The sequence below is a fragment of the Lactuca saligna genome, chromosome 1, assembly GCF_052625555.1.
Source record: "Lactuca saligna cultivar CGN05327 chromosome 1, ASM5262555v1, whole genome shotgun sequence".
In the NCBI taxonomy this organism is placed as follows: Eukaryota; Viridiplantae; Streptophyta; class Magnoliopsida; order Asterales; family Asteraceae; genus Lactuca; species Lactuca saligna.
In genome coordinates, this window is record NC_136417.1 from 60197390 (window position 1) to 60269478 (window position 72089).

The following is a 72089-nucleotide window of genomic DNA, read 5'->3' on the forward strand; positions in this document are numbered from 1 at the left end:
GAAGAACAGACTCGGAGAGTAGCATGAATGTTGCCCGACCACACTTTGAGTGGCCTCGTCGAGTTGGGAAAGGTGGACTCAGTGAGTCAAGGGGGAGTCAGAATGGACAGGTGGACTGAGTCTAACTGGACTCGCCGAGTTGTTCTTGAGACTCGGCGAGTTGAGTCGTGGTGGCCCCACAACTCGTGCCAGGTGGAACTCGTCGAGTTGAGGGAATGCTCGACGTGTCAAGGGAGGATTCCAGGGAAATTGGTGTATACGCCCAGACTCGCCGAGTCGCCTGGGTACTCGCCGAGTCCGGTCAAAGTTGACCGTTGACCGTTGACCAGCGTTGACCTAGATTGACTTGTTATAGTGTGGTCAACCCTAGTGGGGAAAGTGTTAATTAGAGGTGTATTGTGCTATAGGGGGACGACAGCTCGACAGGTCGAGTGATTAGCGATTTCAGGTTTACGATTTACCGAGACACGCGAGGTGAGTCTTCTCACTATACTTTACCTTGAGTAGGTAACCAGAGTTATGTGATAGAGTATTTGTATGCTATGTATGTTATGTGTTGTACTGCATTACTTCTATGTGTTTGATGTTGTGCATGTTTACAGAGTTAGAACCGGAAGGTTCACAGAGTTAGAACCTGAGGGTTCACAGAGTTTGGGTGCACGGACCCACAGAGTTATAGCCTCGAGTGGCTAATATGTGTTATATGTAGTATTTTGGGGAACTCACTAAGCCTTGTGCTTACAGTGTTGATGTTATTGTTTCAGGTACTAGTGACGACCGCGGGAAGGCGCCGGCTTGATCTGTACACACACACATTCGGAGCTTGATATCATGATCTTGGGATTTTGTATTGTCTTGTTTGGATAATTAAAATGGTTGTTTAATGAATATCAATGGAATTATGTTTTATAAAAATTGAAAAATTTGTTTTGAAAATTTACGGTGTTACAAATTGGTATCAGAGCCTTGGTTTGAGGGATTCGGGTACACCTTCGGGGGTATTTGAACTCAAACTGAGGAATTGAAGAGATATTTCAAAATAAAACCAAAGTTTTCTAAGAGTAAAAGATTTTCCAGGAAGAAACGTGTGTACGATCAGCCAGCGCCCGAATGGTGAATTCCCAAAATACCTTTATATTATGTGATAATTATTATTAATGTGATGTATTTGCATGCTAGAGTAGGCTAGGTATTGCTAATAGGACTAGAGTGGCCTGTTTTGTGATGCCTTAGCCTAGGGAAGGGTGAGCTGCTATGAGATGCTGAGAGTAATTAGGTAGCAGGTAGGACTTTGTGTGAGACCTGTTACAGAGTGATTTAAGTATAATAGAGTACTTGGGGATTGGGATCCGAAGAGGAAGATTCGGGGTGTGTACTGAGACGGTGCGGACAGTAGTATTGGGCCCGTACTACTGAAAGCACCGGTGCGGTACAAAGTCCAAATAAGAATCTTGGGATACCAAGAATCAAGGAGGGGTGGATTGTCGAATGTAAGAGTGTTCGAGTAAATTCTAATTATCGCATGTTGTATTTCAGAGGTTGATCATGGTGAGGACACGTCGCATGCCGGAGGATGCCGGAACTAGCGATGAGGAGATTCGACAGATCATTCATGAGGAGGTGGCTGCGGTCATCAGAGCTGAGTTACCAGAGATGTTCGGGTCCATTAAGACCGCGTTGATTGAGACATTTGACGAGCGCTATGCCGCTCTTTCTGAGGCTGCGGTTGCAGCGGCTACCGCAGCGATTGCTGCGGCAAGACCCCAGGGAGGTGATGCGACATTGTTTAGGGAGTTCAGCAACACCAAGCCACCAGAGTTTGATGGTATGCAGGATCCGGTGGCAGCTATGAGGTGGATATCTGATATGGAGGGATGCTTCTTCACTTGCTCGTCCCCTGAGAATTTGAAGGTTCGGTTCGCGCTGAACCAGCTTCGCTTGGGAGCGAAGGACTGGTGGAAGTTTGTGACGGCACACTTCACGCCGACTGAGCTTTCGGCAGTGACCTGGGAGAGGTTCACTACCATGTTCCGAGATGAGTACGTTCCTCAGGTGGAGAGGGAACGTCTGACACAGGAGTTTCTGACCCTCAAGCAGGGTACCGAGTTAGTCACAGCTATTACGAGGATGTTTCATGAGAGGGCGATGTTCTGCCCTGAGCACGTGTCCACCGAGCAGGCACGTATGAGCCGTTACCTGAGCATTCTGAGACGGGATATTCGGGAGTTCGCTGCGAACTCCTCGTATCGGACATTTGCCGAGCTTCAGGCAAATGCTCGGAAGAGGGAGATTGAGCTTGAGACTCAGGCCAGGGAGGAGGCGGAGTCTCTGGGGAGGGATCGGCGGCCGGCACAGTCCCAGCCGGCAGCCAAGCGGGCCAAGCCCGCTGATCCCCGACCCGGGAGCCAGAAGGGCCGCACTTGTGGAAAGTGCGGCAAGGGTCACGATGGAGTCTGTCGAGCGGGGTCTTGCTACAAATGTGGCAGGGTGGGGCATATGGCCAAGGACTGCCCCAAGGGGTTTACAGTGTGCTTCCACTGTAACCAGACCGGACACCGGAAGGCAGAGTGTCCGCTGCTGCGCGGAGCATCTCAGGGGTCTGCTCCCGCCGCCATCAGAGCTACTGCTACAGAGAGTCGGCCTGTGAAGGCTGAGGCACCGAGGGCTCGGGGAAGAGCCTTTCAGCTGACTGCGGAAGAGGTCCGCGCTGCACCCGACGTTATGGCTGGTACGCTTTCTTTTATTATTTATTTATGGTGTCAAGATATTATGCTTATATTATGCTATGCATAGGTACCTTCCTTGTGAATTCTGTACCTGCTTTAGTGTTATTTGACTCGGGTGCGAGTCGATCTTTTGTATCTTTGGCATTTAGTCAGCATATCAGTGTTAGTCGTGGGGCACTGAGTCGGCCCCTGCGGGTTTCCATAGCTGCCGACAGAGTGATTTGTGCCACGGAGGTCCTCCGGGGATGTGTATTGGAGATTTTTGGGGTTGAGTTCCCGATCGACCTGATTCTTATTGCGATGGGTGATGTCTGTGTTATAGTGGGCATGGACTGGTTGAGCCGATTCGACGCGGTTATCGATTGCGAGCGTCAGCTGGTGACTATACGAGATCCTAGTGGGGGAGTTCTTTCGGTTTACGGCGAGGGTACACGTTCTGGATCAGCCTTTTGTTCGGCTGCTAGGGCGAGGCAGTGTTTACAGCAGGGCTGTAAGGGTTTTGTGGCGTATGTGATGGATACGCGAGTGATCTCCGAGAGACCGAGTTCGGTGGATGAAGTTCCGGTGGTGCGTGAGTTTCCAGATGTCTTTCCCAAAGAATTACCAGGTGTGCCTCCCGTGAGGCAAGTGGAGTTTGGTATCGATTTGGTCCCGGGAGCCGCGCCTATCGCTAAGGTGCCGTATCGCCTTGCGCCTCCAGAAATGCAAGAGTTATCCTCGCAACTTCAGGAGTTGCTGGGGAAGGGGTTTATTCGGCCGAGTAGCTCGCCGTGGGGAGCACCCATCCTGTTTGTGAAGAAGAAAGATGGCTCGCATCGCATGTGTATTGATTATCGGGAACTGAATAAGTTGACGGTCAAGAACTGTTACCCGTTGCCGAGGATCGACGATTTATTCGATCAGTTACAGGGAGCATCTTGGTTCTCCAAGATTGATTTGAGGTCGGGCTATCATCAGGTGAGAGTACGGGACGAGGACGTCCAGAAGACAGCATTCAGGACGCGTTATGGGCATTATGAGTTTGTGGTGATGCCTTTTGGGCTCACCAATGCCCCGGCTGTATTCATGGACCTCATGAACAGGGTATGTCGGCCGATGTTGGATCGGTCGGTGATTGTGTTCATTGATGATATTCTGGTATATTCGAGATCTAGAGAGCAGAACGAGGAGCATTTGAGGGAGGTTCTTGGAGTTTTGAGATCGGAGAAACTTTATGCAAAGTTTTCCAAGTGAGATTTTTGGTTGCGGGAGGTCCAGTTTCTGGGACATCTCGTTAACCAGAAGGGAATATTGGTCGATCCGGCCAAGGTTGACGCAGTGATGAGGTGGGAGGTGCCAAGGTCACCTTCTGAGATCCGGAGTTTCCTTGGGTTGGTAGGGTATTATCGGAGGTTTATTAAGGATTTCTCCAAGATTGCGGTTCCACTCACCAGATTGACCCGGAAGGGTGTTACATTTCTATGGGGTCCCGAGCAGCAGACCTCCTTTGAGACGCTTCGCCAGAGGTTGTGTGAAGCTCCGGTATTAGCTCTTCCGGAAGGGATGGAGGGTTTTGTGGTATTCTGTGATGCATCGATTTTAGGACTGGGAGCGGTACTGATGCAGAAGGGACATGTGATAGCATATGCATCGAGGCAGTTGAAGCCTCACGAGACAAGGTACCCCACACATGATCTGGAGTTGGGGGCAGTGGTGTTCGCCCTCAAGATTTGGCGGCACTACTTATATGGGGTTCGTTGTACGATTTACACGGACCATAAAAGCTTGAAGTACCTGATGGATCAGCCTAACCTAAACATGCGGCAAAGAAGGTGGTTAGATGTGGTCAAGGATTATGATTGCGAGATTTTGTACCACCCGGGCAAGGCTAATGTGGTAGCCGACGCATTGAGTCGCAGGGTGGAGAGTGCTCCACTGCGAGATGTATGTTTGCGACTGACTGTGATAGCTCCAGTTCTGGATGCCATTCGTGGGGCACAGGCCGAGGCTGTGCGTCCGGAGATGCAGAAGAGAGAGCGGGTCGTTGGGTTGGTTTCGGAGTTCGTATCGGATAGTCGAGGCCTTATGATTTATCAAGGCCGGATCTGGGTACCGTTTGTAGGCGGTACACGTACTACATTGATGGAGGAGGCTCATAGATCGAAATTTTCGATCCATCCCGGGGCTACAAAGATGTATTTGGACCTAAGGAAGGAGTATTGGTGGCCTTGTATGAAGAGGGATGTCGCATGGTTTGTCGAGAGGTGTTTGACCTGTCGAAGGGTAAAGGCCGAACACCAGAGACCGCATGGCAAGTTGCAGCCATTGGAGGTTCCTGAATGAAAGTGGGAACATATCACTATGGATTTCATCACCAAATTGCCGAGGACTGCCAGAGGAGTCGATGCAATTTGGGTGATTGTGGATAGGTTGACGAAGAGCGCTCACTTCCTTGCCATCAGTGAGAGTTCTTCGGCGGAGAAATTGGCGGAGATTTATGTGAGGGAGGTTGTATCTCGGCATGGGGTGCCGATCTCGATCGTTTCAGACCGCGATGTGCGTTTCACCTCCCGCTTCTGGAAGAAATTTCATGAGGAGTTGGGTACTAAGCTGCATTTTAGTACCGCATACCACCCCCAGACCGACGGCCAGAGTGAGCGGACGATTCAGACACTTGAGGACATGCTTCGGGCATGTGTATTGGACTTTGGGGGTAGTTGGGATACGTATTTGCCTTTGGCGGAGTTTTCCTACAATAACAGCCATCATTCGAGCATCGTTATGCCGCCCTTTGAGCTGTTGTATGGTAGGAGGTGTCGGACTCCCATATGTTGGGGAGAGGGTAATGGGCAGTACGGAGATCGTGAATCAGACGACAGAGCCGATACAGCTGGTCAGACAGAGGTTATTGACCGCTCAGAGCCGACAAAAGAGTTACGCGGATAGACGCCGGTCCGAGCTGGAATTTCAGGTCGGCGACTTTGTTCTCCTGAAGGTCTCTCCTTGGAAAGGAGTGATCCGGTTCAGGAAGAGGGGTAAATTGGGGCCCCGGTTTATAGGTCCGTTTCGTGTGATCGAAAGGGTAGGACGGGTAGCCTATCGGCTGGAGTTGCTAGCAGAGTTGGGGCAGATTCACAACACTTTTCATGCATCGCAGTTGAGGAAATGTATAGCCGACGAGTCGGCAGTGGTTCCATTAGAGGATATTCAGGTAGATGCAAGCCTGAATTATGCTGAGAGACCAGTGGCTATTAGGGATCGGAAGATCAAGATTTTGAGGAACAAGGAGGTACCTCTGGTATTGGTACAGTGGCAACATCGGAAGGGATCAGAAATGACCTGGGAGCCGGAGGGTATGATGCGGGAGCAGCATCCGGGGCTATTTTAGAGCGAGACTTCGAGGGTGAAGTCTAGTTCTCGTGGGTGAGAGTTGTAACATCTGGATTTTACCAGGTATCTTGTAAATCTAATTTTGTCATATTGTGAGAGGGACTCGACGAGTTGGAGCTCAGACTCGCCGAGTAGAGACGCGGAATTGAACATTGGTGCGCGCCTGGACTCGGCGAGTCCAGGATATGGACTCGGCGAGTCTGCGCTGTGTAATGAAACCCTAAATCTCCGGGTTTGAGGCCTATTTAAAGGGCCTTATGGCCGTCATTTGTGCTCACCCAACCCTCAGTGAGTGACCCTTTTGTTCTTGAGCTATTTGTGAAGAGAAAGGAGCCATTCTTGATCTTCTGTGTGTTATTTAGCAAGAAGAAGGAGACCCTAGGCAAGAGGAAGCAAAGGAGGTTGCTATTTCGTGGATTTGGAGCTTAGATCATCACTCTAGAGGTATTATCTCGGACCATTTTCTGTTTAGTGAAGCATGATGCAATTTAGGGCTTGTGGTGGTCATTTATGGGATGATTTGATGCCCATTGGTTCCCTCTTTGAGTTGAGGCCATGGATCTGGATCCATAGAGGTCCAGAGAGCCTCACTCATCAAGCTTTATGAGTGACAATAGAGTCTTTGGCCTTGTGTTGTAGTATTTGAGTCATAAACATCATATATGGTCATATAAAGGTTGTATGTGCATCAAGATTGTAACTTTACGTGCTAAATGAGCTTGGAGGGACTGGATCTATGGATTAATGAACTGGATCTGACCTTTAGAGCAAGATTGAGTCAGTGCATGGCATGGACTCGCCGAGTCCGAAGAACAGACTCGGCGAGTAGCATGAATGTTGCCCGACCACACTTTGAGTGGCCTCGTCGAGTTGGGAAAGGTGGACTCAGTGAGTCAAGGGGGAGTCAGAATGGACAGGTGGACTGAGTCTAACTGGACTCGCCGAGTTGTTCTTGAGACTCGGCGAGTTGAGTCGTGGTGGCCCCACAACTCGTGCCAGGTGGAACTCGTCGAGTTGAGGGAATGCTCGACGTGTCAAGGGAGGATTCCAGGGAAATTGGTGTATACGCCCAGACTCGCCGAGTCGCCTGGGTACTCGCCGAGTCCAGTCAAAGTTGACCGTTGACCGTTGACCAGCGTTGACCTAGATTGACTTGTTATAGTGTGGTCAACCCTAGTGGGGAAAGTGTTAATTAGAGGTGTATTGTGCTATAGGGGGACGACAGCTCGACAGGTCGAGTGATTAGCGATTTCAGGTTTACGATTTACCGAGACACGCGAGGTGAGTCTTCTCACTATACTTTACCTTGAGTAGGTAACCAGAGTTATGTGATAGAGTATTTGTATGCTATGTATGTTATGTGTTGTACTGCATTACTTCTATGTGTTTGATGCTGTGCATGTTTACAGAGTTAGAACCGGAAGGTTCACAGAGTTAGAACCTGAGGGTTCACAGAGTTTGGGTGCACGGACCCACAGAGTTATAGCCTCGAGTGGCTAATATGTGTTATATGTAGTATTTTGGGGAACTCACTAAGCCTTGTGCTTACAGTGTTGATGTTATTGTTCCAGGTACTAGTGACGACCGCGGGAAGGCGCCGGCTTGATCCGTACACACACACATTCGGAGCTTGATATCATGATCTTGGGATTTTGTATTGTCTTGTTTGGATAATTAAAATGGTTGTTTAATGAATATCAATGGAATTATGTTTTATAAAAATTGAAAAATTTGTTTCGAAAATTTACGGTGTTACATATCTATTCTACAGGCCGAGCGACAATGCCGTATTCGTTGTGAGGAGAGTAGTTTTTGTGAAAGGGAGCTCATAAGCTAAGGAGACAGTAGGAGGCAGATTGACCTTGAAGAACTTCAAGAGTAAAGCGGTGAGGGAACCTCAAACACTAGCGATCAACCTAAGGAGGAAACTCCTATAGAGCTGATTGACAAGTTCGTACCACTGAGGTGTTCCAGTAGAGTTAGTTTTCCACCTGTGTTATATGGTTTTTATATAACATCTGAGGGTGACACATACATCAGTGATAGCACACTGATAAATTTTGATGAACCTAATAACTACAACGAAGCCATGGCAGGACCCGAGTCTGCTAAATGGAAAGAGGCTATGGAAATCGAGATTTAATCTATGTATGACAATCAAGTTTTGAACTTGGTTGACAATGTACCGGGTCGTAAGACAGTTGGGTGCAAATGGATCTTCAAGAAGAAGACCGAAATGGATGGGAATGTACACGCTTATAAGGCGTGACTGGTTATGAAGGGTTTTACTCAAACTCCGGGAGTTGATTATGATGAGGCCTTCTCACCAGTACCAAAGATTAAGTCTATTAGGGTTATGCTAGCCATTGTTGCATTTCATGATTATGAGATATGGCAAATGGATGTCAAAACCGCTTTCCTTGATGAAAAGTTGGTTGAGGATGTTTACATGAGTCAGCCATAAGGTTTTGTCGATGAAAATTACCCAAATATAGTGTGTAAGTTTGATAAATCCATCTATGGATTGAAACAAACATCTCGCAGATGGAATCTTTGTATTGATGAGAAAGTCAAGGAATTTGGTTTTTCGAGAAGCGAGGATGAGTCATGTGTATATGTCAAATCTAGTGGGAGTCAAAGCTAGCTTTCAGGTATTGTATGTGGATGACATACTACACATAGGAAATGGCATCCCGACCTTGCTGGAGGTTAAGTCTTGGCTTGGGAACTGGAAGTGTTTCGCTCTGAAGGACCTCGGAGAAGATACCTATATTCTTGGGATAAGGATACTGAGAGACAGGAGTAAAAGACTAATTTGACTTAGTCAAAGTACCTACTTGGTTACCTCTTCTACAGACCCAATGATAATGTGGTCTTTGTAGCAAGGAAGGAGTCTTTCGTGAGAGAGAGTTCATAAGCCAAGGAAACAGTGGGAGTCAAATCGACCTTGAAGAAATTCAAGAGTCAAGTGGTGAAGGAACCTTAAACCCTAGCAATCAACCCGAGGAGGAAACTCCTGTTGATCCGACTGATGAGTTTGTACCTCTGAGGCGTTCCATGAGAGTTAGGAATGTACCTGAGCATTACTATGGTTTTCATATTACTGCGGAAGGTGATACACTTATCAGTGATACACACTGATACGTCTGGATGAACCTAATAGCTACACGGAAGACATGGCAAGCCCTGAGTCTGCTAAATGGAAATAGGCTATGGACAACGAGATACAATCCATATATTTCAATCAACTTTGGAACTTGGTTAACAATGTACCAGGTCGTAAGACAGTCGGGTGCAAATGGATCTTTAAGAAGAAGATCGATATGGATGGTAATGTACACACTTATAAAGCGTGACTGGTTGCAAATGGCTTTTCTAAAAATTTGGGAGTTCATTATGATGAGATCTTTTCACCAGTAGCAAAGATTAAGTTTATTAGGGTTATGTTAGCCATTGCTGCATTTCATGACTATGAAATATGGAAAATGGATGTCAAAACCGCTTTCCTTAATGGAAAGTTGGCTAAGGATGTTTACATGAGTCACCCAAAGGGTTTTGTTAGCACAGAGTACCCTAATAGAGTGTGTAAGCTTGAGAAATCCATCTATGGATTGAAACAAGCACCTCGCAGATGGAATCTTTGTTTCGCTGAGAAAGTCAAAGAGTTTGGCTTTTCGAGGAGCGAAGATGAATCTTGTGTATATGTCAAGGCTAGTGGGAGTATAGTTAGCCTTTTGGTACTGTATGTGGATGACATACTACTCATGGGAAATGATATCCCAACTTTATAGGAGGTTAATTCCTAGCTTGGGAAGTGTTTCGCTACGAAGGACCTTGGAGAAGCTGCCTATATCCTAGGGATAAGAATTTTGAGAGACAGGAGTAAAAGACTAATTGGACTTAGTTAGAGTACCTACTTGGATAAGGTGCTGAATAGGTTCAGCATGCAGAATTCCAAGAAAGGAGAGTTACCGATCTAGAGTAACGTTGGATTGAATAAGACTCAGAGCCCGAGTACAGAGGCTGAGATAGTTGAGATGAGTCAAGTACCGTATGATGCTGCTGTAGGCTCAATCATTTATGTTATGACTTGTACTCATCCTGATGTGGCTTTTGCGTTGAGCATGGTCAATTGATATTAGGGGAACCCTGGCAAGGATCACTAGACTGCGGTAAAGAACATTCTTAAGTACCTGCGGAGGAGTAAGGAATGGGTCCTTACCCTCGGTGGGAGTGATGACTTGAGAGTAGTAGGGTATAGTGATGGTAGCTTCCAAACTGATAGGGATAATTTCCGCTCTCAGTCAGGTTGGGTCTTTACCTTAAACGGAGGAGAAATTACTTGGAAAGCCTCCAAGCAGGAGACAGCGGCTGATTCAACTTGTGAATCAGAGTATATAGCAGCAAGCGAGGAAACAAAGGAGGCTATATGGCTAAAGAATTTCATTGGAGACATTGGAGTTGTACCGGATATAAAGGAGACTATGGATATTTTCTGTGATAGTGAAAGTGCAGTTGCGTTAGCCAAGGAACCAAGGGATCATGGAAGATCCAGATACATCAACATAAAATACCATTTCAACAAACACCGAATAGAAGAAGGACTCCTTGTGGAAAAGCGGGTATCATCGGATGAGAACCCAGCAAATCCCCTCACGAAGGGACTGGGTAAGGTTAAGCATCTTCTGCATGCGAGACGCATAGGGATAAAGGAAGATATTAGTTTTAGTAGTTAGATGGCTTTGAAATTTGTAAAGTGTAATTGACATTTGATGATAAATAAAAGTTGTTGTTTATTTATAAGTATAGGTGTTGCTATCTTTTGATAATCGTTTACTATCATTTCAATTTTGCATGTTTTGACTTCCAGAATATTTATGCTATTGTATATCATATTTTTCAAATTCTCAACAGTCGGTCATATGTTGGAAGTAGATATAAATCAAGATTGTTATGAGTTGGCTTGTAGATGTCTAATTTGTTGGACATAGCAAGAGTTGCTACAACACTCATGAGTGCTCATAAGTTCTGAGAGTTGGATTCAACTCACGCTCGCTTCCATCACTTCATGGAATTTATCTCGAGTGATCGTGAGACGGTAATATCATATAAGTCTTGAAACCTAGAGATATAAGTTGTTAACTATGATTTGCTTGTACATTGATTGTACGAAAATGCATTGGTAACTCGATGTTATAAAATGCGCCTTTGTGCATAGTTCAACGAATAGTAGAACACGCATATGAGTCGAAGCTTATCTTTTCATTCTTGGATTAGAAGTGATATATGGGCCCCTCGATTATTTTTGTTTTGACCTATGTACCGAGCGTGGTCAAAACTAAATTGATGTGTTCAATTAAGTTCTATGTCAAACAAATCGGAAATTGGGAAACAAACTATTGGACAATAAGTAAGACATTGTTCCATGTATTTGTCCATCTGATATCTAGAATAGAGGATTATATGATCACTTATCTTAAATGGCGTATCATCATCATCTTAGTTCCGCGAGACCTTGAAAGAGCTAAGATTGTTGATCGGTTCCTGAAGTCATTCTTGCAGTTATAGTTATTAGACTTATTCATGTGGGAGACTGTTGGATTAGGTGTCTAAGTTCATAACTATTTCTGGAATGTACTTGACCCGGTTGGCATGGTCCATTTGGGCTGCATGGCATTGCAACACTTGGATAGACTAAACGAGAGAAAGGACGCATAAGGATTATTAATATATTATAAGTTCTAATATATTAATAATATTATTTAATTAGTATTGATCAAAGAATTAATTTGGAATTAAGTGAATAAAAATAGACTAATTAAATATATGGGGTTGATTGTGTAAATCATCCATTCATGTATAGTGGGATAATGATCCATGGTTTATATGAATTAGGCTAAAACCATAAGGTGTACCATGGATAGTCCATGGAGGTTATAAACCCATGAATCATGGAATATGGAAATACATGACAATTAGGGCTTACATGGTGTAACCCTACTTGTGACACTGTAACAGCCCGGAATTTTAGGTATTGCTTTAAACTATTTTTGGGGCATAATTAGGAGGGGACTCGGCAAGTTGGTGCCTGACTCGCCGAGTAGGACCACGGTCTTGGACACAGATTCGCGACTGGACTCGACGAGTCCATTAGGGACTCGGCGAGTCGACGCTGTTCAGCTGAAACCCTAGCCGTTTTAATTCTGGATCGTATATAATGTCTTGAGGGCCGTCATGTCTCGTCTTTTGGCCGATTGAAGATAACTTAGGAGTCTGTGGGCATCTGGAGCAAGGGTGAGGGCTAGTGGAAGCTTGAAGAGGTTGTTAGACAAGGAGAGGCAAGGTGGTGATCAAAGGAGGTTCAAGGGGTCGAGCTCTGAAGGTTGGGGACACAGGGAACACGTTTTCCAGGTAATCCTCGGATCATTTCTGTAGTTTTGGCGTTGTATACGAATCTAGGGTTTAGGAAACCCATTTAAGGATTTGATAGATTATAGTGTTGTTACAAGTGTTTAAACCCCTGTAATAGTATATGTGAAGGTCCAGGAAGCCCCATATCTATATATTACGGAATCATGCGAATTACAGGAGGCAGTTGATTGACTGCATGGCGAGGACTCGCCGAGTCCAATGATCAGACTCGGCGAGTAGCTTGAAGATTCACTAGGACTCGCCGAGTTGTTCTTCAGACTCGGCGAGTAGCTTGAAGACCTACTGGAACTCGTCGAGTCGTTCTTTAGACTCGGCGAGTGGAGTCGGGGTGTCTAGACTCGCCGAGTTGCCTTTGCACTCGACGAGTCCGGTCAAGTTGACCGTTGACCTGTATGTAATTTAGTAGGGTCAGTTGTCTTGTTTGATAAGATCATTAATAAAGGTATGTGGTATTATAGGGAGCTTGCAGATTAGCGGATCGAGTGCGAGTAGCTCGAAGGGTTTATAGCTTGCATACTACGAGGTGAGTCTTCTCACTATACTTCACCCAGAAGGGTTTGACTGCGTGACCGGAAGGTCGTATGTGTTATATTTATGCTATGTCTAGAGAGGTAGATGCTTTATATGTGAAGTATGCTTATACGGGCCGAAAGGCGAGACTTTATGTGATAGAAAGAACGGTATGATGTATGACTTATGTGTTATGTGTGATATGTTATATGTGTTATGTTTTATACTATTATGGGCCGGAAGGCAAAATACTATGGGCCGGAAGGCAATATAATACGGGCCGGAAGGCGATATGTTATGGGCCGGAAGGCGATTATGTTACGGGCCGGAAGGCAATGTTATGTGGACCGAAAGGTCCGGGCCGGAAGGCGTATGTGGGTAAGTCGTATACTGGGGAACTCACTAAGCATTTATGCTTACCAGTTGTGTTTATGTTTTTCAGGTACTAGTGATGACCGTGGGAAGGCGCCGGCGTGACACGTACACACTCCCATTGTTGGAGATCTTGGGGATTCGTTATTTATATTTTTGCAATAAACTTGGAATAAATTCTTTTGTCGAACAATGATGTTTTATTTTAAATGAAAATTTTATTTGAAAATTTGAGCTGTTACAGACACAAGTATATAAATACCCCATGACTAGCAAAATCGGCCTCTACAAGCAAGTACAAGAGGGCTAGCCGAATTTTGAGTGTTAGTGAACTTCTCTCGAGGTTATTCCAAGTGTTGTGGTGTTGTGTGAGACATTTGAGGAATCAAGCTTGAGGTGTTAGGCTCACAAGGTTCTCAAGGAATCCAAACGACAAAATATATGTACTTCAACTAGATATTATGGTTAAAAGCTCCCCATGCCATGCTAGTTAGGTTAAGAACCTTGGAAAATCAAATTTGCATGTATCTCAGTAAAACATAGATTTAAGGTTTCTAGGGTTGCATGTACACCTTAGGAGTGTTAGAATGCACGAAACCCTTTAGTGGTATCAGAGCCTAGGCTTGTTTACTTGATACTTGATGCTAACTTCTTAAGAAAATCGACAAAACTGCTTTCTGCCTGAGTGAACTCGCCGAGTCCATGGGGGGACTCGACGAGTCCATGACTATATTCAACCAACTCGCCGAGTCAGTTCATGCACTCAACGAGTTGGCTTTTCAAAGTGCAGTTTTTTGACTTTTGCTACTGCAAATGGACTAGAAACATTACCATATACTGTTTTGGTGTTATAAAACCTGTTTTACATGGTGTAATGGTTATGCTAATCCATTTTCAATGGCTAATATCAAAATTTCAAGTTTTGTATGGTTAATTATGATTCTTAAAATTGTTGATATGAATATTCATGAACTTATGAGTTTAAAAGATCATAGGAATTATTTGTAACTTGCTTGTTAGTTTAATTCTTGATCTTGATGTGTTTTAATGGAATCCATAATTTGTCCTCAAGTTATGGATTACCAAAAGTCACTCTTTTAAAGTACATTATTAAACACATATGTTACCTAAAATGAAAAGTTTCTCATTTTAATAAACCATTAACTCATACGTTATGAAAGATGAAAAGTTTTGAAAGTTACAAAACTTGCCCTCGAGTTTTGGAACATGTAAAGTCTCTTTAAAAACTTTAGTTCCAACCCCTAGAATTTTAAAAGTTAAAATTCAACCCTTAGACTTTATAAGATTATAAGTTTATATATATATAATATTTATTTATTTATTTATATTAGAACAAAAGCCGTTTTACTGTTAGTAGGCCTCCTTCACGAAGCCAGTCTATTAGGGGTGGGGGTATAAGGTTGTTGCCTACAAAATGACAGCTTAATGAGTGTCCACTCTCACCCGCTGCTTCCTTGACTGGTGGAGGGTTATTAGCTGAACGGGTAGGACAATGACTTTAAATCCTCATTAAAAGTATGATGACTGTAAAGTAACTAAATGTTTTAGAAAAAAAAATCCCAATCTTAGTTTCTTTAGGAAAATGTGAATAAGGTGCTAACCCATGAAATTACACTTTGCACTTTGCTTAAGTTGTTAGTGGAGCATGTGTGGTTAACCGACACACTAACCTGGACTTAACAAGGTAGGCAAAGGGTGGCTTAAGGTTTATCATAGGTCGATGGAGTGCGTGTGGTTAACTGGCACATCGATTGAGTGATAAACATTAAGAGTGCCAAGTAATTTGCATGCTTACTTCACACCTTGTTTTGTGATCCTCGGCATCCTAATCACACACTTGAAGGGCACACTCGAGATTGACACATGTCATTGAAAAGTTCAATGAATCTCAAAGAATCTAAGAGTTTCAAAACCAATTAAAACCTAATAATTTATTTCGTTTTTCATGGTGGAAATTGGTGAATCGTCATTCACCTACCTTCAAATATTTTATAGCTTGGATTACGGTATCCCTCTTCTAAGTTATAAAATATTGTGTTAGGTCCTAGCCTTAATATTACATTTGGGTGTCTTATTAAGGATTATCTTTATATCTAATCTAAACTTGTCTTTCTTTTTCAAATGTCTTCTAACAATGTTGCTTCTGGCTCAAACCCTACCAAATCCTTCTTTCACATGAACCTTTATGGGAGAGTCATCTTCAATGATTCCAACTTTATGGATTGGATCCGGAACATCAGGATGGTCACTCGTTACGAGGATAAGGAATATCTCCTCGACAGGGAGCTTAAGGAACTTGATGAGTCGTTTGCTACTTCTGAGGAGATCGCTGAATTCCGGACTAATGAAATAGATGCCACTAAAGTGGCATGTATCATGTTGGCCACGATGACAGCCAAGCTCCAAAAGTCCTATGAGGACTATTACTCTTTTGAGATGCACTAGGACTTAATGGACCGCTACCATCAAAGTGCTCGCCAAGAGAGGTATGACATCATCTACTCCATGATAACAACCCAAATGAAGGATGGTGAACCCATCACAGGCCACTAAGAGAAAATGCAAAGGTATGTGGACCGTTTGCTAAAGCTAAATGTGAACTTCCCCGAGGAGTTGGCAATTGACATCATTTTGCACTACTTACCTTCTTGTTGTGATCAATTTCGAATGACATACCACATAAACAAGGAGGAAGTTACACTCAGCAAACTTCAAGGACTCTTGAAGACCGCCGAAAGTGGTCTTAAGGGTAAATCGGTTGTTACCACTCCTACTCCTAACGCAACCCTATCTTGGCAATCGGGAAAGGCAAAGGGAAGAAGAGGAAGAGCCCTTCGAAGGGTACCAAGGGAAAGTCCCTTGATGGATCCTCTTCAAGTGGAACCAAGAAAGGTTTTGTCACTCCTTTTGCCAACCCTAAAGAGGCTGAATGCTTCTGTTTCCATGAAAAGTAGCACTGTAAGCGAAACTATCCAAAGTATCTTCAAGATGTTAAGGATGGGAAAGTAAAACCCAAGCATGCGTGTATTTACACTATATTGTCTAATAACTCACCCCATTCTAATTCTTGGATCCTTGATACCGGTTGTAGTATTCATATTTGTTCTGATTTGCAGGGACTAAAAAGAAGTGAGGATGTGGAGCATAGGAAGATAAGCTTAATCATGGGGAATAAGAAAGCATCACCTGTCACCAAGATTGGAGTTTATACTTTGTTGCTAAGTAGTGGGATAACATTAGATTTTAATAAATGTTCTTACTCGTCTGAAATGGCGAGAAATATTAATTCCTTTCATGCTTTGTACAAACAAGGGTTTACCTTATCTTTTGATAATGAATGTGGTGGCATTAATGCTTTCTTTAATAAAGTTCTTTATTTTAAAGCATTACCTTGTGATGGTGTGTATGAAGTTGCGTCGGTTGTAAATAACCTAGGAAATAATGTGTTGTGAATTGATTCTTCCACTAAGTTGGATAAAGAATCATTGTGGCATTGTCGTCTTGGATATGCAAGCAAGAAACGCAGGCCAACTCCAAAAGGATGGAGTCTTGGAGTCATTTGACCTAAAGTCGGATGATAGTTTTATAATGATGTAACTTTTCAAACAAATCTGTTTTTTTTAAAACGCATACTTTTCATAACATATTGTATAAAATCTCGTTTGTTCAATTTACAAAACACTACTCCATGTTTGATTAATTAATAATCCAGGATCCTCAAAACATAACTCTTTCTCTGGTGTGTACAATCAAGTTGGTGTCATTCCGCGATCCTGAAAAACATGCAACACATAACACATAACACTGTAAGCACGAAGCTTAGTGAGTTCCCCAAAATACCACATACATATATCTAGCCACTCGAGGCTATGGCTCGACAAGATCTTCCGGTGGATGTGTCTCAGTGGACCTTCTGGCTCCACAACTCTGGTAGACCTTCCGGTCCTACCCATGATGACCTTCCGGTCCTGCAACTCGTTGGACCCTTAGGTCCGGTCTAGCTCGTTGGACCCTCTGGTTCGGTCTGGTTGAGCCTTCTGGCCTCATATATCGTTGGACCTTCCGACCCGGTCTAAATAACTCATAGCATAATACTGTTGGGTTTTGATCAGTCTAACACTCCTAAGTGTACATGAAACCCTAAATACCTTGGATCTATGTTTTCTCTATTATACATGCAAATATGAACTTTCCAAGGTATTCATCCTAACCGGCATAATAACATGTTTCATATGAATATATCAAGTTAGAATTACATACCTCTTTAAAGTAGAAAGTCTTCATGAAGCTTGAGTGCCTAGTGCCCCAAGTGTGACACCATAAATGGTTCACACAACACCAAATACACTTGGAATAACTTGAGAGAACATACACACTTCATGTAATCGGCTAGCCTTTTCATTCATCTCATAGTGGCCGATTTCTTGAGCCATGGGATTCTTTTATATGGTGGCTATTAGGGTTACACCATGTAACTCATAACTTTACCCATTACTTATTCTCCATGGATTTTAACCTCCATGGAGTATCCATGGGTCACCCCATGGACTTAGTCCAACACAAGGAATCTTGGATCACAAGCCCACATATATAAGAATGAATGATTTACACAATCAACCCATATATTTAATTAGTCTCCTTTTGATCACTTAATTAACTATTGATCAATACTAATTAAATAACCTTATTAATATATTAGAACTTATAAGATATTAACAAACCTTAAGTGTTATTTCTCTCATTATAGTCTATCCAAATGCATGATGCCATGCAACCCAAATAGACCATGTCGGGTCGGGTCAAGTCTTACCAATTATAGTTATGGACTTAGACATTAATCCAATAGTCTCCCAGTTAGATAAGTTTCAAAAAATTATCGCGTATGACTTCAAGAACCAACTGGCAATCATAGCTCTCAAAAGCTTCTGTCGAACTCTGACCTTGTCGATGAACTCCGACTTTTTTTCAATGACTTGTCCATTAGATAAGGGATCATATATTCCTCCATTCTAGATATCATATGGACTGAGACATGGATTATAATCATTCTCTCTGTCCATTCGTTGTTTCCCAATTTCCGATTTATGACGACTGACTAATTAAACAAATAAAATCAGTCCTGGCCCGGCCGAGCACTTACATTTGTCATCACCAAATCATCGAGGGGCCCATAGATATCGCTTTTATCCCGAAGGTAAAAGGAATGGATAAACTTCGACTCATATGGCTTGTTCTACTATTTGTTGAATCATACACAAAGGCACGTTTTATAACATCGAGTTACTGAATGCGTTTTCGTGCAATCAATGTATAACCAACTTATAGTAACAACTCATATCTCTAGGTTTGAAGAATATAAGATATTATCGTCTTATGATCACTCGTGATAAAATCCACGAAGTAATTCCAATGAGCACGGGTTGAATCAAATACTCAGAACCTATGAACACTTATGAGTGTTGTAGCCCTTTGTCCAACATCTTAGACCTCTACAAGCCAACCCATGACATTATTAATTCATATCTACTTCCAACATATGACCTATTGTGGAAGGTTTGAATAACTTAGTCATCCAGAACAATGACCCAGTTATTCTGGAAGTTAAAACATGCAAAGTGAAACACAATAATAATTGACTCCAATATGGTATCAAAACCTATGAGCATAAATAAAACACCTTTTATGTATCACCATATGATTACACATTATTCATTGTATACTGTTTTAGATATCAACTTTATTCTTGAATTTAAAACAATAGTTGTCCCATGCTTCGAGCATGTACTCTATGCTTTCTAAACACTAGTCATGCCATACACCAAGTATGCTTACTATGTTTGTCTATGATCTTTACTTTGTGAAATAGATCAATTGAACATAACTCCAATGATCCTCTTTTCACAGTCCCAAATCCTTACTGCAAATGCAAGAATTCCAAATTCATGCCATTTTCTGAAATCTGTTAGATTCTAAACTTATATGCATTGATCCTCTTGTAATGATTATGCACAAAGTCAGAAAGACTTGACAACAACCATTACAGAGCATTCCAAAGGAGATCAGCTCCTTGGAAACATCCTTCTTGCATTAAGTTTCCTAATCTTACATAGATTGAATAATTTCTAACTTTGAAACATTTTCAGATTCCATTTTGACTATCACTTTTGAACAAGAGTTGCCTCCTTACAGATTATGTCAATATGGTCCTTCCAGAATTATCACTATACTTCCAACTGTCCTTGAGCAACCAATATTTGGTAAACCTTAGATTGTCCTCGACAACTGTTTAATCCTTTTAGTCATATCCAGTTCTAGACCTTTTACCTTCTTAATACCCCAGGCATTTGGAAAATTTTAGAAAGGATTAATATAGCACATGTAATCGATCCTATATCTGAAGCATCTGGGACACGATTCATGATGTCTCACATAAAGACTAAACCAGTCTTTTGCTATAATGTTTCCATTTCAATTTGCCAAGTTCTCATAATTCAGATTATGAAAAAGGATGTCGTAATCATAATCGAATTTTAGAACGCAAATAATGGACCCATATATAGAATTTCCTTATGTTGAGCCATTCCAACATGAAATTCATATATATATATATCCTTGACTAAATATGATTAAAACCTCAATCTAAGTTTTTAGATTTGAGATGAAGTATAATTTCCTCTCCCTTAATTATAGCAAAACAACTTTTTCCTAATTAAGACCTTTTGTTTTCTATAATTAACATTGCTAAGATTAAGTCTATTAGGGTTATGCAAGCAACTGCTGCATTTCATGACTATGAAATATGGCAAATGGATGTCAAAATCGCTTTCCTTAATGGAAAGTTGGCTGAGGAAGTTTACGTGAGTCAGCTAGAGGGTTTTGTCAGCACAGAGTACCCTAATAGAGTGTGTAAGCTTGAGAAATCCATCTATGGATTGAAACAAGCACCTCGCAGATGGAATATTTGTTTCGATGAGAAAGTCAAAAAGTTTGGCTTTTCGAGGAGCGAAGATGAATCTTGTGTATATGTCAAGGCTAGTGGGAGTATAGTTAGCTTTTTGGTACTTTATGTGGATGACATACTACTCATGGGAAATGACATCTGAACTTTGCAGGAGGTTAAGTCCTGGATTAGGAAGTGTTTCGCTATGAAGGACCTAGGAGAAGCTGCATATATCCTAGGGATAAGAATTTTAAGAGACATGAGTTAAGACTAATTGGACTTAGTCATAGTACTTACTTGGATATGGTGCTGAATAGGTTCAGCATGCCGAATTCCAAGAATGTAGAGTTACAAAGGCTGAGATAGCTGAGATGAGTCGAGTACTATATGCCTCCGTTGTAGGCTTAATCATGCATGCTATAACTTGTACTCATCCTGATGTGGCTTTTGCGTTGAGCATGGTCAGCAGATATCAGGGGAACACTGGCAAGGCTCACTCGATTGCAGTAAAGAACATTCTTAAGTACCTACGGAGGACTAAGGACTGGGTCCTTACCCTCGGTAGGAGTGATGACTTGAGAGTAGTAGGGTATAGTGATGATAGCTTCCAGACTGATAAGGATAATTTCTGCTCTCAGTCAGGCTGGGTCTTTACCTCAAATAGAGGAGCAATTACTTGGAAGAGCTCCAAGTAGGAGACAGTGGCTGATTCAACTTGCGAATCAGAGTATATAGCAACAAACGAGGTAGCAAAGGCGGCTATATGGCTAAAGAACTTCATTGGAGACCTTGGAGTTGTACCGGCTATAAAGGAGCCTATGGAGAGTTTCTGTTATACTGACAGTGCAGTTGCCTTAGCCAAGGAACCAAGGGATCACGGAAGATCCAGACACATCGACAGAAAATACCATTTCATCAGACATCGAATAGAAAAAGGACTCCTCGTGGAAAAGAGGGTATCATCGAATGAGAACCTATCAGATCCCCTCACGAAGGGACTGGGTAAGGTTAAGCATCTTCAGTATGCGAGGCGCATAGGGCTAAAGGATGATACTAGTTTCAATATTTAGATAGCTTTGAAATTTGTAAAGTGTAATTGACATTTGATGATAAATAAAAGTTGTTGTTTCTTTATTAGTATAAGTGCTGCTATCTTTTGTCAATCGTTTACTATCATTTCAATTTTTCATGTTTTGACTTCCAAAATATTATGTTATGGTATATCATATTATTCAAATTCTCCACAGTCGGTCATATGTTGGAAGTAGATATGAATCAAGACTGTCTTGAGTTGGCTTGTAGATGTCTAAGTTGTTGGACATAGCAAGAGTTGCTACAATACTCATGAGTGCTCATAAGTTTTGAGTTTTGGATTCAACCCACGTTCACTTGTATCACTTCATGGAATTTATCTCGAGTGATCGTGAGACGATAATATCATATAAGTCTTCAAACCAATGAGTTGGTTGTACATTGATTGTACGAAAAACGCATTGGTAACTTGATGTTATAAAACGTGCCTTTGTGTATAATTCAACGAATGGTAGAACAAGCATATAAGTCGAATTTTATCTATTCCTTCTTGGATTAGAAGCAATATCTGGTCCCCTCGATGATTTTTTTACCTATGTATCGGGCCCGGTCAGAACTAAATTGATGTGTTCGATTAAGTTTTATGTCAAACAAATCAGAATTCGGGAAACAAACTGTTGGACAATAAGTAAGACATTGTTCCATGTATTTGTCCAGATGACATGTAGAACAGAGGATTATATGATCACTTATCTTAAATGGCATATCATAATCACCTCAGTTCCACGAGACCTTGAAAGAGCTACGATTGCTGATCGGTTCCTCAAGTCATTCTTGCAGTTGTAATTATTAGACTTATCCAAGTGGGATACTATTGGATTAGGTGTCTAAGTTCATAACTATTTCTGGAATGTACTTGACATGGTCCATTTGAGTTGCATGGCATTGCAACACTTGGATAGACTAAATGAGAGAAATGACACTTAAGGATTATTAATATATTATAAGTTCTAATATATTAAAAATATTATTTAATTAGTATTGATCAAAGAATTAATTTGGAATTAAGTGATCAAAAAGAGACTAATTAAATATATGGGGTTGATTGTGTAAATAATCCATTCTTGTATAGTGGGCTAATGATCCATGGTTTATATGAATTGTGCTAAACCCATAAGGTGCTCCATGGATAGTCCATGGAGGTTATAAACCCATGGATCATGGAATATGGAAAGCAATGACAATTAGGGTTTACATGGTGTAACCCTACTTGTGACACAACTATATAAAGACCCCATGACTAGCAAAATCGGCCACTACAAGAAAGTACAAGAGGGATAGCCGAATTTTAAGTGTTAGTAAACTTCTCTCAAGGTTATTCCAAGTGTTGTGGTGTTGTGTGAGACATTTAAGGCATCACACTTGAGGTGCTAGGCTCACAAGGTTCTCAAGGAATCCAAACAACAAAAGGTATGTACTTTAACTAGCTATTATGGTTAAAAGTTCCCCATGTCATGCTAGTTAGGTTAAGAACCTTGGAAAATCAAATTTGCATGTATCTTAGTAAAACATAGATCCAAGGTTTCTAGGGTTGCATATACACCTTAGGAGTGTTAGAATGCTCAAAACCCTTCAGTTTTGACTTCCACAATAATTATGTTATGGTATATCATATTATTCAAACTATCCACAGTCGATCATACTTTGGAAGTAGGTATTGAATCAAGACTATCATGAATTTGGTTTGAAGATTTGTCTCAATGGTATTAGACATAGCAAGTTTGTTGCAACATTCATGAGTCTCATAAGGTTTTAGTATTGGATTCAACCCGCGCTCACTTGTATCACTTCATGGAATTTATCTCGAGTGATCGTGAGACGATAATATCATATAAGTCTTCAAACCTAGATATATGAGTTGTTGACTATGAATTTGTTGTACATTGATAGTACGACAACGCATCGGTAACTCGATATTATAAAGCATGTTGTTGTGTACAATTTGATAAATAGTTATTACAAGCATATACTATCGAAGTTTATCTGTTCCTTTTAGTCCTTGGAGGATTAAATGCGATATCTTGGGCCCCTCGATGATTTTGTTTTGACCTATGTACCGGGCCCGGTCAAAACTAAATTGATATGTTCGATTAAGTTCTATGTCAAACAAATCGAAAACCAAGAAACAAACTGCTTAACAATAAGTATGACGTTGTTCCATGTATTTGTCCAGCTGATGTCTTGAACAAAGGATTATATGATCATTTATCTAAAATGGAGCGTCTGAGTTTGACAGAGGCTTTTAAGAGCTATGATTGCTAGTCGATGTTTTAATTCATACTTGCAGTTATAGTTATTAGACTTATCGAAGTGGAGACTGTTGGATTTAGTGTCTAAGCCCATAACTATAATTGGTATGTACTTGACCCAAGAGTAGCATGGTCCAATTGGGTTGCATGGCACTGGAACAATCTATATGATGGACTTTTGAGAAGAGGATATCTATGATTTGTTAATATATTATAAGTTCTAATATATTAATATGAAATAATATTATTTAATTAGTATTAAGCAATAATTAGTTTGGAATGAATTATGTGATCAAAAGAGACTAATTAAATATAAGAGGTTGATTTGGTAAATCATTCATTCTTATAAAGTGGGCGCTAATGATCCATAGTTCTTCATGTTGGGCTAAACCCATGTGGTGACCCATGGATACTCCATGGAGGTTTTAACCCATGGAGCATGAGGGATATGGAAGGTCATTAGGTTTTACATGTGTAACCATAGTTTACCACACTATATAAGAGACCCTAAGGCTACCAAAATTGGCACCTAAGCGATAAGAAAAGAGGGCTAGTCGATTTTGAGTGCAAGGATACTTCTCTCAAGTTCTTCCATTTGTTGGTGGTGTTGTGTGAAGCATTTGAGGCATCACACTTGGGGTGCAAGGATCTTAAAGGCTTAAGGAATCAAGCTACAAGAAAAGGTATGTCATTCTATTAGATTTTTGTATTACATACACTTCATGATATGCTAGTTAGGATGAAACCTTGGAAGAATGAAATTTTGCACGTATAATAGAGAAAACATAGATTTAAGGTTTCTAGGGTTGCATGCACACCTTAGGAGTGTTAAAATGCTCAAAACCCTTCAACCATAGCATCAACCGCTTCACCACTCAAGTCACTACCAACCTCTTCCTATCAATCGCATGCTCTGTACTTCAGGAGACAGGAAGTAAATCGGATCTTGTTCCCTTTCGAGACAATAGCTGGTATGAAAAGCATTGGCGACATCTGCCAACCATCTGCTACTAGCAATGGGGTCCCTAGCCCCATGATAATCTGGAGCTTCATAAGCTCAAAATTCCTGAATCATCAATGTATGTGTCCGTATCACGGCTGCTATCTCAGTGAAGAATGCACTCAGCCTCTCATCACAAATCTCTAAAATACCCTCCTTGATCATACTGAAGATCACAGGAGTCTGGTAATTGATATTGCGCGTACTCTCATATGAAATGAATGATATTGCACATACTCTTAGATGGAATGAACTCCCTCATCTGACCATCAAGCTGTCCAGCTCCAGAGTCCGAGCCTGATCCCTCGCTGGCAGTAGAATTGCCATCTGGTCTACCATATAGCGTCACTATGCTCGGTAATATACCATCACTAACATCATAATACTCATCATAACTTGAGGGATCTCGCACACTACAAGTTTCCTGGATTCATCTCAGCCTTCCTTGATTCGAGTATGGATCCTCTGCTTTCAGTAGTACATGCCCATACTACCTTCCACATCTATCCGTACTTTCCTCATGAACTTCCTTCACTCCACCAACTGATATTGCTCTCTGCTACTCTCATCCTAGGCTTGCCCTAGGGTAATCACCATCCCACTCTCCGCCATCAGGTGCATAAGAAGTCCATGTTTCTTCCCCTAACTAGCTTGCGAATACTGTTACATATTACTCAGACTAGATAACTCTTTGAATGAGAGATCCTACCCTACAATGGTTAGACTCAAACAAGAGCTGCGAAATAGAGCTAGACCTAACCTTCTGAAATTATTTACTCCTTGCAATATGTAACTTAACATATTCATTTACTAGTTAGTGAAAGACAACCAGAACTCCTAAAAGCACAAAGCAAACATCATTCGGACATTGAGTACACATAATCAAGCATATACTACTCAGGCTATGATCCTAACTAATCTGTACTAGCATGCAGTTCTCATAAAACTGAAACACATAACAGGCACATAAGGCATCCTTCTTAGATCCTTAGCCTTAATCTAGCATGCAATTCTCATAAAGCTGGTACACATATCATAACATAAACTTTTATATGTAATTTGGGAGTACTTACTTGAGCTCGGTTGATTGCATGCACCACACCCTTTTCTCGTTTTCAAAATTCTCTTGCTTTTCTAAAATTCCTTTCTTTTCTCAAAATCCTTTTACAAGCCTGGTTTTTCTTTTGAAAACTTTTATACCAAACCCTTAGTTTGAGTTCAGACATACCCGAAAGTGTGCCTGAATCCCTTAAACCAAGACTCTGATACCAACTTGTAACCTCCAAAAAATACAGACCAAAAATTCCATTTTAAATCCATTAATAAAACCATAATTATCATTCATCATATGAAAATCATAAGTCGTGTAACATAACATCTGTCAAATATATCAGAGTATAAACATCCCAGGCTAAACAAGTGGTGTGTGCACTGCAATCATCCCGAGCTCCTCTTTTGAAAACCGAAGTACCTAAAACAAAAAATGAAAACTTGTAAGCACGAAGCTTAGTGAGTCTCCCAAAACTAACACATACCATACATATAACATGCAACTAGGAGATACAATCCCCACTCACTCTCATGGAGATTCGAGCCCTGCCCGCACTCTGCTGTTTGGGAGATTCGGGCCCTGCCCATACTCTGTTGTCTAAGAGATTCGGGCCCCGCCTACACTCTGCTGTCTAGGAGATTCGGGCCCCGCCCACACTCTGCTATCTACGAGATTCGGGCCCCGACCACACTGAGCTACTATCATGCATACAAGTATCATACATACAACAAGTATCTTTAACTCTATCAAGCAGGCACATAACTATACTCAAATAACATTACGAGATTTGGGCCCCGCCCACACTTGACTACTAGGAGAATCGGGCCCCACCCACACTCAGCTACTAACATATCACATATACAGGCTGGACTTGGTGCCTTTAACCTTTTCCTACTAAAAGGAAACTCACCTCACACTTCTAAAGTCCCGTTGACAAAACCCTAGCTGTTGGATGACAGATTCTTGAATCTGTCAACATCAAAATAACACCTAATTAATAATTGGGTTCCATCACATATATGCATAAGTCCATGCTTGGGGTAAAGAATGCTTACCCCTATCTTAGCTTGATTTAAGCCCAAGGCCCAATCCAAAGGCCCACAAGTTAACTATGAGTCAAAGCCCAGTATATGGCCCAATTTTCCAAATTGGGCCCAACCCTCTACATGGTCTTCACTTAAGGCCCGACCGTTTAGTCCAATCCAAACATTTAACATTCTAATGGCCCAACATCATATAACCATCAAGGCCCAAACTATGGCCCAATTTTCCAAATTAGGCCCAAACCTTCATATGGGCCTTACCCTAAAGCCCATCTAAATATTCTAGTTCATATAATAATTCTTGGATGGCCTATTATTGGCAAAATTACTAAAACCCAATAGAAAGCCCCAACTCAAGGCCCAAGTGAAATTAGGGTTTCACATAAAATGACAATTAGGGTTAAGTGTTTCTCACTTAACCCATTAAAGACTTAATCCATTAAGTCCATCACTCTACTAGATAAATCATATGGCGTGATTAGGGGTAATTCATAATTCCATTCCAATGGCCCAAAAGTAGGTCCCAATAAGTCCAAGGCCTATAAATCCAATATTAGGGTGTTCTAAACCCTAATTAGGGTTTCCAACCCCATTTTAGCCCAATAGGCCCAATAGCTAGGTCTTTTGATCAATTAAGGTTCATTAGGCCCATTAGGGTTTCATTAGGCCCATTAGGGTTTTAGTCCCTTTGTCCAAACATCCCAAACGAGTCACAATACAAACGAGGCACACCGCCGCCCGACACGGCGACCGGTGATGGAAGGAGGCGGCAGCCACCACCTCATGGTGGTGGTTAGGGTTTCTTTTCATTATTCTTTTGCTAATTACAATTACAACACTTTAATCCAAAACTAAACACACACACTAACTAACATAAACACACACACACACACAACCACCCTAGTGATGGCCGGCGGTGGCACGTGGTGGCGGTGGATTTCATGATTTTCCGGCTAGACAAAACATGCACAACACACACTAACAATGGAAAATATAGCCACACACCTAAACACATAGTAAAACACGCACACAACCACCTTCCATGGTGGTCGGTCACCTCGGAAGATGGCAGCAGATGGCGGCGCGATGAAATGGCCATGAAACAGCTGCAACGACGACAGTGGCTAATGGTTTACGACCTCAACAGTAACGTATATCCCTTCCCGACTCGAGACCACCTTCCAAACCATCGACTAGGCAGCAGGTGGCGTTGGAACAGGTTGAAATGGCGACTAAAAGCCATTTCCGACGGCAACAGTGGCACTCGTGGTGTCGATCACCTCAAGAAGGACAGAAATGCAAGACGAGGTGGTCCAACTGAGAGATTCTGGTTGTTCGCGACCTGCACTTCTTCGTTCACAGCTCATACTCTGATCTCGAGGGTTTCTCGGGCCATTTCCGACATTACAAGCGGCATCAAGTGGCTACAACTTGCTTCCCGTTGTTTCCGACTGAACTACGCTCCATCGTCGGTCTCCGTCTCCAACAACAACAGGAACGACAACAACAGGGCTTGATCGATGGGTTGCGTCCTCCACACGGTGGTGCACGGTGACTATGGAAGAGATGGTGGCGGCGGGAGGAGAAGGAGGGTGGAGAGGGTGGGGGTTGAACATTGGTTAGGTTTAGGGTTACAAACGACAATGAAACAGTTAAATATTGTGCCTTATCAAACTTGCTCACATAATGGCAGGAATGGCCCCTCTCCATAACAATTTCTTTCAACTTAGGTCTAACACTTACCAATTAGCCCCTTAGCCCCAAATTCTCTTCAAATGAAGTCCCAGAAGTTACCATTTAGTCCATGCCTTCATAAATACTTACAAAATCAATCCGAAACTTACACTTTTAACCCCCTAACTTCTAAAATAGTAGCAATTAACTCCTTGAGACCAACCCTGGATATATATTATCGATTTTAGGGCTACTATATGTTAATTAATTAATTAATTTAATAAACGGGGTGTTACAAAAATGAATAAATATGTGTTGTATTTATAGAAGAGGTTTAATGTTGTTTGAAAATTAAAATAAAAAAAATAAAAAAAAATATGGCATTTACTCAACACCCAATCACATTTTCCGTTTGCATTCGTTGTCCCAACCACGATTCCCCACGACCACGAACCACCACTTGCCACCGGAATGGTGTGCACGGTCGTGGTTCGTAGCCAGCTAGACCACGAACCCGTCGTTGCAACCATACCGGGCGGCCTTAGCTTGTTTTCTTTGGGTAATTTAAATACTCGATCCGGGTATTAATACTTTTTTTTTAAGTATTTGGCTTGTCAGTCATATTGTACATTGTTTGTGTGCTATAACTGGTCTTTTTTTCTCTGATTTAATGAAACCCATACATCGTTACTAAAAAGTTCGAGACTTAGTTGAATTTAGTTGTGCACAACAGTTTTCTTTGTTTTAACGAAATTCACATCGATTTTGATTTGATTTTTAAGTTAGGGATTTTAATTTGCTTTTGAATTTAGGCTACCGGTTTCAATTTGGTGTTCACACAGTTTTAAGTGTGACAAATAATCTAAAATTTCATAATAAAAAATAGAAAAAAAAAAACAAATAAACAAAGAATTATTTATAAAAATATCATATTAGAAACTTTAATATCATTACACAACCATGATTTTTTGAACTTTAAGAAAATAACCGCCAATCTTGCGAAAAAAACATGCAAACTCGCACTATGTTGATTCGGACATAAATGGCATCCCGTTAAACTTTCACGATTATATTTTGTTTATATTAACAAAAAAGTTATCGGCCCCACCAAACAAAACTCAATACTTGTTCGCAAGCAACTATTTTCATCTCCAGTGTTGATGTTTTGCTTGTTTTCGACGTAAGCTTCAACCATGTCCACTAGATTCATAAATTCTATTCGCTAATTACTCGCTTGAGCCTTTATTTCCGTCTACTTAAGGGTTTGGAGATCATAAATTTAAGTTTTTGTGTGGTTGTTACTATGTATTTGTAGGGGTTCTTCTAATTATAAACTTCTACCATACGTACTAAAGTCATAATTTCTACTCGTTAACTACTAGTGAGCGCATCTATTTTTCTTTACTTAGGGGTTTGAAGATCATAACTTTAGGTTTTTGTTTGGTTATTGTTATGTAGTTTTTGAGCCCCTTCAGATTGTAGGTCAATCATTTTTATCTTGATTCGATTGCAAAGGCGGACACAAAATTTCATAGTAGGGGTGTCACGGGAAAGTCAATGGTTGCACGACAGTAGAAAAAATAAAAATTTCGAAAAATTTTCCACTGTCTATGGAACAGTCAGGGGTTGTCGGTGCCACCATGGACCCACCCTAAACTGCCAATGTTCGATTGTGTTTCCATACATCAACACATAAGTAAGTCATTTCCCTAAGTTGATTTCGAGTACTGCCTATTCACCAACAGACCAATTTTTTTGCCATTACTCCATGTATTTAAGATAAACGACAATGTACAAAAAGGAAAGCAAACTGATTATAATTATCTCTGATCGTAAAGGAGAAGTCATCCTAGCCTACGAATCATCATTAATGTTTGATCTATTGCAAAAAGACTCACGGTTTGTTCTATAACATTATTGTTTGACGATACAACCTCACATGTAAGAGTTTGTTCTATAGTATTATTGTTTGATGATACAACTTGAGTGTGTAATCCTATAAATATACATTAGAAAAACTTCTCTACAATACATATATTATGATAAGGCATTTTTAAACAGGATAATTAGCTAAAGCTTTTCTTTGAAACACGGATAATCATCCATATCAATTTTTAAAAAATTGGACCAAAACTAGTTCCAATCAGAAAGACCAAAATTGTAATTTACTCATTAAATTATTTAGAAAAAAAATAAATAAATAGAATACAAAAATGTTACGCTAGATGTCACATGTAACCACCTTATCAAATTCAAATGCGACAGCTATATGTAAAAGGGCAGTTCTTAAACTCGTTTTAATCATTATTAGCCTTCGAGTTGACTCTGAGTTCTGTAAACTAATCTCCAACAATCCATCAATGGCGTCCATCAACCGATCACTACTCATCGCTTTAATCTCAATCCACCTCACAGCCACCGCCATCGCCACCGAAATCCACGATCTCCTCCCGGAATACGGCCTACCGAAGGGCATCCTACCTAACGCCGTCGATTCCTACAATATCTCCCCCACCGACGGCGCCTTCACCGTTCAGCTCAAACGCCCCTGCTACGTTAAATTCGAAGATCAGACTGTCTACTACAGCAAGAACATCGAAGGCAAGTTGAGTTACGGATCAGTCTCTGATGTTTCCGGTATTCAAGCCAAAGAATTGTTCTTGTGGCTAAGTGTTACTGGTATGGATATGGATTCGGGTTCTGATATGCTCGAGTTTCATGTTGGGGCTTTGTCGAAGAAATTGCCTGCTGATATGTTCCAGGATGTGCCCGATTGTAAGAGCAAAGCTTACGCAGATGATGATGAATCCTATTCTCAATCGATTTAAATCGAAAGGTAATTCTGTTTTATGCCAAGTGGATCTGTAGTCTAGATCAAAAAGATACTCTTAGTTTCTGTAAATAAGATGAACGACTTCAATTATGACAGATTCTAAAGTTAATTGGTATATAGATGTATATTGATTAGTTATCTGATTATACTATAACCATACTGATCATCAACACAATTTTAACTGTTGCAACTTAAACGAGTTCATTGATTAATATACTTAATTTATGATTTTAGTTCTGCAATTAAGTCACCCTCTTTGTTCTTGACCCCATGATTGATCGTGTCTCAAGTTATAAAGGATCATGAATGAAAATTGGCAATGGAAGATTCTTGAAGAACTTGAATTTCATTCATACTATTGAATTTTTTTGCAGGGATTTTGAGCAAGATTTCGAGTCAAACAAATCTGTTCCAAAGTGTTTTATGATGTAACTAAGTTCTGCATAGTAAATATTTTCCTTTTGAATGTCGTTTCTATGTAAATTCTCAATTGGATTAATAAAAACTTCTATTCCTTTTTTATGTTTCTAACTCTATCTTTTGTTCAATTCATTTTTCCAAACATAGAAATTTGATTGTGGTATTAGTTAAAGATGAAAACACTCTTTTCAAAATTTATATTCTAAAAATTTCGTAATGAAATTTTTTATTATTATCAAAGTATAATAAGACACAAAATGGTATGAAGCATCAAAGGAAGAAGATACAATTATAAGAATCTAATTGATTCATCAAGTCGATAGGAAACAACATCTAAGAGTACTCCAATAAATTAAATGCTCCGAATTGTGAGAATTGTCATTAAAAACCTTTGTTTTTTAGAAAACCGAAGTACCTAAAATGCGAGTTTAAAGATGAGAAAGAGATGGGGTCGGAATTTAAAGATGAGAAAGAGATTCGTCACCATATGTCACGGACTTATCTGGAACTTATGGAAACTCAGGAATGACCGTGTGTTTAAAGGAGTATTCGCAAAGCCTGGAACTGGTGTTGAAGCAGTAAAATCAATGGTGTATTTTTGGTTAAAATGCAGGAGTAAACAAGTAATGTGCACTTGGGAAGAATGGTCAATATATCCGTTTGGGTGATATCTTTAATTTTCGTTTGTTGTTCTTGTATTTACTTTAGTTTGAATAATGTTTCCGTCTGTTGGTTTGTTCCTTCACTAGTTTCTTGCTAGTCGTTGGTTCTTTTTATAAAAGTTGCCGTTTCCAAAAAAAACCTAAAATGCGAGTTGGATTAGGTTTGATGATTTGTGTTTAATTCTTGACTAAATTTTTTTGTGTGTATTTTTACTTGTTATTGTCCCATGAACATGTTTCAATATTTTTGAACTCCTTTAGTTTAATTAAGTAAGTTTTATGTATGTTCGTGTGTATTTATATCATGTTTTTACTTTACAATATGATGTGGAAGTTAGGAAAATTTTCTTTAGTAAACAATGTGTATGTTGGTGAACTCATGTACATTAACATTTTGTGCATATGAATTGGATCACATTAATATTTTGGACAATTCCATCTTCATATAAACATATGAATTGGATGACATTTACAATACGGATGTGGCGGTTGACCTTTTGTGCATTATGAGATAAACATATTTTCATACATATATTTATAATCTTAGTATGACACATTAGGGTATTTTATATTATGTCTAAGCTAAGTTAACTGATCCCATCAATTTAACTTAACTTATTGGTTTGATGCTACCAAGACGATTTCTTTATGCTTAGTTGATCCATTAACATTTTGTACTATTCCATGCTTAATCCAACACAATGAGTTACTCAAATAAACCAAACTTTCGGTACAAAATAAACCAAATTACACACATACAAAATCGATTTCTTCATTCAAGAGTACTAATAGTAAATACACAGCTGCCACTAATATGATGATTAAACGTTCAAATCAACAATAACTACACTATACGACATGTCATCGGTGCCTATCATAACGGTTAAATGATTTTTTTTAATGGATAAACTTGGATTTTATGTCCCTAAACTATTAAAGGATTTTATGCCCCTAAACTATTAAAAAAAATTAAATAAATAATCATTTAAAACAAAAACCAAAAGTTTATAAGGCTATCATTTTCCCTTTAATTAACAATGTTTACCTATTTAAGACATTTTGACTTTGGAAAGAGTCTTCCTTTTCCTTTTAATTTTTTATTATGAATCACACTTTGATTATTCAATTCCTGTACTCTTTTCACGTTTTAATTTTTTTTTATTATGAAATCACACGTTGATTATACAATTCCTATATACCGTTATCACGTTTTGCTTTTTTACTATACAAATTGATTATATAATTCCTTTATATTTATCACGTTTTGGTATTGATTATACAAATGTGACATCTAGAAATAAAAGAGGGTTGTGCTATAAGAACCCATTTATCCAATTTTACCCTTTTTTTCTCTAACATCAATCTAATCAACCTTTTACTTATGATTTAACATTGTTTTTTTTATTCTTTTTGTTTCTTTAACATCAATCTAATCAACCTTTTACTTATGATTTAACATTGTTTTTTTTATTCTTTTTGTTTCTTTGTTGTTTTTTGTTTTATTATTATTATTATTATTATTATTATTATTATTGTTATTATTAATTTCGATAACCATATAAATTCGGACAACATTTTAAAATTCAGACAACATTATAAATTCGACCGATATTATAAAATTTGAACGACAATTTAAAATGAAACAAAAGTAAAGTTTTTTTTCAATCCACATAACGCACTACGCAAATATAATATCGAACCAATTAATATACCAATGATAAATAAAGGCAAACTTTGCTTTTGTTCCGTTTTATATTGTCGTTCGAATTTTATTATGTTGTCTAAATTTATAATTTCGTTTGAATTTTAAAATTTCCTCCAAATTTTAAATTGTCCGAATTTTATACGGTTATTGAAATTTATAATAATAATAATAATAATAATAATAATAATAATAATAATAATAATAATAATAAGATTAAAATAAAAAAATAAAAAAACAACAAAAAACAAAATAGGGAAAAAAACAAAAAAAAAAACAACAAAAGACAAAAAAATCACATCAATGGGGTGGAATTGAAAAATAAGGAGGGTACTTATAGCATTAGCCTTAAAAGAGCAACTCCAAAACTCGTTCTAATAATCATTATCCTTCGAATTGACTCTAAGCTCTGTAAACTAATCTCCAACTATCCATCAATGGCATCCATCAACCGATCATTACTCATCACTCTGATCTCAATCTACCACAGCACCACCACCATCGCCTTGAAATTCCCCGATATACGACCTACCAAAGGGGATCCTCCCCAATGCCGTCCAATCGTACTATATCATCCCCACCGACGACACCTTTTCCGTTCACCTCACACATCCCTGCTTCGTTACATTCGGCGTTCAGATCGTCTTCTACAACATGAACATCATAGACAGATTGAGTAATGGATCGGTCTCTGTCATCTCTAGTATTGAAGAAAAAGAATCTTTGTCATGGATGAGTGTTTCGGGTATGGATATGGAATCGGATTCTGATATGCCCGTGTTTAATGTTAAGGGTGGTTTGCGGAAGAAATTCCATGCTGTTTTGTTCAAGGATGTGCCCGATTGTGATAGTGAAGCTTACACACATGAATCAGAATCCCACTCTCAATCGATTTAATTGGAAATGTAATTTTCTGTTTTATGGGAAGTGGATCTGAGTTGAAAGTTTCGATTTGATTAAAAAAGATTGAAAATGTTGGTCGAAAGGATACTTCTACTTTTGAATTTTATGCATACTATTGAATTTTTGCATTTTTTGACTTTTGGACCATGCTTTCAAGTCAAACAAGTATTAAGTGTACTTATAAATTCATGTCTAGTTTTTATGTAAAGTCCCAATTGGGTTGATAAAAATATTCTATTCCTTTTCATGGTTTTATCTTTTATTCAATTAAAATTATTATATATAATAACATTTTTCCAAACATAGAAATTTGATTGCGTTTTTTTGTTAAAGTTGATAACACTCTTTTCAAATTTCATATTCTAAAACTTTCATTATGAAATTCTTGATTATTATCAAAGTATAATAAGACGTAGATATGAGGCTTCGGGTTCTATTATGGGCGTCTGCGAATTTAAACAACTTGGTGATACTGACTTCTAATCACTAATCATCCGTTAAAAAAACAATGTGAATATGTTCAATGTAATGCGCCGATTCTTAGGTATTAGTTAAATAAGATTTATTGGGTTAAGCTCTACTCGACAAGTTGGTTGACCTACTCGTCGAGTAGCAATGAGGTGGGATCGCATGTTAAGTGACCTACTCGACGAGTCCATATTGGGACTCGGCGAGTAGGAGCTGGCAGATGAAACCCTAAATCTCATGGTTTGCACCTCTATTTAAAGGAGCCTCGGCCTCCTTTGGCCTCTTTGCAGTCTTTGACAGCCCCTTAAAACCCTAATACGTGTGTGCGTGTGTGTGTGCCCATTATGTGTTTGAAGCTTGAAAATAGGATCTTTGGAGGGAGAAGGCTTGGAGGAGAAGGAGATTGGAGCAAGTAGAGTGTGGGAATCAACTCTTATCTCAATTATCATCTTTTGGAGGTAACCACATAGCCTTTTCCTTGTGAATCTCTTCAATTGATTGAGTTTTAGGGTTTTTGGTGAGATAATAAGTTGGAAAGATGAGCTATGGGGTAGATCTGAGGTTGTAACTTCAGATCTGGACCCTCCTTGGATTCTAGAAGCATAAAGTTTCAATTTTGGTCATGCTTAAGGTCCCTCTTGAGCATGAAGTTCCATTAAGAACTTAAAATAGGCATTTAGAGCCTTTATAGCCATGCATGCACGTAAATTTTGCAACTTTACGTGATAAGCATTCCCTAGAAGCTTGGATCTGTGATTTGGAGCCGCTGCATGGCTCAAAATAAGTCTATATGGAAAAAGGAGTGAATGGACTCAACGAGTCGCAAGGTTGACTCGGAAAGTCACATGAAGATGGCCGTGAACTCGACAAGTTAGTGACCTGCTAGGTCGGAACTCTAGTTACAGGAGAATTCTATGATTGATGATCAGTGAGATAGATATGTTTGATGTTTGTATATGCCAGTATATGATAGTATGCGCACATGGTTATTTGCTTGCGGTTGGTTTGAGGCGGTCCGACTTTGTGCTGAAGGCTAATATACCCTATAAGCGGTCCGGGGAGACTGTAGACCCACGTGGCGGACCAGTCATGCCGAAGGCTTGGGATAGATTCAGATAGACTGTAGGCCCGATAGGGAGATCCAGTTAGGCCGATGGCCTAGTATGCATGTTGATTGGTTGATTATTCCTGATATGGTATTGTCAGTGTGGTATTGGTATTTTGGGGATAGCTCACTAAGTCCTCGGGCTTACAGTTATCAGTTTATTGTTTCGGGTACTTCAGGAGATCATGAAAAGGCGAAGGCATGACCGTACCGCTCCTCATCCTTATGTTATGATTTTTGGGACACTCTGATGGAAAATGATTTGAAAACATTTTGTAAACAATGCTATTTGGTTTTTATTTATGATTGAAAAAGTTTAAATTTAGCGTAAAATTTATGAATGTTAAAAGTTGGTATCAGAGCCTTGGTTTGAGTGAATTGGAGGAACACTCGTGTGAATCCAGTCTCAAATCAAGGAGATTTTTGGAAAGTAAGTTTTTTAAAATGGTTTTCAAAATAAAGGATGGGGGGTGCAGAGGGTACGATCAGTCGGAGCCTGTAAGTAAACCCCAAAATACCATACAGTTGTTTGATATTCTGATATGTTAGAACAGCATGCTAGTGCTAGGCTAGGGATCTTCGGGAATCGGATGATAGATTTTCCTGATTATATGATGCCTATTAGCATAGGGTTTCTTGTATGTGGAATTGACATCATAACTGTAGATGTTTAGTGTATGCATCACGACTGTGCATAATAAAGACCTTAGAGCCTGAGAATGTTGATTCGGCCTTTGGGTATGATTGGGTATTCGAAAGTCTATTCGGTCCAGTCTTATGTGTAGCTAGCATACACTAGTGCTGCAGGGGGTGATGGAAGTTTCATGGATGTATGAGTCATGAGAAGTGGGGATACTAGATGCAAGATAGTTGATATTCCTCTAGAAGTGAGGGTTGGGCGTATTTCTATGTTGATGATATTGTTAGGGCGTTGTGGTGATACTTGAGACAAATATGGGTAGGTGTGGAAGGTAGTATGGGCTCGTACTACTGAAAGCACATGACTCATACGCGTAGCAAGGAAATCACAACCCTAGGGTTTTGGGTTTTGGTCTCCCGACATTATGTTATTTATCTGATGACTTGTATATATATTTTTGTATGGTGGTGACGAGACGTGTTGCTTCGGGATCCGGATCAGGATCAGGATCAGGATCGGGGTCAGGAAACGGAGGGTTGGAGGTGCCGCTAGCACCTGAGCCCGTGGTTCAGATAGGGACCGAGGAGTTGGATGCCAGGATCCGGGAGATCAATTCAAGACGAGATTGATGTTGCATTCCGAGCGCACCTGCCAAAGATGTTTAGGTCGATTAAGACCGCGATGGTTGAGTACTTTGATGAGTGATATGCAGCTCTACCAGAGACAACTTCCGTTGCAGCCACTTCAGCTGTAACTGCGACAGAGGTTGGAGGAGGAGTTGGCAGGGCTTTCCAGTACCGGGACTTCGATAATATGAAGCCCCCGACATTTGATGGTACACAGGATGCGATCAGGGCTATGCGGTGGTTGTCTGACGTGGAGGGTCATTTCTTCACGTGCTTATGTCCTGCTAACCAGAAGGTCAGGTGTTCTTTGAACCTGCTTAGGCTCGGGGCAAAGGACTGGTGGAGATTGACGACAGGTTCATATTCTGATGATCAGTGGGCTGCTATTACTTGGGAGCAGTTTCGAGATATGTTTTTCACCCGCTACGTTCCGTGCGTGGAACAGGAGCGGCTTGCTCAGGGGTTTTTTTTACATTGAGACAGGATGGGGAGTCTGTGATGGAGATCACCCGGATGTTCAATGAGAGGGGTATGTTTTGCCCAAAGTTTGCGTAAGAGTAGTGTCAGATGACTTGTTATCTGAGTATGCTCAAGACGGATATACGGCAGTTTGTGGCTACACAGCGTTGTGATACCCTCCTGGGTCTTCAGGAAGCCGCGAGGCGGCGTGATTTAGAGATAGAGCTGCAGCTGATGGAGCAGCGTCAGGCACCAACACAGTCTCTGTTGCCGCCTAAGCGGTCTAAGACCGCTGATACACGGTATGGGGGTCATTAGAGCCACACTTGGGGAAAGTGTGGCAAGGCTCATTCGGGGGTTTGTCGAGCAGGAGGTGGGTGCCACAAATGTGGCAAGGAGGGGCACTATGCCAAGGACTGCCGTCAGTCCACCCCTCTAGAAGATATGAAGATTTGTTACCATTGTCATCAGGTTGGTCATGTGAAGACCAACTGTCCGCAGCTCGCCGCCAAGTCGGCGCAGGGTTTCGTGCCCGCTACTGTGAGGATTGGAGATGGGAGGCCAGTCAAGGTGGAGCCTCCGAAGGCTCAGGGTCGCGCCTTCCAGGTCACGGCCGAGGAGGCCAAGGTAGCACCGGATGTGATTGCTAGTATGTTTCTATTCTTTGTCTCAGTTATTGTATTTGTGTTATGCTTATTGATTGTACCTGTGATTAAGTACGTTTTTAGTGAACTCTTTGTCCTCTTTGGTATTATTTGACTCGGGGGCGAGTCGGTCGTTTGTATCTCAGACCTTCTCTAGAGGGTTCAGTGTGCCGATAGATGATCTTGAGTGTCCGTTGCGAGTTTCAATCGCCAACGAGCATGGGGTTTTTGCTTCATCGATCTACCGGGGATGCGAGTTGGAGATTTTCGGGGTGTCCTTCCCGATAGATTTGATTCCTATCCCCATGAGGGAAGTGTGCATGATTGTAGGGATGGATAGGCTTACCCGTTTTGGCGCCATGATCGAATGTGAAGGATAGCGAGTGGTGGATCGAACCCCAAGTGGGGGAGAACTTGTAGTATATGGTGAGGGAACCGGGTTAGGATCAAGGTTTTGTTCGGCAGCCAGGGCTCGACAGTATATTCAGCACGGGTGTACCGGTTAATTAGCGTACGTGGTAGATACGCGGGTTAGGGAGCAGCCCTCAATTTCAGAGGTTCCCGTGATCAGAGAGTTTGCTGACGTGTTTCCGGAAGATTTACTCGAAGTCCCTCTGGAGAGGTAGGTTGAGTTCACGATTGATCTAGTGCCAGATGTGGCCCATATCGCTAAGGCGCCGTACCGACTGGCATCGCCATAGATGCAGGAGTTGTCATCTCAGTTGCAGGAACTGTTGGGTAAGCAGTTTATTCGTCCGAGTAGTTCACCCTGGGGAGCACCGATCCTTTTTATCAGGAAGAAGGACGGTTCGCACAGGATGTGCATTGACTATAGGGAGCTGAGCAAGTTAACGGTGAAGAACCGTTACCCGATCCTGAGGATAGATGATCTTTTTGATCAGCTGCAGGGTGCATCTTGGTTTTCCAAGATTGATTTGAGACCAGGATATCACCAGATCAGGGTGAGGGAGGAGGACGTGGAGAAGACCGCGTTTTGGACTCGTTATGGTCATTACGAGTTCGTGGTGATGCCGTTTGGGCTCACCAACATGCAAGCGGTGATCATGGATCTGATGAACCGAGTATGCAGACCGATGCTCGATTGCTCGGTCATTGTGTTCATAGATGATATATTGGTGTATTCCAAGACTCGAGAGCAGCATGAGGAGCATCGTAGGGAGCTGCTATAGGTTCTAAGGCGAGAACGACTGTATGCCAAGTTCTCGAAATGCTAGTTTTGGTTACGAGAGGTCCAGTTCCTCGGACATCTCGTTAACCAGGAGGGGATTTTGGTCGATCCGGCTAAGGTGGAGGCGGTTATGCAGTGGGAGACTCCGAAATCTCCGTCAAACATCCGGAGTTTATTGGGTTTAGCAGGGTATTATCGGAGATTCATTCGTGATTTCTCCAAGATTTCCGTACCCCTCACTCGTCTAACGAGGAAGGGGGTGGATTTCCGGTGGGGCCCTGAGCAGCAGAGGGAATTTGAGACCCTTCAGTGATGTTTATGCGAGGCGCCGGTGTTGACACTCGCTGAGGGAGTTGAGGATTTTGTGGTATTTTGTGATGCGTCCATCACAGGCTTGGGGGCACTCCTCATGCAAAGGGGATGAGTGATAGCCTATGCATCGCGGCAGCTGAAGCCGCATGAGACGAGATACCCTACGCACGATCTTGAGTTGGGAGCGGTGGTTTTCGCTCTCAAGATTGGGAGACACTATCTGTACAAGGTCCGTTGTACTATATACACGAATCACAAGAGTTTAAGACATATCATGGATCAACCGAACCTGAACATGAGGCAGCGCAGGTGGCTGGATATGGTCAAGGACTATGATTGTGAGATCCTTTACCATTCGGGGTAAAGCGAACGTGGTTGCGGATGCAATGAGCCGCAAGTCAGCTAGGTCCTCGACCCCATCTAGGTGTATGAGGATAGCGGTGGATTCCCTACTGGTGAGTTTGGTCAGGGATGCTCAAATTGAGGGTATGAGACCAGAGAACTGGAAGTTAGAGAGGATTTGTCACACCCCAAAACCGATAACGGCGGAATACGTTTCGGGGTGGAGGACGTCATGTACAGTATCATCACAATTGAATAATAGTAAAAACAAGAAACATACAACCATTTCATTTACATAGTGAGTTTAATTACAAGTGTGTTTTTGTAATGTTCAACAAACACCAAAAGTAATACAAAAATAAGAGATAGATCTTGTATGCTCCACCTTCTCCAAAATGTTGCACCTGAACCTCTCTATCTTTGACCTGAGGATACAAGTTATTTTGAAAATGAATATCAACATGACGTTGGTGAGTTCATAAGAGTTTAGTGTGAGTTTTGTATACATGCATTAGAACTGATAGTATGAAAAGTTGCAATTTCCATTCAAAAGTAATAGAAAACCCTAGAAAATCCTATATTTTCCAGAGAATACATTATAAGTGAAAAACCTTAAGGAAACAAGAAATCTTCATTTGTGAAAAACCGTTTATTGTAAAAGTATATCATTGGATCTCCAATAAGTAATTTAATAAGATAGGATATACCTGTAGTAGTGATAGAGGTGCAAACTCCCCTTAGTGATAGATACTTATTTACTTCGGGAATGTTAAATTAGACTTTAGTTTAGTATTTTAGTGTGGATATAGTGTATTCCTTGTATGTTACCGATAGTGTGAGCAATAGAGAACCCCATGACCTTCCCGGTCATACACAGTATAGTGAAGTAGTGGCATCCCTGGGCCTGCACGGCTCGGACTGAAATTAACAGTCGGGATGTACTAGTGTCTGCCCCGTATAGATCTATACATGTAGTGTCGTCTTCCGGTCGGAAAAACTCTGGGCATAGTATGTAGCGAATAGAGTATCTCGTAGTCAGTTAGTGTGTTATCTTCTGTTTAGTGCCTTTTCTTGTATTATAGTGTGGTAGTCTTTTGTATAGCTCGTAGTGTGTTCTCTTACTAATGTATCGTCTCGTAATTTGTGTGTATTATAGTGTGTAGAGTAGTAGTGATAGTGAGTAGTAATGGCCTTAACTAGACCTATTATAGTTAACTTAGTGTGTATAGTTCTTACCAATTTAGTGGTTTAAACATCGGATGAAATGAAAATGTTCGTATCCAACACTAATATACATGATATATAACTAAGAAATTAACGACAGTTGGACGGATAACAACTACCCTAAGCCCACAATCAAACAAGAACAGGGAATAAGGCGAGCTATCGGTCCTAAGTCGTTCAAGTCTTACTTATATAAATATATTAGTGTGGTTACTTTTTATAAGAAAATTTATTTAGGAAAAATATTATCCAAAGGGAACATTTAAAAAAAGTTGTTTATTTATTCAAAATAGTTTTGAAAATGAAAAATCCTTTTATAAGGCATAGTGATAAATCACATGTGATTCGAACTACGGATAGTAAATCGCATGTGATTAATTTCCATAAACATGTATAATTGACTTGTATCCCCCCCCCCCTAAAACATATAAAAACAATTGAAAGGTTCATTAAAGGGGTATGAACTCACCTGTAGTGAGTGGTTCTGATGACAAAGTTGGATTTGATGCTAGGTGTCAAGTGGTGACTTGAGTACACACGCGAAGCCTATTTAGCATATATTGGCACATGTATGGATATAATTAGTGTTATGAACAACTAATTGATGATTTTGGGACCATCATAGGGACTAGTAAACACTTATAATGAAGTGTTATAATCATATATGATTGTATGAGGGTTTATAAGGCTATACCAGAGGGTGTATGGCCAAAATACACACTATATGTGTGTGTGCGGCCAGGTGTGAGGCCTAGTGTGCTGCCAGCACTTGTGTGTGGCGCTGTGTGCTGCCAGCACTTGTGTGTGGCCCTGTGTGCGGCCAGATGGTGTTCTTGGTACCTTTTTATGAAGATCTTCAAGGAGAATGGATGATACTTGAGAGGATCTCGTGTTCTATGCTTGAAGAAATGAAGGAAGTGTTAAAAAATGATTTAAGTGTGGCATATATAGGTGGAGTGTGCGGTTGGGAAAGGTGTGAGGCCGCAAACAAGAGTGTGTGGCCGCACACTCCATGCGTTGGAGTGTTTAGCCCGGTTTTGATTCCTACGCTTCGATTTAACCCTTTTTTTAACACTCCTACCTTGATTATATCACATTTAGAATGCTTCATTAGACTCTAAAGGGTACTACTATATAGAAAAATAAGTCTAATATTGGAAAGAATTGAAGAGTGCTTGCGAGAAGTTTTTCGGGTTGCCACATCATCCCCCTGTTAAGGGAATTTCGTCCCGAAATTTGAGTTTAAGTTACTGAATTATTACAAATAACTAAGTAAAAAGATGAGGCTATTTCAGTTTTATCTGATCCTCGCGTTCCCAAGTGAATTCCGGCCCGCGCTTGGCGTTCCAGCGAACCTTCACAATCGGGATACGACTTTGCTTTGTCTGCTTGACCTCACGGTCCATGACTTCTACGGGTTCTTCCATGAAGTTGAGGCTCTCGTTGATCTCGATCTCATCGAGTGGAATCACGAGAGTCTTGTCGGACAGGCATTTCTTCAAGTTTGAGACGTGGAAGGTAGGATGTATGTTACTTAGCTCGTGGGGTAAGTTAAGTTTGTAAGCTACCGGGGTCGATTCTGGCGAGAATCTCGAAAGGCCCTATGTACCTTGGGTTCAGCTTTCCATGCTTTCCGAAGCGTATCGTGCCCTTCCAGGGCGAGACCTTCAAAAGAACTCGGTCTCCCACCTGGAATTCCAAGGGTTTTCTTCGTTTGTCGGCGTAGCTTTTCTGTCGATCCCTAGCGGCTTTTAATCGTTCACGAATCTGTACAATCTTCTCGGTCGTTTCTCGAATGATCTCCGGACCAGTGAGAGCGCTGTCAGGAACTCGTCCTTTAGCTAACTGAGTGTCACCCACCTCAGCCCAGCACAGAGGGGATCTGCACTTCCGGCCGTAGAGGGCTTCGAATGGAGCTGCCTTGATGCTCGTATGATAACTATTGTTGTAGGAAAACTCCACAAGAGGTAAGTGTGTATCCCACGATTTACTGAAGTCGATCACGCAAGCTCGCAACATATCTTCTAGAGTTTGGATCGTCCTCTCACTTTGTCCGTCAGTCTGCGGATGGTAGGCTGTACTCATATCCAGCCTCGTCCCTAGTCCCTTTTGTAGTGATTGCCAAAACCTTGAGGTAAACCTACTATCTCTATCTGAGATAATAGATATAGGAACACCATGCAGCCATACTATTTCCTTAATGTATGTTCTTGTGAGTTTCTCCATCTTGTCTGTTTCCTTGATGGGTAGGAAGTGTGCAGACTTGGTCAATCTGTCTACGATGACCCAAATGGTATCCAAGCCACCCGTTTTCTTGGGTAGTTTGGTTATAAAGTCCATTGTAATCCGCTCCCACTTCCATTCCGGTATCTCTGGTTGTTGGAGGAGTCCTGATGGCTTTTGATATTCGACCTTGACCTTCGCGCAAGTTAGGCACTTACTCACAAAGGTAGCAATCTCTGCTTTCATGTTAGGCCACCAGTATAGCTTTTTGAGAACCAAATACATCTTATCTGAACCTGGGTGGACGGATTATCGAGTGTTGTGTGCTTCCTTCATGACCAGATCCCTGAAGCCTCCATGGCGCGGAGTCCAGATTCGATCCATGAGATAGTAGGCTCCGTCACCCTTGACCTCCAAACTCTTATCCATTCCACGCAGGTATTCTCCCGTCACATTCTCAGGCTTCAAGGCCTCAAGTTGAGCCTCCTTGATCTGTGATGACAGATGTGAATGGATAGTCATTGTTAACGATTTGGTTCTTTGACCAGAATGCTCTTTCCTACTCAGGGCGTCTCCTACCACGTTGGCTTTTCCCGGGTGATATCGAATTTCACAATCGTAATCGTTAAGTAGCTCGACCCATCGACGTTGTCTCATGTTGAGCTCCTTCTGGTTTTGTATGTGTTGGAGGCTCTTGTGATCAGTGTACACCACGCTCTTCGTCCCATACAAGTAGTGTCTCCACATTTTTAGTGCGAAGATGACCGCTCCTAACTCGAGGTCGTGAGTAGTATAGTTCACCTCATGCGTCTTTAGCTATCTTGAGTCATAGGCGATGACCTTACCTCGTTGCATCAAGACACAACCAAGCCCTTGATTCGATGCATCGTAGTATACAACAAAATCTTCAACTCCTTCGGGCAGGGATAATACTGGTGCGGTGCATAAGGCTTGTTTCAGGGTCTGAAAAGCCTTCTACTGTTTCTCCTCCCAATCGAATGATACACCCTTTTGTGTCAACATGGTGAGAGGCTTCGAAATCCAAGAGAAGTTTTGGATGAACCTGCGGTAGTAGCCAGCAAGGCCTAGAAATTGGCGAATTTCTATAGGCATCTTCGGTGCTGACCAATTCTCAATAGCTTTAATTTTGGAGGGGTCAACGTGGATTCCGTCTTCACTAACCACATGTCCTAGGAATTCAACTCTTCGGATCCAAAATTCTCACTTAGAGAACTTCGCATATAACTTCTCTGATCGTAGGGTGTCCAGGACTCGTCGCAAATGATCCCTATGCTCTAGCTCGCTCCGAGAATAGACGAGTATATCATCAATAAATACGATGATGAACTGATCTAAGTATGGACGACACATCCTATTCATCAAGTCCATGAATACTGCAGGTGCGTTGGTCAGTCCAAAGGGCATCACCATGAATTCGTAGTGCCCGTAACGGGTTCGGAAGGCTATTTTCGGAACATCTTCCTCAAGAACCCGTAACTGGTGATACCCGGACCTAAGATCAATCTTGGAGAAGTAACTCGCTCCTTGTAGTTGGTCGAATAGATCGTAGATACGAGGGAGGGGATAGCGATTTTTAACCGTGAGTTTGTTGAGTTCCCTATAATCGATGCACATACGGAACGATCCGTCCTTCTTCTTCACGAACAAGACCGGAGCTCCCCAAGGTGAGAAGCTTGGTCTTATAAAGCCCTTGCTGAGCAGTTCGTTAAGTTGACTGGATAGTTCTTGCATCTCGGCAGGCGTTAGACGATAGGGAGACTTTGCTACGGGAGTAGCTCCGGGAACTAGGTCGATTCTGAACTCAACCTGACGTTTGGGAGGTAAACCTGGAAGGTCCTCTGGGAAGACATCAGGGAAATCACATACGAAGGGGATGTCCTTTGGGCTCTTTGATTTCTGGCTTGTGTCGACGACGTGAGCAAGGAAGGCGCGGTATTCCTTACGTAAGTATTTCTGAGCCTGAATGCTGGAGATGATACGAAGACTCGTACCGGGTTTATCTCCATAGATCAATAGGGTTTCACAATTCGAAAGATTTAGGCGAATGGCTTTGTCAAAGCATAAGATATCGGCACGATAGAGACTCAACCAGTCCATACCAACAATGACATCGAAAATCTTGATGGAGACTGGTATGAGATCGATTGGAAATGAGTGATCGTCTAACGTGAGGGTACAACCTACGTATATTTCGTTAGAGCTTTCGGTCTTCCCGTTAGCCATTTCTACGACGAATGTTTCTTTTAGTGGTTGAGGGGTTTGTTTGAGTAAGTGTTTAAAGGTTTGGTTTACGAAACTTCTTTCTGCACCACTATCGAATAAGACACAAGCATAAGAGTTGTTGAGAAGAAACGTACCCGTGACTACTGTGGGATCCGCCACCGCTTCATTGTGACCAATTGCGAGTAGTCTTCCGGTTCCCCCAGGATTGGCAGCCTTCGGACAGTTTTTCTTGAAGTGACCAGCTTCACCGCAGCCGTAACACGTCGAGGTCACTCCCGAACCGGGAACTTGCGAAATAGGTTTGGGAGGCGCTTTGCAGAATCGCACCGTATGGCCTTTCCGACCGCAGTTGGAACACTGCAATTCACGACAGGGACCGTTGTGGTGGTAAGGACACTTTAGACATTTGGGCAGATTCCCACTATAAGGCTTTGGCGATGCAGGAGCGGCTGGAGTAGTGGCAGTATGGATCGCCACAATTTGCTGGTCCCTGGAGGAGGTTTGAGTCTTTTTTCCCTTCTTCTTATCCAATCGCTTCCTCTTTCTATCAGAAGAATCGGGTGGTGCAGTGGTAGTTGTGGTTGCCGTTGCTGGAGTGGAAGAGATTTCATGGTTGATCAGACTCTGGGTCAATTCCTTGGTGCTGTCGAAGGTCGTAGGGCGTGAGGCTAGAACATTTCCTCGATACGGGGGCACTAAACCCCAGATGTACCATTCAATCTTCTTGCTTTCGGACGGTATCATATTGGGACACATAGCCGCCAAGTCACTAAACCTGGCCGTATACGCCATTATGTCGGTCCCTTTCATCTTGAGGTTCCAGAGTTCCTCCTCAAGTTTCTGAATTTCTCCCCTAGGGCAGTACTCCTTTCTCATGAGGTCCTTTAGAGTGTCCCAACCCATGGCATTGGCTGTAACCAAGGAGAGTGCACTGACATGGCCGTTCCACCATGTCAACGCCCTGTTAGTGAGGGTGGCAGTTGCGAACTTGATTTTGCTCTCTTCGGGGCAAGAGCACATTTCAAAGACAGATTCGGTTCTTTCGAACCATTGGGACAGTGCCAGAATTCCTCCGGTACCATCGAAGAAGGTAGGTTTACAGTTCATGAAGTCCTTATAAGTGCATCCCTGCACTCTTTGATGGACTTCACCAAATCTAGAGTTGCCACCGCTCGCATCACCGGAGTTCACTTGAGCCATGGCTGCTGTCACAGCTGCAGTCACAGCCATTTGGAACAACACTGGATCAAACTGCGGAGGAGGAGGTGGTGGAGGAGGCGATTGAGTTGCTGGTCTTCCTCTGCTTGAACGCCTTCGTGGAGGCATCTTTCACTGGGAGACCATAGAAATGATAGCAATAGTAAGAGTCTATTACGAGTATGAATAGAGTGTTTCATGGATTAAATCACATAATTCAATATCAGAATGAGAGTCATAGCAATAGAGTAGTTAACTGCCTATACACTGGTATTAATGATGTAACACAAGTTCATGAAAATTGACCTAACGGTAGGTCTTACATCAAACCATAGAGAAAATGTTGGCAGTTTAGAAGTCTAGTTAGAGTACTTTTAAGCTAGGAATGTTTACAGACAAGAGATCTACGGAACATAGAGAGGAAAGGATAGTCCTTTAAACAAAAGAGTGGGGTACTAGACGTCTTCTACTGGCGACGGTTACTTGTTGGGTGAACCCTCAGATCCGCTAGCTGACTCATAACTTCTTGAAGGTGTCGATCATGAATCCTTTGACATGCTCGGAGTTCCCTAACTTCGGCTTGAGATGCAGCTAGCTGATGCTGCAGAGCCTCGTTATTCCTCCTTGTCCTGTCCACGGCTTCTTCGAGTTGGCGGATGCGAGCAGTTTTGAGATTCGAGTTGGCATCCACTTCTACAACTCGACCAATGGTTGCTTGACCCTGCTCAACATTCCTGGCGATCCTTCGGACCATGATGGGTAGAACTCGGTCCGCTGATCCTCCTTCGTTTATGTGTAGAAGCTTCGGTCTCCATTGTAAGGTAGGGGCTGGCCCTGCTACTCGCTCCATCGGTGCAAGGATGTGGCCCACATAGGAGTGGGACCCTAAAATGTCAGATAGGGGTTGGGGTTCGGAGCTCCGGGAGATAGGTTATTAACTTCTGGCTCGGAGTCGGAGTTATCCGAAAAGCCTTCCGCTCGGTGGTCATCCAGAGGGATTGGATGATCGTCGTCCGACTCTTCGTCGAGCCATCCTCCATTGCCCTGGTTTGGGTAGTCCGGGTCGCCTGGAAGGTGGAAGCCAGCCATGATTTCTATGCGAGAAAATGGGAAAAGAAGATTAATAGATGCACTAACCTAAAATACTTATAAGATGATCGTCACGAGTCAGACCAATACTTGCATAATGCATACTAATTACATGTGACTGGGGCAGGATAGTCCGTCGAATAAGTGACCCTAACCCTTAATCCACAACCAAACAAGGAACAGGAAGTAAAGCAAAAATCACAGATTCTAAGTCTATAACGCCCTAGTCACATGTAACCGGAAAGTATCCATTTTGCAACTATTGCTCCACTAGCAATAACCCTTTTTGGTTCTCATACATGTATATTTTAGAGGTACAGAATACTCCTATAGTATTCTTATGCTAACGTTATTGTGGTAGTGTTGGTAAGTTTTAGACTTGTTGTAAAACCACAACCAAGCTTAGGCACATGCTAGTTACCCCCAGGAAAACGTAGTTGATCAGGCTACATCCCTCCCAAATGTGACCATATGTCTCTAAGTCTAATTATGCTATCCAACAATCTTAATACTTTTGTTCTGTTCTAGTGTGATACTGACTTCTGTATTTTGTAGTGGTGTGTGTATATATATACTTAGTTAAATCTTTTAGATACTTAACAGTATATATTCTTGGTCAGAGTGTTTTAGTCCCGAAGCGTTTATAGTTCGTATATCTTTTATAGGTTGATATATTTGATTCACTATAAACAATGCTCTGATACCAATCTGTCACACCCCAAAACCGATAACGGCGGAATACGTTTCAGGGTGGAGGACCTCATGTACAGTATCATCACAATTGAATAATAGTAAAAACAAGAAACATACAACCATTTCATTTACATAGTGAGTTTAATTACAAGTGTGTTTTTGTAATGTTCAACAAACACCAAAAGTAATACAAAAATAAGAGATGGATCTTGTATGCTCCACCTTCTCCAAAATGTTGCACCTGAACCTGTCTATCTTTGACCTGAGGATACAAGTTATTTTGAAAACGAATGTCAGCATGACGTTGGTGAGTTCATAAGAGTTTAGTGTGAGTTTTGTATACATGCATTAGAACTGATAGTATGAAAAGTTGCAATTTACATTCATAAGTAATAGAAAACCCTAGAAAATCCTACATTTTCCAGAGAATACAATGTAAGTGAAAAACCTTAAGGAAACAAGAAATCTTCATTTGTGAAAAACCGTTTATTGTAAAAGTATATCATTGGATCTCCAATAAGTAATTTAATAAGATAGGATATACCTGTAATAGTTATAGAGGTGCAAACTCCCCTTAGTGATAGATACTTATTTACTTCGGGAATGTTAAATTAGACTTTAGTTTAGTATTTTAGTGTGGATATAGTGTATTCCTTGTATGTTACCGATAATGTGAACAATAGAGAACCCCATGACCTTCCCGGTCATACACAGTATAGTGAAGTAGTGGCATCCCTGGGCCTGCACGGCTCGGACTGAAATTAACAGTCGGGATGTACTAGTGTTTTCCCCGTATAGATCTATACATGTAGTGTCGTCTTCCGGTCGGAAAAACTCTGGGCATAGTATGTAGCGAATAGAGTATCTCGTAGTCAGTTAGTGTGTTATCTTCTGTTTAGTGCCTTTTCTTGTATTATAGTGTGGTAGTCTTTTGTATAGCTCGTAGTGTGTTCTCTTACTAATGTATTGTCTCATAATAGTGTGTATTATAGTGTGTAGAGTAGTAGTGATAGCGAGTAGTAATGGCCTTAACTATACCTATTATAGTTAACTTAGTGTGTATAGTTCTTACCAATTTAGTGGTTTAAACATCGGATGAAATGAAAATGTTCGTATCCAACAATAATATAAATGATATATAACTAAGAAATTAACGACAGTCGGACGGATAACAACTACCCTAAGCCCACAATCAAACAAGAACAGGGAATAAGGCGAGCTATCGGTCCTAAGTCGTTCAAGTCTTACTTATATAAATATATTAGTGTGGTTACTTTTTATAAGAAAATTTATTTAGGAAAAATCTTATCCAAAGGGAACATTTAAAAAAAGTTGTTTATTTATTCAAAATAGTTTTGAAAACGAAAAATCCTTTCATAAGGCATAGTGATAAATCACATGTGATTCGAACTACGGATAGTAAATCGCATGTGATTAAGGCTATGCAAGAGGGTGTATGGCCAAAATACGGATTGTATGAGTGTTTATAAGGCTATGAAAGAGGGTGTATGGCCAAAATACACACTATATGTGTGTGTGCGGCCAGGTGTGCGGCCTAGTGTGCTGCCAGCACTTGTGTGCGGCCCTGTGTGCGGCCATGTGTGCGGCCAGATGGTGTTCTTGGTGTTCTTGGTACCTTTTTATGAAGATCTTCAAGGAGAATGGATGATACTTGAGAGGATCTCGTGTTCTATGCTTGAAGAAATGAAGGAAGTGTTCAAAAATGATTTAAGTGAGGCATATATAGGTGGAGTGTGCGGTTGGGAAAGGTGTGAGGCCGCAAACAAAAGTGTGTGGCCGCACACTCCATGTGTGCGGCTGCACACTCCATGTGTGCGGCCGCACACTCCATGCGTTGGAGTGTTTAGCCCGGTTTTGATTCCTACACTTCGAGTTAACCCTTTTTAACACTCCTACCTTGATTATATCACATTTAGAATGCTTCATTAGACTCTAAAGGCTACTACTATATAGAAAAATAAGTCTAATATTGGAAAGAATTGAAGAGTGCCTGTGAGAAGTTTTCGGGTTGCCACAGGATTAAGGGCGTAAGCGCCCGGTTTGGTCAGGATAGTCGCGGATTGTTTTCCCGTTACGGTTGGGTTTGGGTTCCGATGTCAGGAGGGGTCCGATAGACAGTGATGGAGGAAGCTCATAAGTATCATTTTTCGATTCACCCGGGAGCCACCAAGATGTACTGTGATTTGAGTTCGAGTTATTGGTAGCCTGGCATGAAGCGAGATATCGCTTGGTTTGTTGAGAGGTGCTTGACCTGCAGGATGGTTAAGGCCGAGCATCAGAGGCCGCATGGTAAGCTGCAGCCTCTGGAGATTCCCTTGTGGAAATGGGAATGGATCGCAATGGATTTCATCACGAAGTTGCCGAAGATGGCAAGGGGGTTCGATGCTATATGGGTCATCGTGGATCGATTGACCAAGAGTGCCCATTTCCTAGCCATACGGTAGATTTCGTCGGCAGAGAAGTTGGCCGACCTGTATGTTAGAGAGATTGTCTCTCGCCATGGGGTTCCAGTTTCTATCGTTTCCGATCGAGATGTCAGGTTTACTTCCCGTTTTTGGCAGAAGTTCCATGAGGAACTGGGTACGAGACTGTGTTTTAGCACGGTGTTCCATCCGCAGACTGATGGGCAGAGTAAGCGGACCATTCAAACCCTCGATGACATGTTGAGGGCGTGCGTCATTGATTCTGGTAGGAGTTGGGATTCCCACCTACTGCTGAATTCGCTTATAACAACAACTATCATTCCAGTACTGGCACCCCACCTTTCAAGCTGTTATATGGGCGGAAGTGTAGGACCGCAGTCTGCTGGGGTGAGGTTGGGCACAGGGTGATGGGTCGGACAGAGGTAGTTCTGCAAACTACCGAGATGATACAATAGATTAGACAGCGACTGCAGACCTCTCAGAGACGGTAGAAAAGTTATGCCGACCGACGCCGATCTGAACTGGAACTTTAGGTGGGTGACATGGTTATTCTGTAGGTCTCACTCTGGAAGGGTGTGATCCACATCAGGAAGAAGGGAAAATTGGGTCCCCGTTACGTTAGGCCGTTCAGGATTGTTTCCATGTTTGGCAGGGTAGATTATAGGCTAGAGCTTCCGGAGGAGCTTAGCCGTATCCACAGCACATTTCATGTTTCGCAATTGCGAAAATGAATTATGTACCAGGAGGTAGTGGTATCGTTGGATGACATTCAGGTCGATGAGCGCCTGAATTATGTGGAGAGGCTTGTGGCCATTTTGGAAACGAAGAAGAAGATTCTGCGGAACAAGGAAATACCTTTAGTAAAGGTATAGTGGGAACATTGGAAGGGATCCGAGTGGACATGGGAGCCGGAGGCGGAGATGCGCGAGCATTACCCGACATTGTTTATTCCAGCAGACTTCAAGGGCGAAGTCTAGTTCAAGTGGGGGAGAGTCGTAACACCCCAATTCTCAAGTATTGTTTAAATAAGATTTATTAGGTTAAGCTCTACTCGGCGAGTTGGTTGACCTACTCGTTGAGTAGCAGCGAGGTGGGATCGCGTGTTAAGTGACCTACTCGACGAGTCCATATTGGAACTCGGCGAGTAGGAGTTGGCAGATGAAACCATAAATCCCGGGGTTGGCACCTCTATTTAAAGGAGCCTCAGCCTCCTTTGGCCTCTTTGCAGTCTTTGAGATCCCCTTAAAACCCTAATACGCGTGTGTATGTGCCTATTGTGTGTTTGAAGCTTGAAAAGAGGATCTTTGGAGGGAGAAGGCTTGGAGGAGAAGGATATTTGATCAAGTAGAGTGTGGGAATCAACTCTTATCTCAGTTATCATCTTTTGGAGGTAACCACATCGCCTTTTCCTTGTGAATCTTTTCTATTGATTGAGTTTTAGGGTTTTTAGAGAGATAATAAGCTGGAAAGATGAGCTATGGGCTAGATTCTAGGTTGTAACTTCACATCTGGACCCTCCTTGGATTCTAAAAGCATAAAGTTTCAGTTTTGGTCATGATTAAGGTCCCTCTTGAGCATGAAGTTCCATTAAGAACTTAAAATAGGCATTTAGAGCCTTTATAGCAATGCATGCACGTAAAGTTTGCAACTTTACGTGATAAGCATGCCCTAGAAGCTTGGATCTGTGATTTGGAGCCGATGCATGGCTCAAAATAAGTCTGTATGGAAAAAGGACTGAATAGACTCGACGAGTCGCAAGGTTGACTCGGCGGGTCACATGAAGATGGCCGTGAACTCGACAAGTTGGATGAACAACTCGGCAAGTCCGATGAAGATTGCCATGAACTCAACGATTTGAAGAACAACACAGCGATTCGTATGAGTTTTCTCCAAGATATGTATACGTGTGTATCCGTCGAGTTGCAAGGAGACAAACTCGACGGGTGGACTTAAAGTTTGATCGCGAATCGAAAGAAGTCGACGAGTCACCCCGATGACCCAACGAGTTGGAAAGTGCTTCAAGGAACTCGGCGAGTAGCCGAGGGTACTCGGCGAGTTAAGGTTAACATGGACTGTTGGCCTTGACTGAGGACTTTGACTTTGACCAAGGGTTGACTAGTGGGTTATGGAGTACCTTAGAAGGTTAAGGACTTATGAGTATGTTGTACTATGATAATAGGTGGTGGAGCCTATGTCAAGTGATCCGAGGGTTGGAGTTTACCTTTCGAGTCGACATATGCGAGGTGAGTTATCCTCACTGTATCGATAGGGTCTACGGAACCAAGGTTGTCCCTTTAATTGTTATTGTTATGGTATGCTACATGTGGTTATGATCTGTTAGATCGGAATCAGGGTAGACAGTATGTTATGCTTTTATGATCCATATGGATTGGTATGTTAGTGACCTGCTAGGTCGGTACTCTGGTTACAGGAGAATTCTATGATTAATGATTAGTGAGATAGATATGTTTGATGTTTGTATATACCAGTATATGATAGTATGCGCACATGGTTATTTGCTTGTGGTTGGGTTGAGGCGGTCCTGCTTTGTGCTGAAGGCCAATATACCCTATGAGCGGTCCGGAGAGACTGTAGGCCCACGTGGCGGACCAGTCATGCCGAAGGCTCGGGATAGATTCAGACAGACTGTAGGCCCGGTAGGGCAGTCCAGTCAGGCCGATGGCCCAGTAGCTCACTAAGCCCTCGGGCTTATAGTTTTCAGTTTATTGTTTCAGGTACTTCAGGAGATCATGGAAAAGCGAAGGCGTGACCGTACCACTCCTCATCCTTATGTTATGATTTTTGGGACACTCTGATGGAAAATGATTTGAAAACATTTTGTAAACAATGCTATTTGGTTTTTATTTATGATTGAAAAAGTTTAAATTTGCCATAAAATTTATGAATGTTACATTCAAAATGATGTATTACCAATTTTGAACAATCTCAAAGCCTACTGGTGTTCCTTCAAAGCAACAAAATGATAAAATAATATTTAAGGATTTTATTTAAATTTGAGGGAATTGAAAGTAGGATACTATAATACATGTTTTGTTCTATCATATATCAATGTGAACCACCAGATGATTACATATGAAGGAGGATCACTGATTTGTTCATTATCACATCCTATTTTTGTTTCTTCGTATTATATTATTACATTGAGGTGTGCACAAAAACAATAACCGAAAAAGACTGTAATGGAAAAATCAAATTTTTATGAAAAAACTTTGGTTTTTAGAACACCATGTTTTTAGATTTAGTTTTGTCTTAAAAAAACCTGAACCAAAATAAATAAAATAATGTCGTTTTATTAATAAGTTTAACTATTTAGATATTAATTGGTCCAAAGGAAAACAACAATTTGCTGACTATTTACAATGTGAGATCATGTTCATAATCACTGAGAAATACATCATTTTACTCTTAAAAATTCTACTCAGTGATGACAATGTCACCCAAATAATAGATAAAGTTTTACCACGATTGGATAGATTTTAAAAGTAGAATATCATAGCAAGATAAAAATTGAAAGCACAATACTTTAATAAAAAAGATTGGAACTAGGATGATATTGTACACAAAAAACTGAAAGGACGTTCTTATAGAATGAACACAAACCTAAATCTATGTATATAGCCAATTTGTATTTAGAATTTGTATTTAGGCTGTAAGAAATGATTTCTAAATTATTAAAAAAAATGTCAAACTTGATGGTGATCATAAACAAAAGATGAGATCCATCGATGCATCATATATGTACATGATGTTTCATTACATGGTTAAAATTTATAAGTTGTAGTTTTGAGATGAATTTATCAAAATCAAATGAATTTGAATGTTTCATTTGAAAATTTTATCTTGTAGTTGATTTGTAACGCCTACTTTTTAGGTATATTTTATTTACATATGTTTAATTTCAAGTAATCTAGAAACGAGGGTTTTTAAGGGAAGCTACTTCGTGACACGTACAAGCTTTGGTCATAAACACGAGGCTAAACCCTTAAGCACGACGTGACAAAAGTGATAGTCACGGGGTGACACTGCTATTTGCAAAATAAACCCTAGTTTCGATATTTGGACCATATTTAAAGGAACTAACATTGAGGGTTGGTTTCTCCACTAGCCTCCACCCTCAGAGGAGAAATCATATCTTCTCATCACTCCGTCTTTTTGTTCTTGAGATTTTGAGTGATTCTCGATGAAAAAGGGAGCCTTTGGTGCATTGTGAAGCTCATTCTAGTAGAAGACTCCATATTCTAGACCTATTACTAGCTTTTTAAGTCTTAAAGTTTCCAGCTATATGTTGTTTTATGTATAGATCCATTTGTTGGATGTATTTTTTGTTATTTAGTGTCCTTTTTCTTGATGTTTTGGAGTTTGGAGAACTCTAGAACATTATAGTTATCTATGGATGGTTTTTTGACATTTTTAGGATCATGTGAATGCATGTTTAGACTCTCTTTGAGCCATGTGTAAGGTTTTGGCCGTTTTAGACACCTTTTGAGTTAGGGTTTAGTATTTTGCTTGATTGAGCCAAAGATATGGATAATGTTGGAAATTTTATCCATTAAGACATTTTTTTGATTCGAATCTCATAGTATGAGTCTTGGTCTTAAGGGATTAAGTGATCAATAGAAAGAAGGTTCTGCCTTAAAGAGCATGGTGCGACCAAGGAAGGATTGCATTGCGAGATTTGAGTTGGGTCACTATGGGTCCAATCAACCATTGGGTTGGAATACCCCAGGCCCTCAACCATCGGGTTGGAATGACAACATACTATGGGTCTAGTCAACCATCGGGTTGGAATACTCCAGGCCCTTCACCATCAGGTTGGAATGCCAACATACTATGGGTCCAGTCAACCATCGGGTTGGAGTACCCTATGTACCAACCAAAAATTTTCAACCAAATTGTCTTTCCTAATTTCGTAAACTTAAATGTCATATCATTAATTCTCAAAAATTAATTAATAAGTTCTCAAAGAATTATTCAATCCAGGACCACCACTCTATCTCTATGAAAGAGTACAATCATGTCGGAGCCTTCCTGCGATCCTCGGAAGTACCTGAAACACATAATACGGTAAGCATAAATGCTTAGGGAGTTCCCTAAAATACCACATACACATACTAGTCACCTTAGGCTACAAGACCTTCCGGTCACTGTGTCTCAATGGGATCTTCCGATCCCATAATCCTAGTAGACCTTCCGGTCCTACCATGATGATCTTCCAGTCCTAACTCTTCTTGACCTTCCAGTGTAACCCTGCTTGACCTTCCAGTCCAACCCATACAACATATGCATTTCATATCAATCATATAATTCATATAAGCACATAAGACCTTCCGGTCACACATAGTACCATTCCAGGTAAAGTATAGTGAGAATACTCACCTTGTAACTAGAAGATAACAGACAAGCTCTTGGGATCCTGAACTAGCCTCAACCTATCATAATAAACAACATCTTAATCAATTTCCATCCTTTTTATCCTTTTTACTCATAAAGCCCTCTCGTTCTCTTTCTATCTTTCAAAATTGGGTAAAAGACCATTTTACCCCTCCATGGTCTCATATATCCCTTATTGACCCATCCCATGAACCAACAGAAGTCTGCATAACTCCATCTACCCAGGCCGACGTGACTTGCCGAGTGCACTCTCGTGACTCGCTGAGTCCAGTCGCATTTCTTTGATTTTTGTCCTATGGTCCACTTAGCTCGTTGAGTTTCCCCTCAACTCGACGAGTTCATACTGGTCAAAGATATCAGGACAACCCACTCTGACTAAACGAGTCATCCGACAGACTCGCGAGTCAACCCCATCGAATTCTCATTCAGCCATCTGAGGTCAGATGCGTGACTCTAGCTTAAAGATCTAACCCCTAAACATCCAATAATTACATAAAGGTTCGATCTTTATGTCCATGCATCACAAATCTAGATCTATTTTGAAAAAATAACCCTCATAATGGTGTTTTCGGCTCAAAACACCTATGTGACTGCATAAAGCTTGAATCATGGGACTCTCTGGACCTCTCATGGTCCAGATCTGTAGTCTAAGCCTCAAGGGGACTTCTCATACTCAATATCTTCAACTAAAAGAGGGTAAAGAAACCCTGAGTTCATGAGATCTACTAATCATATGAAAATAGGTACAAATTTATACCTTAAAAAGCACCCTAGTATGGGATAAAAGTAGATCTGAGCTCCTCAAGTTGATTTGTCTTGAACACTCTCCACTTTCCTTGCAGGAATGCACCATGATGATGAAAATGGCTCCCTCTTTCTCACTAAGCTATTTGAATCGATTACGGTCTCTCAAAGGGGAAGTGTGGCCACAAATGAAGGCCGTAAGGGCCTTTACTTAGGTCACAAACCCGGACAATTAGGGTTTCCTCAGCAGCGCTGACTTGGCGAGTCAACTCCCCAACTCGTCGAGTCCAGTCATTAAAACATGTCACCGGGCGTGATCCTACTCGACGAGTTGAGTCACCAACTCGTCGATCCCCTCTCTAAAATTCCATAAAATTACATAAAATAAAATGCCTAGAAATCCGGACGTTACAATTTTCCCCCACTAGGTTCAAACTTCGCCCTCGAAGTCGTACTCTGCAAATAACTAGGGATGCTGCTCTCGCACTTCTCACTCCACTCCCCATGTCAAATCAGACCCCTTCCGATGCTGCCATTGGGCCTGAAACAGGGGCACTTCCTTATTCCTCAAAACTTTCACCTTCCTATCCAAAATTACGATAGGTCTCTCAGCATAATTCAGTCTCGCATCGATCTGAATGTCTTCCAGCGGGACAATTTCTGTCTCATCGGCCACACACTTCCTTAACTGGAATACATGGAAGGTGTTATGGATTTGGCTCAACTCCTCAGGTGGCTCCAGCTAGTATGCTACCTTGCCTACCCTGGCGATTACCCTGAAAGGTCCAATGTATCTGGGGCCCAACTTGCCCTGCTTCCTAAACCGCATTACCCCTTTCCATGGGGAAACCTTTAGAAGCACGGAATCGCCGACCTGAAACTCAGGCTCAGATAGTCGTCTGTCCGCATAACTCTTCTGATGACTTTGAGCCGTCAGTAACCTCTGTCTGATCTGCTGAATCTGCTCGGTCGTCTTCAGCACTATATCGGTGCCGCCTATAACTCTCTACCCCACCTCCACCTAACAGATGGGAGTACAACACCTCCTCCCATACATGAGGTCAAAGGGAGGCATAACGATGCTCGAATGAGGGTTGTTGTTGTTGGAAAACTCAGCCAGAGGTAAATAAGTGTCCCAACTTCCTCTGAAGCCCATGACACAGGCGCGCAACATATCCTCGAGTGTCTGAATTGTCCGTTGTTTGTGGGCAGTATGCAATGATGAAATGCAACCGCGAGCCTAACTCCTCATGAAATTTCATCCAAAACCGGGAAGTAAAACACACGTCTCGATCGAATATGATCTAGACTGGAACTCCATGCCTAGAAACCACCTCTTTCACATAAATCTCGGCTAGCTTCTCTGTAGAAGGGCTCTCACTAATAGCTAGAATGTGAGAACTCTTCGTCAATCGGTCCACAATCACCTAGATTGTGTCAAGTCCACGCACCGTCCTTCGTAACTTAGTGATGAAGTCCATAGAGATCTGTTCCCACTTCCATTGGGGAATCTCCAAAGGTTGCAATGGACCAAGTGGATGCTGGTGCTTTGCCTTTACCTGACGGCATGTCAAGCACCTATCTACTACCCACACGACATCCCTCTTCATTCATGTCCACTAGTAATCCCTCTTCAGGTCTAGATACATCTTAGTGGCTCCGGGATGGATCAATAATCTCAACCTATGCACCTCCTCCATCAGAATGCCACGTGCTCCACCCGCATAAGGCACCCAAATCCTCCCTCGGAAGGTCATAAGCCCTCGACCATTAGTCACAAACTCGGATACCTGTCGAATCATCCACTCCCTCTTGTAGTTTTCTGGTCTCGCAGCCTCTGTCTGGGCCTCTCGAATGGTACCCAGCAATGGAGTCAGCACTGTCATCCTCATACACACATCTCGAATCGGGGCACTCACTGCCCTGCGGCTCAGGGCATCGACTACCATATTAGCCTTGCCTGGATGATACAGAATCTCACAGTCGTAATCTTTTACCACATCCAACCACCTCCTTTGGCGCATATTCAAGTTGGGCTGATCCATAATATACTTCAAGCTCTTGTGGTCTGTGTATATGGTACACCAAACCCCATACAAATAGTGACGCCAGATCTTGAGGGCGAACACTACCGCCCCAGCTCCAAATCGTGGGTGGGATACCTCGTCTCATGAGGCTTCAACTGCCTCGAAGATTATGATATCACGTGTCCTCTCTGAATAAGCATAGCACCCAACCCCGATATGGATGCATCATAGTAAACCACAAAATCATCCATCCTTTCAGGAAGGGCTACCACTGGAGCTTCGCACAATCTATGGCGAAGATTATCGAACGAGGTCTGCTACTCGGGACCCCAAGCAAAAGTAACGCCCTTCCGAGTCAACTTGGTAAGAGGAACGATGATCTTGGACAAGTCTCTGATAAACCCCTGATAGTACCCGACCAACCCCAAAAAACTCCTAATTTCGGTAGGGATCTTGACACCTTCCAACTCATCACAACCTCAATCTTGGCCGGATCGACCAAAATCCCATCCTGGTTAATGGGATGCCCTAAGAACTGAACCTCTCATAACCAGAAATCACACTTGGAGAATTTCGCATAAAGCATCTTTGATCTCAATGCTCCAAGTATCTCTCGCAAATGTTCCTTATGCTGCTCCCTGGATCTCGAATATACTAGTATATCATCGATGAACACGATCACCGATCAATCTAGCATAGGTCTGCACACCCGATTTATGAGATCCATGAACGTTGTCGGTGCATTGGTGAGCCCAAATGGCATCACCATGAACTCGTAATGACCATAACGAGTCCTAAATGTTGTCTTCTGAATATCCTCATCACACACCCTCATCTGATCATATCCATATCTCAAGTCAATCTTGGAGAACAAAGATGCACCCTGCAACTAATCAAACAGATCATCAATCCTCAGAAACGGATAACGGTTCTTGACCGTCAGCTTGTTCAACTCCCGATAGTCAATACACATCCGGTAGGATCCATCCTTCTTCTTGACAAAAAGGATCGATGCTCCCCATGGTGAGCTACTCAGCCTGATAAAACCCTTCCCCAACAACTCCCGAAGCTGTGAGGATATCTCCTGCATCTCTGGCGGCGCAAGGCGATAAGGTGCCTTGGTGATACGCGCCGCTCCCGATATCAAATCAATACGGAACTCCACCTGCCTCTCGGGAGGCACTCCAGAAAACTTCAGGGGAAACACATCTGGAAACTCGCTCACTATCGAAACGTTAGAGAAAGAACTTGGTCTCTCAGCGGCAACTCGCGTAGCCACCATATATTCTATAAATCCTCTACAACCCTGTTGTAGAATCTGCCTCACTCTGGCAGCCGAGTAAAATGCTGATCCAGATCAGGTACCCTCACCGTACACTATAAGCACTTCCCCACTAGGGTCTCGTATCATCACCATCTAACGCTCGCAGTCAATCACATCTCCGAATCGACTCAGCCAATCCATGCCCACAATAACATAGACATCACCCATCGTGATTGGTACAAGATCTATCAGAAACTCCACTCTGAAAATCTCAAGCATACATCCCTGGATCACATCGGTCTCAAACACCACATGCTCGTCGGCTATAGAGACTCTCAGAGTTCAACTCAACGCCTCCCATCGTATACTGATGTGGCGACTAAACGCTATAGATACGAAAGATCGACTCGCACCCGAGTCAAATAACACCAAAGCAGGTACATAATTCATAAGAAAAGTACATACGTATATCACAGTATAAGCATAGATAACTCAAATAACATAAGTAAAAGATCACATACCAGCCACTACATCGGGTGCTGTGCAGACCTCCTTCGTTGTCAACTGAAAGGCTCTCCTGTGAGCCTTCGGAACCTCTGCCTTCACTGGCCAACTCTCTAGAACTCGTGCAGCAATAGGGGTAGATCCCTGTGTTGGTCCCGACATCAACTGCGGGCACTCAGCCTTTCGATGGCCATTCTAATTGCAGTGGAAATAGACTATGAACCCCTTGGGGAAATCCTTGGCTATGTGCCCCTCCTTTCCAGACTTGTAGCAAGCACCTGCCTGACAAATCCCCTCATGTTCCTTGCCGCAATTCTTACAAGTGCGGCCCTTCTGGCCTCCAAACCTCGAATCAGCGGGCTTTACCCACTTGGCTACCGGCTGAGACTGAGCCAGTCGCCAATCCCTCCTTTGAGACTCCGCCTCCTCCCTGGCTTGAGTCTCCAACTCTATATCCCTCTAACAGGCATTTGCCTAAAGCTCAGCAAATGTTTGGTATGACGAGTTCGCCACGAACTCACGAATGTCTCTGCTCAGTATGCTCCAGTATCGACTCATGCATGCCTGCTCAGAAAACACGTGCCCAGGGCAAAACAACACCCTCTCATGAAACATCCTCGTAGTCACCGTCTAAGACTCGGTCCCTTACATGAGGTACAAGAACTCCTGGTCCAACTGTTCCCTCTCCACCGACAGAACATACTGATCTCGAAACATAGTGGTGAATCTCTCCCAAGTCACCGTGGTAAGCTCCGTAGGAGTGAAATCGGCTGTCACAAACTTCCACCACTCCTTCGCTCCCAAGCAAAGCTGGTTCAGCGCGAACCGTACTCTCAGATGTTTCGGACAGGAACAAGTATAAAAACTTCCCTCAGTGTTCGAAATCCACCTCATCGCGACAATCGGATCCTGAGTTCCATCAAACTCAAGTGGCTTTGGGTTGCTGAACTCTCGGTATAGCAACGAGTCACCCCGTGTAGCCTGACAGCAGTGACCGCTGCGGTGGCTGCATCAGCAGCCGCCTGAGTAACGGCAGCGTATCGCTCATCAAATGTCGCAATCAACGTGGTATTAATAGACCCAAACATATTTGGAATAGCCTCGCGGATTGCTGCGGCCACCTCCTCGTGAATCATCACGCGAATCTCATCATCGCTAGCTCTACTGCTCTCGGGGTTGTGGCGCGTACCTACCATGATGTCTCTAAAATACAACATAAAATAGTCAGAGACTCGATCTCTGGCAGATACTTTCTCCTTAGTACCCTCAGGACTCTTGCTTGGAATGCTCACTGACCCAGTGTTTTTAGTAGTACGGGCCCAATACTACCTTCCACACTGTATTTGTGTTCACTCCAAGTCCTCCTCCTAGGATCCTAACACATAAGCACTCTACCTCTTCCAAAAATCGACAACTCTCATGGTAGACCTACCATATGCTCATTCCTGCTACCTACTTACACTCAAGTAAATCACATATAGCAAACCCCTAGACTAAGGTATCACAAATCTGGCCACTTTAGTCCTAAATCATGAAATACCTAGCCTACTCTCTAGCATGCATATCATATTTCATAATAGCTTATATCACACAAAGTAAGGGTATTTTGGGAAATCACTGTCCGAGCGCCAGCTTATTGTACACACTGCTCGTTTTCTTTAAATCTCAACTCGTTTTTAGCAGAATCGTTTCTCTCTGAAAACTTTTCCTAAATCCCTAGTTTGAGTCCGAACATACCCGAAGGTGTATCCAAATCCGTCAAACCAAGGCTCTGATACAAACTTGTAACAACCAAACATTTTCAACCAAATTTTCATTTTTAATTTCGTAAAGTCAAATGTCATATCATTAATTCTCAAAAATTAATTAATAATTTCTCAAACAATTATTCAATCCAGAACCACCACTTTATCTCTATGCAGGTGTACAATCATGTCAGAGCATTCCTGCGATCCTCAGAAGTACCTGAAACACATAACACATAACATGGTAAGCATAAATGCTTAGTGAGTTCCCTAAAATACCACATACATCTACTAGCCACCTTAGGCTACAAGATCTTCTAATCACTATGTCTCAGTGGGATCTTCCGATCCCAAAATCCTCGTAGACCTTCTAGTCCTACCATGATGACCTTCCAGTCCTAACTCTGGTTGACCTTCCGGTCCAACCCATACAACATATACATTTCATATCAATCATATAATTCGTATAAGCACATAAGACCTTCTAGTCACACATAGTACCATTCCAGGTAAAGTATAGTGTGAATACTCACCTTGTAACTAGAAGATAACAGACAAGCTCTCGGGATCCTGAACTAACCTCAACCTATCATAATAAACAACATCTTAATCATTTTCCATCCTTTTTATCCTTTTTACTCATAAAGTCCTCTCGATATCTTTCTGTCTTTCGGAATTGGGTAAAAGACCATTTTACCCCTCCATGGTCTCATATATCCCTTATTGACCCATCCAATAGATCAAAAAAGTTTGCATAACTCCATCTGCGCAAGCCGACCTGACTCGCAGAGTGCACTCCCGTGACTCGCCGAGTCCAGTCGCATTTCTTCTAGTTTCGTCCTAGGGTCCACTCAGCTCGTCGAGTTTCCCCTCAACTCGATGAGTTCATACCGGGTGAAAGATATTACGACAACTTGCTATGACTCATCGAGTCATCCAACAAACTCAACGAGTCAACCCCATTGAATTCTCATTCAGCCATCTGAGGTCAGATCCGTGACTCTAGCTTATAAATCTAACCCCTAAACATTCAATAACCACGTAAAGGTTCGATCATTACGTCCGTGCATCGTAGATCTAGCTTTATTTTGACAAAATATCCCTCATAATGGTGTTTTAGGCTCAAAACACATATTTGACAGCATAAAGCTTGAATCATGGGACTCTCTGGACCTCTCATAGTCCAGATCTGTAGTCTAAGCCTCAAGGGGACTTCTTATACTCAATATCTTCAACTAAAAGAGGGTAAAGAAACCCTAATTTTATGAGATCTACTAATCATATGAAAATAGGTACAGATTTATACCTTAAAAAGCAGCCTAGTGTGGGATAGAAGTAGATCTGAGCTCCTCTAGTTGATTTGGCTTGAACACTCTCGTCTTTCCTTGCAGGAATGCACCATGATGATGAAAATGGCTCCCTCTTTCTCTCTAAGCTCTTCGAATCGATTACCGTCTCTCAAAGGGGAAGTATGGCCACAAATGAAGGCCATAAGGGCCATTACTTAGGTCACAAACCCGGACAATTAGGGTTTCCTCAGCAGCGCTGACTCGGCGAGTCAGCTCCCTGACTCGTCGAGTCTAGTCATTAAAACACGTCGCCAGGCGCGATCCTACTCGACAAGTTGAGGCACCAACTCATCGAGTCCCTGTATAAAATTCTATATAATTACATAAAATAAAATACCTAGAAATCTGGATATTACAATTCTCCCCCACTAGGATTAAACTTCGCACTGGAAGTCGTGCTCTGCAAATAACTCGAGATGCTGCCCTCGCACTTCTGACTCTAGCTCGCATGTCAACTCAGACCCCTTCCGATGCTACCACTGGACCTGAACTAGGGGCACTTCCTTATTCCTCAAAACTTTCACCTTCCTATCCAAAATTACGATAGGTATCTTAGCATAATTCAGTCTCGCATCGATCTGAATGGCTTCCAGCGGGACAATTGCCTTCTTATCGGCCACACACTTCCTCAACTGGTGTACGTGGAAGGTGTTATGGATATGGCTCAACTCCTCAGGTATCTCCAATTAGTATGCTACCTTGCCTACCCTGGAGATCAGCCTGAAAGGTCCAATGTATCGGGGCCCCAACTTGCCCCGCTTCCTAAATCGGATTACCCCTTTCTATGGGGAAACCTTTAGAAGCACGAAATCTCTGACCTGAAACTCAAGCTCGGATAGTCATCTGTCCGCGTAACTCTTCTGACGACTCTGAGCTGTCAGTAACCTCTGTCTGACCTGCTGAATCTACTCGGTCGTCTTCAGCACTATCTCGGTGCCGCCCAAACTCTCTGCCCCACCTCTCCCCAACAGATGGGAGTACGACACCTCCTCCATCAATCTGCACAAATCGGGAAAAACCAAGCCAAGTCGCCGAATTGAGCCACCAAGTCGTCGAGTTCCTCTATCAATATGAAAATGTCGGGGAAGACAGAGCCAACTCGCCAAGTTTATCCAACAAACTCACCAAGTTCGCCAAAAACCCACCACTTAACACATTAAGCACTTAATCCATGAGTTCATGACTCCAAAACATAGATCTGACTTCCTTGAGCTGGAAAACCACATAAAGTTGCCAACTTTACATTCATGCATGTCTAAATGAAGCTCTTAAGCTTGGAGTGGACTTAATAATTGACTTAATGCATGCATGACACCAAAATCCTTATAAAGTTTGCACCTTTAAGCTCAAGGGTACCAAAACCAACCCAAATCTGGAAGAACAACCCCTAAAATGACTTTACTCCATCATCATCCCCAAAAAGAGGAAAAGACACCATAAAACCCAAAATAAGGAGATCTAATCTAACATCAAGCAAGGTTAGGACTTTATACCCGAAATATGTTGGAAATTGAGCAAAGAACCCATATCTGAAAGCTCCTACTTGAACATCCACTTTGCACCAAGCTTTTCTTCCTTCAATGATCTTCATAAACACCAAAACACACCCACCATGAGCTCTCAACACTAAAGGAGACTCTAGGGTTTCGAGATTAGGGTTAGAGGCTATGGAGGCTAGAAATGAGGCCAACACCTGGGACTTAAGGTGTTTAAATAAGGTGTAAGACCCTAAAATTAGGGTTTCCTTCTGAGTGGCCAAATCGTCGAGTTGAGGCTCCTCAACTTGTCGAGTTGCCTCATTAAACTTCGCGGTCAATCCAACTTCTAATCGCCGAGTTGAGGCTCCTCAACTCATCGAGTAGACCCATTAAATCCATGATTCTTCATCTTCAACTCGTCGAGTTGGCTCCTCCAACTCGCCGAGTTCAACTAGAAATTGGCATAATTCCATAATTAAGCTTCTAGATTCCGGGTGTTACACATCCTCCCCAATGCCAAAAAATCCTACAATATCTTCCCCACTAACGAAACCTTCACCATTGAGCTCATAGGTGCCTGCTAAGTTTCATTCGGTGTAACGTCCCAAAAATATGACCCAAAATTTTCATTTTTGATTTAATAAAAACATTAATCCAAACATTGTCATACAACCCCAAAAGACCAAATTATGTCACTACATCAAAACATATTAGAGTAAATCTCAAAATGCGGAAAAAGGTGGTATGTGCTCTGCAATCATCGTGGGTTCTTCTCTTTCGATCCGGAAGTACCTAAAACATAAACTGAAAACCGTAATCCTAAAGCTTAGTGAGTTCCTAAAAAATACCACATACCATTCATAAATAAACATATATTGATCCCCCACCCCATATCGTGCCTTGCCCGGTATCGAGTCCCACTCTGCCTCGGGCCCTGCCCAACATTGATCCATGCTCGGATTACAAATCTGTCATTCGTTAGGTCCCGCTTGACATTAGGCCCTGCCTGATATCGAGCCCCGCCCGATACACATAATAAACATATAAAATATAATCATACTAACACATGCAAAAACCACAAACCAATAGAATATAACACAATCATCGGGCCTCGCCCGACATCAAGCCTCGCCCGGTATACTAGCACATAACACATGCAAGAGTCAAGAATACATCTAGCATCCTATCAAAATAATCATGGGCCGACATTGGTGCCTTCGAACTGCCAAACACAGTGAAGAAACTCACATCAGATAGTTGAATCTCACAGATAAACCTGTGACTGCTGGCGCGCTAAAATCCTTGTGCTATTATCACAAAATAACATCCAATTAATAGTTGGATCCCGACTCACACTAAGAGTCCAAACTAGGGTAAATGACCCTTTTTACCTTTTCCGCAAATTAGCCCAAGGCCAAGGCCCATTCCAATTATGCAAAAGCCCAAAATTCCAAAATAATCACCCATGGCAAAAATAAGAATTTTCCAAATTAGGCCCAAATCCCTTTCATGGGCCTCCAACCAAAGAGTCCAATAAAATAGCGTTAGCCCAAAATAATATTCTGATGGCCCAACAAATCCCTAGACTACAAAGCTCCAACATGAGTCCAATACCAAAAAAGCCACAAATCCGAAGCCCACTGTTGAGTATGTAGAGCGTACTCAACTCGTATGCTTAGCGTACTCGCTTTGGGGCTTGTACTCGCAACATACCAGCTTGTACGCCCAACGTACTCCCCAGCATGGCCAACTTTCTCATTCAACTCCTAAACGCTTAAGAATTCACTCCAACACTCATATTTAAGTTCCTTAAGGTGGTTTATCACGTAAAGTTGGCCACTTTAGCTGCATACATGGCTTAATGGGGTTCTAAAGCTCAGAAGAAATTAATAAAAGGGGCTTAACATATGCATAAGTCCATAAACACCTCCAAGCTTTCATTTTTATGAAAAAATGGACCAAAAGCATCCTAGATCTACCATCAATCACTTCTGGAGTGGATTAAGAGGCTCAACAATCAAACCATGGACTCAAAAAGTACAAAATGGCACCAAACTAAATCTAACATCATGGATTAGCAAGATGGAAGCTTTTACCTCACAAGGAAAGCAAATGATGAAAAAAAATCAGATCTTCAAACTCCAAGCACAGCTCTAAATGTTTCACTTCTTCTTTTCCTTCACAAAGCACCAACAATCACACTTTAAGGCTCAAACTCTCAAGTTTTCAATTAGTGTTTGATTGTCTGGACAACCGGGGATGGAGGCTGACTAAACATGACCTAGTGAGGCTATCACAAGGTTTAAAAAGGTTAAAACACCATTAAATTATGGTTTCACTTAATCACACGTATATCATGTGTACACAAGCGTACGTGTCCAGAGACGCGATCCAAACCGAGTTAGTATGCTAAGCGTACCACCTTGTACCCCCACATACTAGCTTAAGGACTAAAATGCAAAAAGTTTAAATGAGAAGGTTAAACATGAAACTTACAAAATCTAAGTGTTACATTTGGCATTCAGAAAAACTCATACAAAGAGTTCATCAAATGTATGTTGAGTTATGGATCAGTGTTTGACATCTACAGTGTCATAGAAAAAAATATTTGTTATGGATGAGTGGTTCCCGTAGATCTACCATCAATCACTTCTGTAGTGGATTAAGAGGCTCAACAATCAAACCATGGACTCAAAAAGCACAAAATGGCACCAAACTAAATCTAACATCATGGATTAGCAAGATGGAAGCTTTTACCTCACAAGGAAAGCAAATGATGAAGAAAACTCATATCTTCAAACTCCAAGCACAACTCCAAATGGTTCACTTCTTCTTTTCCTTCACAAAGCACCAACAATCACACTTTAAGGCTCAAACTCTCAAGATTTCAATTAGGGTTTGATAGTCTGGACAACCAGGGACGGAGGCTGACTAAACATGACCTAGTGAGGCTATCACAAGGTTTAAAAAGGGTAAAACACCATAAAATTAGGGTTTCACTTAATCACATGTACGTCATGCGTACACAAGCGTACGTGTCCAAAGACGCGATCCAAACCGAGTTAGTACGCTAAGCGTACCACCGTGTACCCCCACATACTAGCTTAAGGACTAAACTGCAAAAAGTTTAAATGAGAAGGTTAAATATGAAACTTACAAAATCTAAGTGTTACATTCGGCCTTCAGAAAAACTCATACTAAGAGTTCATCAAATGTATGTTGAGCTATGGATCAGTGTCTGACATCTACAGTGTCATAGAAAAAGAATATTTGTTATGGATGAGTGTTTCCCGTATGGATATGAATATGGGTTATAATACGCTCCTTCTTAATGTTTTAGGTATTATGAAGTTGTTTCATGCTACTATGTTCTAGGATGTGCCCAAATGCGATAACAATGCTTACACACATGAATCTTAATCTCAATCTATTTAAATCCAAAGGTACTAATTTTGTTTTATGCCAAAAAGACACTTGTAACTTGAACCAATTACCTGGTTTTTTTGGACATTAATTACTATACTTAATTTTTATGATTTTAGTTGTTTTCATGATTGTGGAATGTGTGGCAATGGAGGATTGTTCAAGAACTTGAATATTATTGATACTATGGAAATTTTTTGTAGGGATTTTGAGCAAAATTTCATACCAAACAAACCTATTCGCAAGTGTTTCATGATGTAAGTTCTAAATGGTATATGTTTTTACCTTTTGAATGCACGTGTTTCAAGATTTTAAGTCAAATAAAAATATTCTATTCCTTCTCATGTTTCTATCTTTTGTTTGATAAAAACTCTTATATCATACTTCCTCCATCCCAAATTTGATAGACGGACTCTATTGCATTTGACTGCCTAGTTAATTTAGAAACAAGTGTAGTGATCAAAATTTGTGTAACATTCCGTAAAAAAATAAAATATAAAATACATATCGGGTTTATGGTTTATTATTATTATTATTATTATTATTATTATTATTATTTATTTATTTATTTTTAACGGAATGTTACAATTCTCCCTTACTTAAATTAGATTTCATCCTCGAAGTCAGCTCTCACTCCTACCTCAAGATGCACTCCCCTTCAACAACCAAGATGAATGAACACCCACAGGTTTAATCGGTCTTTGAGCTTCTCGGTCATATGTCGGCACTCTAATTCTGCACCAAAAAAGCATCACTATAATGAAAACTAACAAACCTCTTATTGACTAGACCACACTCCTGCTCGGCTTCAACAGTTCAACTAAGTTATCCATAGTAAACATTTAGACTCACCCCTAATCAGGCGATAGCAGACAAACAAACCCTCAACATGACCTCCTAACACCTTACAGCCTAAGTACAAGTAAGCCCTAAAGATGCTATCACAACTATGACAAATACGAATCGAAGGGAAAATCCAACAGCTGATAATGATCCTATCGCGAAACCCGAAGATTTAGCAGTTATGTAGAAGTATGGAAGTTACAGAATCTGACTAAAAACCAAATCTTGGCACCAAGTCTTCCTGCTACAAGGTTCCAATCTCCCCCACTTGAAATATGCTAGAATCTGAGTACTTCATAGTCGTTTGATACTCTGACTAACTTGAACTCTACTACTTGATCTCAACCACTGATATCCACATACACAGGAGAATCTAATTTTACACCATATTCATACATTCCAACTCGCATACAATTGAGGCGAAATATAATTAATCCATACATAACAAGAGATCAATTAAAGCAAAGCGAAATAAGATAACTCCATTTATCTAATCATCCAAGATTACAAAGGAACTTTGAAACACAAACAAGAATTAAAGATAAATACCAATACTACCACAATTTCTATATAAAAGAGCTGCAAACTCAATTCTCATTCCTCGGGACCCTGGCACTCCCCTGACTAGGGCTAACAATCGTGTCTTGTTCGGGTTGGTGTGTCGCAGGTTGGCGGGTTAGCGGGTCAAAATATGTCAACCCAGACACAACCCATTTAAATATACAGGTCACTGGTTGGCGGGTTTGGAACATAAACCCATATATGACCAGCCAACCCATGAATTTATACGGGTTCACAGGTTGGCAGATTCGTGGGTCAGATTTGGGTTCGTGGGTCCGAATTTTAGACATTTAAGTCTTAAACATCCAAATGAAAATTAAAAAGATTTATAGAAACATGTTAAAGACTTAGCCTTATAGATTACGACTTACAACCTTAGACCATCCACCACGAGTCAAAATGTCAAAATAGTGAAATGATTTATGAATCAATGATATATATTATATAATAATTATTAAATATTAATACTTGATATATATATACATTTAAAAATAAAATCTTTTTTTTATTACGAGTATAAACGGGTTGGCGGGTCAACCCATTTATTTTTTGAGAAACCCATATATGACTTGTTTAATAAATGGGTTGGCGGGTTGAAAAACTCAACCTAAACCCATTTATTCCGTGTTGTGTCATGGGTCGTGTCGAGAATTTCCAGCCCTACCCCTGACGACCATCGGGTAACTGCTAAGCTAAGGGCGTATGATCCAACACCTTATTGAGAAATTGGCAATGATCCTTGATGTGGCCTTCCTGACTGCAATGAAAACAAAATCGCACACTTCGCCTGCAGTCTCTTCCAAAATGCCCACCTTGACACATATGCAACACGCAACAGATC

The 72089-nt window shown here is 41.5% G+C and overlaps 1 protein-coding gene across 2 annotated transcripts; it reads left to right on the top strand.

Annotated features, from left to right (window-relative positions):
- Positions 1-30726: 30726 nt before the first annotated feature.
- On the top strand, positions 30727-32518 carry LOC145037342 (DUF538 family protein, putative (Protein of unknown function, DUF538)). 2 transcript variants are annotated; one of them, XM_078985991.1, is made up of 2 exons: positions 30727-31315; positions 32135-32518. In XM_078985991.1, the coding sequence occupies exon 1, from the start codon at positions 30840-30842 to the stop codon at positions 31305-31307; it is 468 nt and encodes a 155-aa protein (XP_078842117.1). In that variant the 5' UTR covers positions 30727-30839; the 3' UTR covers positions 31308-31315; positions 32135-32518. The 2 variants fall into 2 exon arrangements, with proteins under 2 accessions (XP_078842117.1, XP_078842112.1); XM_078985986.1 differs by lacking the exon at positions 32135-32518 and adding an exon at positions 31687-31843 and having other exon boundaries at positions 30730-31315.
- The last annotated feature ends 39571 nt before the right edge of the window (positions 32519-72089 follow it).

Bases quoted from the DNA above. Each gene is read 5' to 3' on its own strand.
- LOC145037342 (XM_078985991.1), top strand. From the start codon at position 30,840: ATGGCGTCCATCAACCGATCACTACTCATCGCTTTAATCTCAATCCAC.